Source organism: Pipistrellus kuhlii, unplaced genomic scaffold, assembly GCF_014108245.1.
Source record: "Pipistrellus kuhlii isolate mPipKuh1 unplaced genomic scaffold, mPipKuh1.p scaffold_m20_p_12, whole genome shotgun sequence".
NCBI lineage: Eukaryota > Metazoa > Chordata > Mammalia > Chiroptera > Vespertilionidae > Pipistrellus > Pipistrellus kuhlii.
Window position 1 is genome coordinate 42,759,523 of NW_023425427.1, and position 60,948 is coordinate 42,820,470.

Sequence of the window (60,948 nt, forward strand, 5' to 3'; positions counted from 1 at the left end):
ATGAATATCATGATCATTCAAATTACTGAGGTTATTTCCAAAACCAAAAACATGTGCATGAATTATTATTTTCCATATTGTGGGTACTTTTCCATGTGGAGAATATATGAAATGCTTTCAAACACTCAAGAACATCAAGTCATAACAAGTGTAGACTATCCAAAAAACTTTGAAATCAGTTACTTCTAGTTGCAATTTAAATGTGAACCTGTTCAATAGAATGAAGGTATTTGGCTTACAGCTACATAGCTTACTGTACAATTTATACAATAAATTTCACTAACTTGATGGTGATCACTTATTCATCAAGGATTTCTCATCCATAGTTCAATGTTGAACTATAAAACCTCCACATCATATTAGATCCTTAATCATTCAGTTTTTGTAAAAAATCATCACAAGTTAGAGCTAGGGGACACTTCTAGTTATAATAATAAATTTCAGTATTAAGGATACATATCTAGACCATGCCACGGTTAAAGGACCACTGGTGACACATGTGTATATGTACAGTAGCATCTGAATATTTGGATATGTGTACTCAAAGTTTTCTATTTCCTGAATTACTCTGGCCTTTTTATGTGTAAAACATATTGCTATTTGGGTGTTTGGGCTTTAAGCAGAGGTGTTCTCTTGTTTGGAGAAGAGGGTTTTATTTGAAAACCACGCGCAACCAGAAGACATACAAAGAATGTGCTGTGACTGATACAAATATTTTTTAAGCAAGCTTAGATGTATTTTTTTTTCTAACTAACACACATCCTCTATCCTTCCTCAGTCCTGTTTGCTCAGCTGGATGTCCACAGGGTCCAATTTTCCCTCCAATTGCCCTTGCACGCTAATATAATTGCTGCTCCTATGGGTAATCGGTCAGCCTCAAGCAGCATTTGCCTGCATTTGTTCTTCTACAGGATCTGGCTGCTTCTCAAATGATTTTGCAGTATTATATTATCATGTATATTTAGTTTTTCTCTGTTTTCTAATGCTAAATAGATATTAATCTTTAAGGATGCTATATATTTTAAGTGCTTCAAAAGCAGAAATATACAAATACAAATGATGTCTTTAGTAATCCCCTTGGTGAATCAGTATGATTAACTTTATTAAATCTTGGTTTTTGAGTATATTTTTAATATTCTGTTTGTCAACATGGGCAGTACACAAAGCGTTTCACCTGTATTCCAAAGTACTATCGTTTATTCTTGAGGACACTTACTAGTGTGACTGTGAGCTGTAAGCTGAAGTAGCCATGTTTTTCACAGAACCCCATTTAGTTGAAAAAAATAACTGACAAACTGTGGTTTTTCACATGTGGGTATATGGCAAATATTTTCTAAAAAATGAGTGAATATAACACTTCAAGGAAAACCACTGACAGAATGTGGTTACCAATAATAAAATTCAAACCTTCAAGTGAAAATCAGAATTGTGAAAAACGTAACGTGTCAATCATTACAAGCTTAACAGCTTTCCCGTACTTACTTTTCTGACAAGATCAGTGGCACTATTAATTTTTTAAATTTAACTTAACCCAGTTTAACTTATAGAATGAATTGTGTCAACACTTGGAAAATCAGCATTATTCCAGGACTTACCAAATGACCAATGAATGGTGTCATAAAATCATGTATGGGTTAAGAGAACTTTCCAAAGTAAAAAAGAGACAAATAGATTTTAATATAACAGAATATAAAAAGTTTCTTTGTATTGTTTCTGGTCCAAGATTATAACGAAACTTTAAGAAAACGTCACATGTTGAGTTTTTGTCTTGTATCACAAAAGATGTGCACAGTCATTTGAACAAACTATGAAAATATTCCTCATTTCTAACTACAGATGATCCCCAGCTTAAGGTATTGCAATGGTGCGAAAACAATGTACATTCAATAGAAACCAGCCAGGCTAAGATATGATGTTCAGAAGTTTATGTGTCTTATATGTACTTTCATTCATAGTATTTTCAGCATATGATGAGTTTATTGGAATGTAACCCCATTGTTAAGTCATGAAACATCTGTACAGTATTTACATGAGACTGGATTTCTCTGGAGAGTTCAACCACAATACCAATGCAATGGATTGAAAGCAGAAGCAGTATGCAAATCCAACTTTCTTTTATAATGGCAGATATTAGAGGTCTGCCAACAATGTAAAATCATGGGTCTCTAAATAAAAATACATTGTTAACATGCAATGGGCTTGTTATTATGTTCAAATAAATTAATAAGCATTTTAAGTACTTCTCAGCTTTAAATTCTAACACAGTCAGTACTGATCAAGACAACCTATGTAAGGAAAAACTCTTTGGGGCCCGCAATAATGTCTATGAGTGTAAAGGTCCTGAGACCAAAAAGATTGAGAATCATAATTTATCATTATTAAGAGAGCATAATTATTGTAAATGCTGCTTAGAATCAGAGCAAAGGAAACTGGAAAGGGAACAAGATTAAAGTTGTATAATCCTTGACAGTTTGTAAAAAATGCAACAATTTGGTTTCATTTACCAATACAACAAAGTTTACAGTTTCATATGCAACTATACCAAGTCATTTAATGTACTAATCCAGAATATTTATCAACTTTATTTTATGGCAATAAAAATTCAAGAAATTAAAAATAAAACGTCAAGCCTCTATCTATCAGCCTCAGGGCAGTTTTTATTTCTTCACTGCTTCTAAGATATACTGATTTGTCCTTTCAGATATTTTTGACAATTTATACTAATATACATTCCTCTGTGACAACTCCCATGTACAAGTAAAGCAACTTTAAATTCAGACGTCAGAAATTTGTCAATAAAATGTTATCAAAAAACTCTTAGAATATAACTTCATTAGACTAAAGGCAAAGTAATTCAATATTCCTAGATCTAAAATAATACCTAGACATACTCTAAAACTCTGCATTTTATGTAAATAACTCCTCAAAGAAGAAAATATTTCCATACAAAAGTGTCTGGCCCAATAAATGTTCAATTGTGTGATGAAATCTATCCATCTGGGACATCTCTAAGACAAATATGCCTAATTTGGAATATTGCATTTGCCAATTTCCACCATAGTACCTAGTTCTTCTTGAACACATTTTTGATTATGGTAGAACAATATCCTAAGGCTACTAATTTCGAATAGTCATCCAAATTGTAGAAAACTTTTAAAAAACTGATCTGTTACACTGATAGTGCTATAGTCCGACTCAATCAGAGAAGGGGCCAAAATCTAAAATCCAGCCTAAATCGCGGGCTGAATGGTTTACTCAACAGTCATAAACTGTCATTGTGATGGAAACGCAGCGGAGTGCAGTGATGACAGCGCGGTGCGGGCCACATTGCAAGGCCTGGCGGGATGGATTTGGCCCTCGGGCCTTGTGTTTGACACATGTGGTAGAGTTTGATTTGATTTTAATAAATAAAGAAGGGGGGAAAGACAGTCCAATGTTTTTTAAAAAATATTTATTTAAAAATAAGATTTCTAAAAATACATTACATAATACCTTTCAAGAGAAGTAAAAATTCCACAATTTAAATTAAAAACAATCTTCAAAGAAAAATAGAACTATTACAAGAACAAAACTAAATCATTAAAATAAATTAAACAACAACATTATTCTTAAGGTAGATACATAGTTTGCTTTTCATTTTAAGAACCAGTGTAGACTCTTCATTTAAACGAGTATATCTGAGACACATGGTTTACACTTGTCCTCTTTCCTCTCCCTCTTTTCAATCTAGTCTATTACTTCTCAACTATTTTCCATATTTACTATTAGCATTACCATCAGCACTGGAAAGGTAGTGAAGACTTTAAGAAATCTTAGGGGAGCAGACAAGGTGAAATAGACAATGTGGCATTAGCACTTAAATGTAAACATATCCACTGAATGAAATAACTGCCTGAATAACTTAAAAATGGGATCTTTATATGCCAGTCAGAGAACGACAAGTATCACATGATCTCACTCATATGTGGAATCTAAAGAACAAAAATAAACTGATGAGCAAAATAGATCCAGAGACACAGAAGCATGGAACAGACCATGGAATCTCAGAGGGAAGCCAGGGGTGGGTGGGAAGAGATTAACCAAAGAACTTGTATGATATATGCGTAACACATGGACCATGACAATAAAGCAGTAAAGGCCTGGGGCAAGGGATGGGGTCGGGTTAGAAGGGGTCAATGAGGAAAAAGGGTGGACATCTGCAATATTTTCAACAATTAAAATAAATTAAAAAACAAAAAGAAAAATGGCATCTTTATATGGAATTGGAACATACCATTATTAAAATAGATGTCCTTTATTTTAGAGATATATAATATTAGATACCATTTGAGGCTGATACACAATTTTAGAAGTCTCAAAATATCACAGATTTTGCTTAGTCATTAAACTTGCTAGAATTTTTTTTTTTAAAGGCTAATTTTAGGGACATAAAGCTCATACAAGCACACTCACCTGTGCTCAGTCCTCCCAAAGCCTACCCTGTTCTCCCGCAGACCCGCAACTCATGTCGAGAATCTCTGCTTTAGTGTACCTATGCACTAGAAATTTCTTTTTAATACTCATCTCTGGAAGACAGAGGATAGTGGTGAACTCTCTACTACCCAATCACTTGAATAAATAGCTACATTCAGCCACATTAATTTAAATAATGCATTAACAAGCTGAATAACTCAGTACTAATATTGTGGCAACAAAATCTAAGAAATATATTGTTGACAAAGACATATTGTTGCTTCTTCCCATTTTGCTTTTACCTCTCATGACATCTATATCTCTATTTCTACAGATCATTCAAATGATCCTAAGTCATGTTTCATATAAGTTTTAGACTTGATTCTTTTTTCCATTCAGAATTCACTGCAAAACCCTATATTGTATCTACATTCAATGAGAGAATATTTGTTGAGTGAAAATGATGCAAAACATTCTCAAATGTGACTGTCTAATTTTTCAATACATACACACTGTTACCTTCCTGCCAGAATTTTTAACAATTTCAGCCATGGTTTTAAGGTCACCCAATGAATGTTTTGAAAGTTTTAGGAAACATAGAAAAACAGAATAGTAAACAGCAATATTACATTTGGACAATTATAAGTAAGTACTTTATATTTCTCCCATTTTTTATAAAATGAATTACTAAGAAGAATTAAGTTTTTAAAATACTCTTATTCTTAATTTTTTTATGTTAAGTGAATAACAGCATAGAGACTTTTTTTTTTTTTGTAAAGTTCAATTTTCTATTACAATTTTGCTTAAATCAAGTATATTTGCATTTCCTCTTTGGAAGTGTTTATATATATAGGGTGTCCCCAAAAATGTATACACACTTAACAGCTGACAGCTCATTTGATTTTTCTTTCTTTTCAGATTTAATCAATTAGAATTAGTAATTATTTGAAGTGTGTGTATTTTTGGGACACCTGGTATATGTATATTTTTTAAGTGTTTTGTAATTCTAACCTTGTTTACAAAATAGACAAATGACAGCATCACTCCTCAATGGCATTACGGATTACACACAGAGCAAGAAGCAGAGTTCTTCATTTGTAATCAGAAAGGTCCCTAACCTTTCCACGTTATCATTTTGTTTCAGCATTCACTAAAAGGGCCCAATAAGCTAGATAGTTCACTTATAGAAATAAAAGTAGACTTATTATTTCTCATTTTTTCCTGCAGAAATAAAGCAAAACCAAAATATCTTGTGAAAAGTGCTTTATCTTTTGCAACTTCAACCTACTAAACTTTTACAGTAGTCAGTAGTCAATCTATATTAAAATACAAAATAAAAAACCATACTAATCTGCCTATCTAAAAAAAAAAGTTCAAATGAGAAACCTTTAAAACCAATTAAATTGAGGCAGCAGTGTGTAAAAACCAAGATCTGTTAATCAAAATTGTTCTTAGTAACATTAAATTTTACTTTATAAACACAAGGATGTGAGAAGAAAACTTTCGGTCAACCGAAAAGAAAATTAACTCTTTGGTACCGGAAATGAAAATGTCACTCAAGGCTAAATGAGTAGCACCAGGGTGTTTGAGTTGAGGTTGTAAAACACTAACTTCAGGCACCAGCAGGTGAAAATGTCACCCAGTGAACACTGGCAGGAACATAGAACTTGCAACATGAAGACAACCTTTCCCTGTAGTTAAACCCTGTATTTCCTCAAACAATCAAGCAAAGCCACAAAAAGAAACATACCTTTTTTGTTGCCATTTTGCCCTCATCACTGTTAATATCTAAAATATCAATACTAAAAAGATCAGAGTGTTGAACCACTGTGGCAAGCACTGCATTACATGTTCCAGGCATTCACAATACTAATAGGTATGGAGACCTTCAAGGTATCAAGAATGCCAAATACCCCAAATTTTAAAGTGAAAAATCATTCCTTATATATAAATTCTTGATTTTTTTACTTTGACAAAATTTACTATAATACTTAGTATCCTTTCTTTGCAATAGTATGCTTGTGAAAAAGGTCCCAGTTTTTTCAATCAAACTTCCGGGCAATCTATTCATGTCTACTCAGCATTAAATAGCTGCACCTTTCACATTATTCTTAATACTTTACTGTTTAAAATAACTTCTCAAAGGCATCTGATCAGCTGAAGAGAATCAGCAATATAAACTCCGTAGATAAGATAACTCAAATTAAATGTCCTCATACTTTAACTCTTATAATACAATACAATGGATAAGGCTAATATGACTGTAGCAGGGGGAGTTTCTGATGCCACAGAACTCCATTCAGTCTACTCTGTTGCTTAGATGCTATTTTCCATGCTCCGCCTGGCTTTCTCACCATTTTAATAAGTATCCCTGTTTTCTTTTTCCAATTTTGTACTCTATGTCCTCTATGGTGGACTAGAGGAAAAGAACATAATAGTAAAGAAATATGGTAGTGGGAAAACCTTGACAATATCAAATGACTTAATAATTTTAAATGCCATTGTTATTTCTGTTTCAAATTAGCACAATTACAACATCTAAAGAACAAATGAAAATACAGTAAATTTTGTTGTTAAAAACTGCACAATGATAATAAAATGAGATGTCTGAGCAAACAGTCACTCTCTTGAAGTTAAACCACCATCATCCTAAAAACAGCAGAGAATGCTAAACACCACATAGTATAATAACATCGGTTCAAAATACTTTAAGAAAGTTGTTTCTATTACTTTCTCACATCCTACTGCAGAATATTCTAGAGAAGGGCTAAGTTCAGAGTATAATGAAATTTGTAATCCTATCTAATAAAAGAGCAATATGCAAATTAACCATCACTCCACTACACCCACAAGTCACGTCCACCAGTCAATCAGGAGTGAGTATGCAAATTAACCCAACCAAGATGGAAAGAGCAGAAGGCTGGAGTTGCCCCAGCAATGGAGGAAGTCAAACTTTCCGCACACCCTGGCCAGCCCAGGACTTCACTCAAGGCTACAAAGTTTCAATTATAGAAGATAAATAAATTCCAAGTACCAGGCCTCCGGTTGGGTTGCTGGGGGTGTAGCCGGCCTGCAAACCACCACAGGCCCCTCACCCAGGCCACCCCACACCCCAAGGGAATCCCATCCTGATCTGGGACACCCTTTAGGGCAAACCAGCTGGCCCCCACCTGTGCATCAGGCCTCTATCCTATCTAATAAAAGAGTAATATGCAAACTAGCCATTACTTCAACACACAAGATGGCTGCCCCCATGTGGTCAAAGATAGTTGCCCCCATGTAGACACAAGATGGCCACCACAAGATGGACAGCAGGGGAAGGCATTTGAGAAGGACAAGGCCTGCAGAGGAGGGCAGTTGTGGGCAATCAGGCCAGCAGGAGAGGGCAGTTGGGAACAACCACGCCTGCAAGGGAGGGCAGTTGGGGGGAAACAGGCTAGCAGGGGAGCAGTTAGGCATCAATCAGGCTGGCAGGGGAGTGATTAGGGAGTGATCAGGCTGGCAGGAAGAAGCAGTTAGGGACAATCAGGAAGGCAGGCAGGCGAGCAGTTGGGAGCCAGCAGTCCTGGATTGTGAGAGTCCTGGATTGGAGAGGGTATAGGCTGGGCAGAGGGACAAACCCTCCCTCCCGCCCCCCCCCCCCAAGCACGAATTTCGTGCACTTGGCCTCTAGTTTATATATAAATTCAGAGGATGATTCTTAGAAGGTAAAAAAATATGAACATGAAGTAACACATTAATTCATTTGTTAATTATAGGTTAGTAAGTAGCTCTCTCCTCCTTCCCCTCTCTCCTCTCCTCTTTGTCCTCTCCTCTTCCCCCTTTTTGATCAGAGAAAATGCATTACATTTTTAGAAATAGTTATAACTAAGCTGGAAAAATCTGTTATTCATCTAAAGGGGGAAACACTTTGAACAGTGTAATTTCAGCCACTAGCGACAACCAGAGGGGGGGTAGAGATCTGGTTTAGAAGGCCTCTGAGAAGGGAGTACGTTAGCCATCATATGCTTCATCTGCTTAGAACAACTGGCCTACCTAGATTCTAAACATTCCTACTGCTGAACCCCCATTAAGAGCATAGGAAGAAAAAAGCATCACACCTCTGTTGAGAGGGGGGGAAACTTGATACATTTTATATACACATGTGATTCCAGGATCCTAGAAGTGATGAAATGGTATTTTTAATAATAATAGTAATCATCTACTGCACTCCTAGTATATATGAAACCTTGTACATACGCCATTTAACTTACACAATCCAACAGTGGATGTCATTTTTATTGTTAATCAAAACATTAAAATTTAGAAAGATTATATACAACATCTTAGCAATGTGTACTACTATCTTTCATGCAACTCTTAAACCTGCTCAGATCAGGATCTTAAAGAGAAGGTATTATCCTGCATGCTTACACTCCTCAATAGAAATTTGGATATAAGAAATGAAAGGGGTACGAAAAATAAAATATTCTCCTGTAAAAGAGAATGGCAAAAATCTCTTTTGATGTTAAAATTGGTAACTTGTTTAATATCATCTAAGATATTCATGTTAATATGCCTACTGTCAAGTGTTCTTTTTAAAATCTTAAAGTTGTTTAAAAGGGCTCCTCTGACAGTGTCTGCTCTGCTCTAACACACTACCAGCCTTGACCAGCCCTGTGTCAACAACTGTTGGCCATGCATGAGGCAGCCAAACAAGGCTACAAAGACCTACGCCTGACCGGTGTGGCTCCTGGCCAGTGTTGCTCCGTGGCTGAGCATCAACCTATGAACCAGGTCACGGTTGTACAGGATGCAGCTGACCAATGATTTTCTGTCATCTCTGTTGTCTCTCTTGCTCTTCCTCTCCTTTCACCTCTGAAATCAAGAGATATACGTGTGTGTGCACACGTGCGTGCGTGCGTTTGCAATATATATTACATATTTTGAAAAGATCTCATAAATCTGCTGGCAATGTCACCTGAGACAGTTTGGAGTCACACCAGTAGGTTCTATTGTTGGGTATGGTCTCTGTGATGTGCTGAAACATCTAATCCTCAAAGATGGTAATGTGTCTGCTTTGGCAAATGATGGGATATTAGTGTTGTTTGAGCAGCAGGAGGGGACAATTCTGATTACATTTCTCTCCTGCTGGGATATAGAGGAAGCAGACATGTACCTAACAGAGAAGGACATCTTTCTTTACACTGAGCTGCCTATGAGGGACATTATCTTGCACTGAAATATCTTACCCCAATAACCACCAAGCATGGAATCTGGAAATGTGAGCTAACACCAATTCACTCAACAGCAGATGGGCAAAAGCACAGTGCCTAATTGGGAATGGTTTTGTCATCGATCCTCTGCTTGCTTACCACATTTCCAAGAGCTGTGATGATGAGAGGAGGGCTGCACTGGATTTTGCTGTTTCTAATAAGGATATCCATTGCAAAGAAGTCCTGAATGCAGTGCCTGCCATTCAGTATGCTCTAAACGATGAAGTGATGCTGAGACTATTGTTAAATGATGGCTATTGAGTGGAGCTTAGCTTTGAGTGCATGTGTGAGGACATATTTGGGAATTGTTTATGTAGTCAGAGATAGAAGAAGTATTGCCGGGTTGGACATCTTGTATAATATAGGATAACCTGTCCGTGAGTGTGTTACAGTTCCTTGGAAGAAACACTTGGTAGCCAATGTTAATCATACATTAATAGATTACATGAATTATATGCTTCTGTGTGCTAAACTGCAGTCTGCACAGGAAGCACAGAATGGCCAAAAATCCAGCACATACTAGGTAAAAACAAGTTTTGCCTAAATTTTTTAATAAAAAATGTCTATAGGGAAAAATTTTTAATGTCACCTTTGATACCTTCTCAGTACTACTTTATTTTCAGAATTAAGTTTTTGAAAATCATCCTTAATTTTTCCTCTGGTTTAAGATATTAATTTCTTGCCTTTCTTGATACTTCCCAACTCTTTAATTATATAATGGGAACAATTATAACTATATTAACATTCTAACTAAGAACTTTTTTTTTTAAGTTGATTTCTAGAATATCATAAAGTATGTAGACTGTAATCTCCATATTACAGTCCATATGGGCAGGGATCTGTTTTGTTTATTTTTATATTCTCAAGGCTTAGCATAATTTCTAGAAGTGGTAAAAACAATAAATACTGAGTAAATAAATAAAAAAAACTAGCAAGTAGAACATACTAAATGTACATGATTATTAACTACATTTGCCAATACTTATATTTTTTAAAGCAAGAGAACTGGGTAAAAAATCCAATACCTGTATCTATTAGTAAATTATTTAACGTTTGTAAGTATAAACTTTACCAAATAAATTCTAGGTAGATCTATGTATATTAAAAGTCATGTAAAAGACTTAGTGAATGAAGCAGCAATGGTATAAACTTGAGCTATGTGATCTATTTCTCCATGAAGCATAGGGAAGCCATTGGAGATTAGAGAAAAATCCAGGGGAAGACTAGCAGCTTTGTTAATATTAATGCCATTGTAAACCAGGGCTGCACACATTGTGATTTTATAGCAATTTATGTGAAAACACTCAAACTGCCCTATGACTTAACAATAAAAGATTGTGTGGCCATAATCTAAATTACTTCACACTTCCTAGCTGGAAGTGTTGTCCTAACTTAAGTCTTCATGGTTAGCTTTCAGAATAAGTCCTTTTGGTTGAAACATATCTTCAACTAATTGCTTGTACAGAAGTAGCCTGAAAAGGCCTGATGAAGTATAGTTATAATTAGCTACTATATTTAGAGAAAAATACCTCTAAACATTAGCAAAAATTTACTGACGTTCATTCTCACAGAAGTTTTAACTTTGCCATTATACTGAATTTTATGTAGCTTATGTTCTCTACCACTATTACTATTAAAAGTAAACTATGTTTTCTTCTGTTAAAGACATTAATGTATAAACTAAAATTTTAAATATAGCTATCTCATGTTAACCACAAATATTTTTAATACAACTCTTAAGCAAAATAGTATTTTTTAAAATAATGGAACATTAATTAATTTAGTATTTTTAAACTGTAAGTCTTAGTTACAAAGTATCAAAAGCACTTTAACTGTTTGGGGAACGAGAACTCAGTCAATTTTTGCTTACAATCTTCAGCCCATAAATATTTTTTGTTTAAGGAAAAGAACAACAAAAAATGTAATTGTTCAAGAGGTATAATATATATCTATGTAAAACTTATCTCCCGAAGCCCAATTAATGACTTTGCTGAGTAAAATATCCTTTAAAATACATTTTGCTTCAAATGAAATGTTTATAAGGAACTACTTCACCAAACAGCAGCTCATAATTGGTTAACATCATTAGTTATTTTCAGGGTTATCCAGAATACATAATAAATTCGCTACTAAAGCTTGAGCTATAACTCTGAGTAGGAAAGTTTAAAAAGAATTATTAATCTTATTATTTTAGTATAAAAGAATCAGAAAAAAATCATTCCAAAACTGAGATTAAAAAGACTAAATGTATTTTTTAGGTACTCAGTAAAGCACATTAGATACTTGCTTACCATTGTAACAATAGATTCCTGTATTTCTGTGTTTCCTAATAAATTGGTAATTTTCAAGTAATGACGTCTAATTCTAAAGACTTAATTTGCCAAAATAAGGTTTAAAATAAAATTCATGAAATGTTTACATTTGCTTATCCTGATCTGATATAAACTTGTAAATACCAGCAAATATATATATATGTATATAAGAGCATAAGCAAATGAAGCAAACTAGTCATCATTTTGTATGAACTATATGTGTCATCATAAACAGGAACACATTAATTTTCATAAAATATAACAGCCTTGAACATACACTCCCCTAAGCTTGTACCTCTGTTAGGTTCAGAATTTGGCTATTCAATTTACTCATGGGGCAGTAAGTCTCTAGAGCCAGAATAATTACACCAATTAGCCAAAAGAGGGCGCAGAGAGAGCACTAGAGTTCATGCACTCCCTAGGAAACTACCCGCTGGTTTTTCTCAAGTTGTCTAACAAAGGCTAAACCCACAGTTAGGCGTGCTAATTTGAGAATACTGAAAATTAAAGCACATGTATATATAGATATACCTTAATATAGAATCTTATATAAATATATTGATATGTAGCATTTCTACCGTTTAAACAAAATAAATATATGTCTTGCCTAGTGTGCTAGTTTTTATTCCAGTACCAGAAAGGACTCAGATACAGAGGGATCAGATCGGCAAGGGTATCAAGAGGGAAGAGAATGTGCCCTAGACATGGTAAATCTAAGGAAAACAAAACCCTCTTCGAGTGGGAAAGGGACCACCTCTGGTTCTCATTACGGAGGCAGAAGTTAGCTCTGAACCTCCCAGATACCTTTAAGGTAACTAGTACTACATGAAGTATAACTGACGCTAAGGGATACAACGCTCTTCAAGGGATCCTCACTTCACACTTCCCTATTCTCTCAAGGTCCAGTTAGTAGAGCAATCAATTGATATCTATCTGCATTGTCTATACATTACTTCCTTATAACAGTTTGGCCCATCAGGCCAAATTTGGTCAATATGTTACCTTGCATAAAACCCAACCCATTTCCATGACATGAGCATATAATGTGGTTCATTAAGCTCTACAAATAAATTTCTCATATTAAATTTACTATGCTTTTTATCAGCACTCATACATATTTTCATCTGCCACTTCTATACTTTTAAATAATAAAGCATTGTAATCAGAACATGTAAGACATGGCACTTATATTTCTGAGAACAGCTAATGCTATTCTTTTAAAAGATAGTTTCTGAAAGAACTAACCACAGTATAGTTAACTGGCTGATATGGCAACTTTCTGTTTCATGATTTCTCAGGTGTGACACTCTACCATCAAAGCTAAGTAAAAGGAAACTACTGAGATGTTCCAAGAACAGTAGATCCATTCAATCTCCTCTAAGATTCAAGAGAAATACTGTGAGCACATACATTTTCAAAAAAAGATATATGGATTTTGCAGTATTCTAATGGAAAAAAGTCTAAAGCTGAATTTATTTTCTAAGTATGCTAAAGTTCTTTTTATACAAATATTCTATGCTTTCCAAGAGACCATCATTTTTAGCAATTTAAATTTGTGTAAGGCTAATGACAAATGTAGATCATTATCGATATATTTTCTTATTTTAAGGCTTTTTCCTAACATTAGCTACAAAAAAAAAGTCTCTCAATCCAAATTATAGTTGGCCCATTAAAATTTAAATTCAATTTGGCTGACTGATTGTAGGTACACAAAAGTTATTTACTTTTACTAATAATTTCCTATAATTTTGTTTCAGGAATAGCTGGCCTATATTTATTATATATAAACCTTCCTTGTGTAATTTTTAGATCTACTAGTAGGTAAATAAGAGCAAAAAGTATATATATTTTTCAAAAGTACAATATTCCTCTTTATACCGTACATTATACATTTTCTAGTTATATTAGTATTTTAAAAACACTCATTCTGGTTTAACTGCACTAGAAAAGGTGTCTGTGGAATTTATTGCAAATTCTCTATCCATTTGCTCACCAAAATATTAGGATAAAATAGGAATACATGCCCACTTAGTCAGTTTTCTCCTTGGAACAAATATATTAACAACAATCAATACTTACAATAGTACAGGGAAAAGAAGTGGAAAAATTAACATGGAAAAACATTTAATCTTTCCTTTAATGTAAGGTAGATAGTTGGTGCTTTATTTTAGTGGTATTTTTATTTTGTTTTTTTGGTGAAGAGAAAACATTAGAAAGCTACTAAGAAAACACTGCCTTTTTTCTGTTGTTCAATCCTATGCTACATTTGTAGTATATATAAAAGTATGAACATATTTTAAACTGTACTGAAAAGAAATTTCACATATAAGGTGTAAAACCTTTTGTAAAAGCTGAAGAATTAAATTCAGATTTGATTAGTACTGCTCAAGAGTGAAAATTTCAAATAAACATCTGAAAATTCCCATAAATTAAAATCTGTAATATTGTCAGTGCTAAAAGAAATTATGTACAATTATTTCATCCCAATCACTGCCTTTTGAGTTTAATAACAAAAGCACTTTAAGAAATCCCCGTGGAAAGCTAATTTGAAAGTAAACATGCTTTGAAACTTAACTATAGATCTTGTGTTAGTCCCACAACAGGATCAAGATCACTATTAAAATAAAGCCTGGGGCACATTATGATGCCTAAGATTGGTGGGTGGATTTTAATTGACTTGAAGACTGTCATCGTTCTATTATCAGAAAACCTGTAACGCATTTCCAGCATGGAGGACCCATCTGTGCCCACCATCCATCTGTTTAGACGTGATTGGCAAAGTGGTAGGGAACTCGCAGTGGTTGCCTCTGCCTGAAAGGAATAAACCACAGGATCTTCCAACGAGTGCCAAAAACTTCTGAGAAGGTCTGCTGCCATGGCTTTCGGGGCCTCGATCTACAGAAGACAGCATTATTAGTGAAAGACAGCACTCCCATGGTGCACTTCAGTCAGCTAAAACAATACAGGTTGGCTGGGGATCCATTACAGGACTCTGATGAATTATGTCCCAGCATCACAAATACAGCTTTCCTTTCATTATGGCATGCAGCTGAGTTTTAACTCTGGAGAGCAGATATTGTATCTGTGTCGTCAATCAACCTACGGCAACTTTTGAAGCCGAGTAGAATCCCAGTATTAACAGAATGTGTGTCAACAACACAGTAGCAAATCTCTTTTGATGTACTTTCAGGACAAATAATTTAACTTACTTTAGTGAGACAAGTAACAAGAATGATCAGTACTTATTTTGTATGAAAACTAGCATAGCTAGAAGACCCCAGATGTAAGAATAGGTTATGCCTGCCTAGCTCAAGCCTTAGACAAGGCTCCAAGAAAAAAAACATCATTCTATTATCTTTCCCCTATGTTTTTTTCAAATGTGGCCAGTTATTTCCATTTTTAGTAAGAACTCTATAGACTTCACTTTTATACTTACATTTCTTCGCAACAGTTTGACATCTTTTCAATAGATGTTGTATCCTATTAAAAATTAAGAAAAATACTCAGAACAAAGTTATTAAGACTTTATTCTATATTAATTTTCAATGTTTTAAAATCATATCTAGAGAATATTCTGAAGATTTAAGCAGTTTATTCATGAGTAATAAGATTTCTAAATTATCTACAGACATTGCTGAAATTCCTTGGAAAAAACAGAATCATAATTACATTGTACTCCCACTCCACAAATATTATTCAATTACAAAACCTCACAAAAACTGTAGGAGTCTCACTTCATTAATGTAATATTTTTAAATTATGTTTGCTTCCTTGACAATTCTTTTAAAAGTCCAGTATCTATTTGTAATTCAACTGCCATGCAGGTGCATTAAAAATAAATACCAAAAATGACAAATGAAAGGCTAACGCACAAAGAGCCAAAGGCTTGCTCTTCTGAGAAAACACAGACTCAACAAGGCCCCTGCACTTGCCACACCACAACACCCAGTACTCTGAAAGTGAAGTGAGCTCATCAGAGTCCTTTGGTGAACAAACAATTTCCTTTTTTCAACAGAAAAATCAGCCACTCCATAATAATACAATTTCTATTTATATGCTTTATATAATAATGAACATATAAGAAAAACAAGTCAACAAACAAAAGGTAGTTTTTAGACATGCTGGTTCAACTCATGTTAACAGAAGATCTATCATTAGATTGAGAAACTTATTATTTAAATAATAACCAAGACAAAGTACATAATCTTACTTTAGATATTTACATTTTAAGTATACTTCAAAAGAGTATAAAAGAAAATAGCTTCTTTTAAATAAACCAGAAAGTTACAGAAGTAATTCTCCTCCACTAGCGTGCTCACAAACGGCAGGTGGGCTGTACTGTTATTAAGCAGTATTATTCATGCAAATAGTTCTGGTTTCAACTGCAATCCCAAGAACTTTTTTGGTTGTAAAATGTTCCTCCAATGAAACTAATAAAAAATACCTTCAATTTAAAAGACTCTTTGTAGTAGAAGTTACATAATTAGCTAAAATATTAATTTCTTATGCATGAACAGAATAACTACAGTTAGCCCATATACAGAAAAAATAATAATCTTTTTATTAAGATGTCCAAGTAACCAATAATAGAATTTTATTTCCAGATTACCTAGGAATTTGGGACAAGACTGCAGATTAGCTACATACTCTCTATTAATTGGTTTTCCTATTATGCTTTGAAATTCATGATATCCAATGACAATTCTACCTATAATGAACCTTTCTTGGTTCTGTTGCATAACTTCCTCAAAATAATGTTTTACATTGTGAAAGCACAGTCTGCAAATACATGACATCATTGATTAGGGACTTAAAGGAAAACTGAGCCTCTGGTTTCACATCTGTATTTAAAGTGACAAGTAATTTTAATGGTGTCTTAGAATTGATGGGTGACAGGTTGCTCCAAAAACAATTGAGATAGTGGTGCACAAAAACAAAAAGATAAGAAAGAAGTCAAGTGCTATTAGTTAAGGTACATACAAATGAACTAAAATTGCAGTTGTGGATAATACTTAAAAAATGAAAACTAGCCCTAACCGGTTTGGCTCAGTGGATAGAGCATCAGCCTGTGGACTGAAGGGCCCCAGGTTCAATTCCGGTCAAGGGTATGTACCTTGTGGGCACATCCCCAGTAGAGGGTGTGCCGGAGGCTGCTTGCTGATCAATGTTTTTCTCTCATCAGTGTTTCTAACTCTCTCTCCCTCTCCCTTCCTCTCTGTAAAAAAAAAAAAAAAATTAATAATATATATATATATATATATATATATATATATATATATATTTTTTTTTTTTTTTTTTTTTTTAAGGCATCAACTTTGCCTGGCCTGCATGGCTCAGAGGTTGAGTATCGACCTATGAACCAGGAGGTCACGGGTGGATTCCCAGTCAGGGCACATGCCCAGGATAGAAGCTCAGTCCCCAATGTGGGGTGTGGAGGAGGCAGCCAATCTGATTCTCTCTCATCATTGATGTTTCTATCTCTCTTTCCATTTCCCTTCCTCCAAAAATATATTAAAAAAAAAAAAAAAAAAAGAATCAACGTTAAAGACTTTGGATTTAGACTTCATATGGGAAAAGCTTTTCTTTTCAAGTGCTTTTGACATCTTTCTAGAATCTAGTTCAATAGTAGACTAATGCTTATTAAGTCATCATAAACAGATGGTCATTTTTATCAGAGGATGGGACATTTATCATGACTTTATGAACACTATTTGTGAGGGTAGACATAAAGGCTATTTTTTTTCTCTCTAGAAATAGCAAATGCTTACCTCTCTGAAACTCAGCTAGCTGAATCATGTTACAATATAAGAAAAAAGTACAGTTTGTAGATGAAAAACTAAACATGTCACAAAATATTTGCACTGACACTTGCACACATACTCAGAGCAACAGAATTTATTATGCTATCACAGTCATAAACACAACAGAATCAGCAAACTAGAAAAGAAAGAAGTTGCTATTGGTTAGAACATGGAAAACCATAAGCTATTTCCAAGTGCCAAATCATATTTAATATTCTTTTTTTCTGCTTATAATGCAAGGAAATATGTAATATTAGAGGGAAAAACACACAAAGACTAATTAAAATAGATTTTGGTGCACATAACTAATTCTAAATTTAAAAGATTCAATGCCTTTGGTGGCCATCAGAAAAGGACAAATAAGATAACTGCTATTCTTAAGGAGGAGTATAAATATAAATTATTAGCTTCTAGAGGCCTGGTGCATGAAATTCATGCACTGGAAGGGGTTGTTCCTCAGCCCAGCCTGCACCCTCTCCAAACTGAGACTCCTCGGGGGAGGTCCGATTCACAATCCGGGACTGCTGGCTCCTAACTGCTTGCCTGGCTGCCTGCCTGATTGCCCCTAACCATTTCTGCCTGCTAGCCTGATCTCTCCCTAACCTCTTCCCTGCCAGTCTGATTGACACCTAACTGCTCCCCTGCTGTCCTGATCACCCCCAACTGTCCTCCCCTGCCAGCGAGGTCGCCCCCAACTGCCCTCCCCTCCAGGCCTGGTCATCCCCAACTACCCTCCCCTGCAGGCCTGGTCGCCCACAACTGCCCTCCTCTGCCAGCCATCTTGTGGCAGCCATTTTGTGATGACATGGGAAGCAGCTGTCTTATGAGGGTGTGAGGATCAATATTACCTCTTTATTATATAGGATATGTAAAATTCAGCTATCCAGAAAAATTCTTCAAGGAATAATGAAACAAATTTTTATTTTATGCTCTCTACAATCAGAATATCTTTTTTTCCAGAGAAATATTTATGTTTTGATTATGGTCTAATTATCAAATAGCTAAGACTTTCTTCAGCCTACATAACTAAGCGACATATGAGAATGCTTTCCTATTTTTAGAAACTGAGTTTATTTTCTAAAATAAAACAATAATAATAATAAACTAGAAAAAGCAAAACTTATAGAAATTTAGGCCTTACTTATATCAATCAGTACTATATAATTTTCCTGATGGCTGACCTTACCCTAAGAAATTATCTTTCAGATTCAGCCTAAGAAAATATGATTACTTTTTTTTTTTTTTAAAGCTGTGTCCTAACTAATAAGATTATATCTAAAGTAGAGGGGAAAATTTCCTAGCAGAAAATAAGAGGGAGGTATTAATTGCCTACTAGAAAAGTTAGGAAGGGGAAGGGGCAAGAGGAAGATTTTATCACCGGAAGTTTCCTGGTTGACAGACCTGAAATTTAGTCCTCTTGAAATAGATACTTCAATGATACAATCCACCCAACTAGCTTATCCTGCTTTGAGTTCATTCTTACCAACACTTTACCGTATATGTTGTCATATAGGAAAGAAGAATCTAAAGAGTCCTTAGAAACACGTGACAATCTGGTTTATATCTTTAACTATCACTTTTAAGTCTGGAAGCAAGAATCACTGCTTCTCGGCTTCATTAACTCTGGCAACATTTTCAATTAGTAATAATTGCACCTCGGATAAACCTCATTAGCTATGCTACTGCCACCGCGCAAAACTCAAAATGGAGTTTCTAGACCTGCCAAACTGAAGACTTGAAATAAGAACATTCTATCAGAAAACCTCCCTGAAGACAATTCAATCTTACCTCAGTCATCGCCTGTACTCTTTGCTCTTATTATAGGTCTTGTCAATGCTTTTAACGGTGTTGTACATAACTGATTCTGTTTATTTAAATTGAACTAATAAACTAGTAAAAAAAAATTTCAGAACCAGAGATTGTATATCTGTTTTATTTATTACTAATTTCTACTAATTCTAAGATAAGCTTTTGCTTGGCTTTCTAGCATCTCTAATCCACATTCGGATAGTAAAAAGCTCATTTAACTTTGCACCTTCCACAGCGTCTACCAGTATATATTGTTCAAGAGTACTGAATATATGTTTGCAGCACTAAACTAACTGAACATGGACAGAAATAACATTATTCCTTAATTTTAATTTATATTAGCAGTGCAAAGAGAAGGCATTTCCTAATACTATCAGCTCGTTCTCCTCCTCTGAAGCCAGAGCTCATGCTATCCTTCATTTGAAATAAATTGTCCTTTAGGCATCCATCTTCAACCGAGGGCCAGCTATATAGTTTATTAGAAATCTGAAATTCACATAAGGATTTAATCAATCATGGAACTAAAGTGAGAGGACAGGAGATCTTACATGTATATAGTCACTGAAAATCTCTATCCAAAATAATTCCCATACTTCTTTTCAGGCTATATAAAACCTTAGGGAAGTTACTAAAAGTCTGTATATCTCAATTTTCAAATAATAATACTTACCTCACAGGTCTTTTACAGGGACTAAAGGAGTTAATATATGTTAAAGCCCTTAATAAATGGCGGTCCTCATTCTTATTTCATATTGCCTACTAAATACTTTCTGAAAAGACTTGGAGATACAGTATCTCAATTATATCAAGATGCAATTTTTAAAAATTGTGTTTAAATAAAAGCGTGGATTTTATCATAAAAGTTAAAATAACCAGGACTATGGGAGACTGTGGTAATAAAATCCAACGTCCACAAGGGACTTATAACCTAGTTGAAAACCAAGTACTAAGTACATATGCCAAAATTCATTTACTCATTAATCCATCTATCAAAAATTTACTAAGAAACTATTATGACACAGTCCTTAGCATCAGGAGCTTAGCAGCTAGCAAAATCAGTAAAGTTTACAAGAAATAATTATACAAAAACACAGAGGATGCCAGAGAGGATGATAACACACACTGATATATTGTATAAATAAGCCTTGCTCTAAGTACTGGGAACAGCTGAAAAATGTTTGTGATCAACACATAAGGTTAACTACTGTTACATTTTTAATACAATTTTATACTTTCAATAAGATTTTTGGTAATCAATAGAAGATGAGTGAACGTGCTACTTTGGCTGAGACAGGGGGAGTAACTAACCTATTGATGGAATATGACAGAGAGAAGATCTACAAGTTACTATAAATGAGTCACTGTTTTTTCCAATCCTATAGTGTTTTAAAGTCAGATTAAAAACCAATGTGTGGAAAATTGCAAGTAAAGGAAAACTCATGTTTAGCTTCCTGACTAAATAAGAAATCATCTATCTAATCACCCAAGCAATTAGTAATGCTTTAAGAAAGTTAAAACGCACTATTCCCCTACACTATTACACAAATTGATTTAAATTGTTTTCTATATTTGCAATTCTGGTTTGGAGTTGAGTAAACCAAACATAATTTGTACAGAGATTGTACTGAAAGCTGCTAATTCACCACATTGATTCAGTGGGATACTTGGCAAAATTTAACTGTAAGGATTAATCATCTCAGAACCACATTTCTGGGTATATATTAAAAGGCAGGTAAACCCACTAACTGTCTGCTAATGAGAATGTTATTTAATAGATAATCTCATTTAAACTAATTAAACACTGTGAACACAGGTACTTTTCATTGCATAACATAATCAGGTTAAAACTAAGTTACCCCTGCATTGTAATTCTCTCTGTATTTATTTAGGTAACCAGGGGCCAGTACTGGGGTGGGGTGTGGGGGAAGACATTTCCCCCTTTTAAGTGGAAAAGCTTTGCTTTAAGCTACCTTTAGTAATTCAAGCAGAGTCCAACAATAGTACCTGTGAGACAAAAGCAAAAGCTCAATTTTTTCTTTGAGAATTTAAAGCCTTTTACAAAACTGCCAGTAAATACATATTCCCCACCCTACCCCAAAACTCACCACAACTGAGAAAAACACTAAGCTCCAGAGACCCCACCAAAAGTTTAATCTATTACATAAACTCCATGGTGCCCAGAAAACAAAAATGCTTGTATACAACATTCAGAGAAACTGTCAGAGCACTGTCACATGTACAATAGCTCGCTGTCAGAACCTCGCCAGAAGCGCTGGGCCAGCTGTTACTGCACTTCTTGATTAACTCTCTCCAAGCCCAGTGACTGGAAACATGACTGACACAATCACCCAGCACCATGAGTATTGCTGGTTGTCAGATGGACACTATTCTTGGCTGTGTGTGAACTACTGCTCAATAAGAAATTCTGACATCAATTATATTAACTACCATTACTATCCATTTCATTCAGAAACAGAAAAAAAAAAAAAAGACTAAACAGTCTAAGAATAATTAGAATAATCTGTTCCCTTTAAAGTTGATTGCTTGGAAAACACTTTAACTTCATTATTAATTTTAGTAAAAATATATAAGCACATATATTTAAATCCTGTTTAAAATTAAATCTAAAAATAATCAAAGATAATCCTTTAAAATTGGGCTTAAGATCAGTCTAGTCTACAGAAACATCTGGTTGTGTTGACTTCTAACCTTGAAAATGAGATTAAAAATCCACTATTTTTAAATTTAAGTAATTTTTAATTATTTTATCTTATTCGTTAAATTTTGTTAAAAATAGCATTAAATAAATAACAAACACAAAGCCCCATTAATTTAATTATAAGCAAATCTTGGTTAAAAGCATTTTAAAATTAAAAGGGTGTTAATTTTCACATATGAACTACAGACTGGAAATTCAGTCTGCTAAATCTGAAGTCCATTAAATCGAGGTCTGCAAAATCGAGGGTTTACTGTAATTGTGAATTACTTTATGACTCAATTACTACTCTATAAGCACTTTACTATGTATCACCAACATTTGTTACTGTATTTTTTTTTATTATTAATAGCCATACTATTGTGTGTAAAGTCAAAACCGCATTATGGTTTTGATTTTTATTTCCTTTATGACTAATGATGTTGAGCATCTTTGTATATATTTATTGTCCATTTGCATATATGCTTTGAAGAAATTCCCCTGTAGGTCCTTATCCCATGTTTTAATTAGAATGTCTTTTTATTACTGAGTTATAAGAATTCTTTATATACAAGTCCCTTATCAGATACATGATCTACAAATATTTTCCCCCATTCTGTGAACTGTTTTCTCACTCCTCCCCTCCCCACCCCCACATTCTTAATAATGTCCCTTGAATCACAAAAGTTTTGAGTAGGTCCAATTTATTAATTTTTTTTCTTTGGTCATTTGCACTTTTGGTGTCATATTTAAAATACTACTACCTAACCCAAGACTTGCTCCTATGTTTTCTTCTATGAGTTTTATAATTTTAGATCTTACATTTAGGTTTATGATCCATTTTGAGTTCATATATGTCCTTGGCGTGAGGTAAGGGTCTAATTTTATTCTTTTGCATGTGGATAGCTAGTTGTCCCAGCATCATTTCTTTGAAAATACTTTACCTTCCCCCATTAAACAGTCTCGGCATTTTTACTGCAAATAATTGTCCATAAGTATATGTGTATACTTCAGATCCTTGATTCCATTTCATTTATGAATATATCTATCCTTATGCCAGTACCATACTTTCTTGAATACTATTGCTTTATAGTAAATTTTGATGTTTTTTCTTACATTTCTTTCACTGAATACATTCTGATAATCACTTAAGTTTTCATATATAATACATACATTATGAATAGTATAATAATGATCTTTTTTAAATTACATGTTTATTTACATATACTTAAATAGTCTCTATAGAATAAATTTGCAGAGAAAGGACTATGCATTTTAAATTTTCAGACACTGATAATTTGTCCTTCAAAAAGTATAGTAATTTACACCCCAACCAATATATGAAAAAGTCTGTTTACCCTACATCTTTTGCAATGCCTTGTATTGCCAAACTTTTAAGTTCTTACTCAATATTTCTCATACTTTTTAATCTTTTCTGTTGTGCTAAATCCCATCTAGCTAATATGTACATACAAAAAAATAATTACTAATAAAATGTTTCTATAAGTAACTCCATTTCCTCAAAGTAATGTTCTTTATAATATATAAAACAATAATTGCACACTGACCCTGATCAACACGGGAAAGATTATTTATGGTATCTACAGCTATATAAAAATATTTTATGCTAAATTTTAAAGGTATGGTGAAAAATTGTATGTATACTCTGTTCAATGATTGTAACTAAAATTAAAAAAGGCTTCTGGAAATGGGGATAAATGGCTCTGGGTAATTTTCCCCTCTAATTTCTAAAGTCCCTGTAACATTTTAGAATTAAGTTCATACTTAAGGAATATGTTCATATACACAATATTTTACATTAAAAATATACTTACTGTGATGATGCCAATTAGTTGAGTATAAAAGAGTCCAGTTATTCCAACTAACATAGTAATGCCCATAAAGGCAGCTAGTCTCATTATAGCCAATTCATGTCTAACAATGAAGAGGTCCTATAAAAAGAAAAAAGTCAGTCTTAAAAACAATTCAAGCAGTTACTTATATAGTTGCAATAATCATCAAGAATTGAGCCGTAACATTTGCCCCTTATTATCTATGTGTTCATATACTTATCCTCTCCTGAGGCTATGTTTTTGCTGATTTTACAGAGAAAGATAGAGAGAAAAACCTCAATGTGAGAGAATTATGGATCAGCTGCCTCCCATATGCAACCTGACCAGGGATCGAACCTACAACCCAGCATGTGCCCCAACAGGAAATTGAACCCACAACATTTTGGGTTGATGCTTCAACCAACTAAGCCACCTGGCCAGTGCTCTCCTTGTTATCTTAAAACAAATACTCTCCTCCCTTTTAAGAAGATTTCATTTAATCAATACATTTTGTTTTAAATTTCAAAGCAGCAAGATTAAAAATAGGATTTTACTATTCTATTGTGCCAAAAAACCTCAACCCAAAGACTGCAAATCAGTCGTGCTTGTTTACTATTTATAGCAAAAAACCTCCAAAATACAAAACAGATGGTATAGAATCACTGGTTCCACAAAAGTAAATTTTACTACTGCACTGCAAAAACCCTTAAGATCAGTGACCAAGAACTGAGAGCTTATGTAACTTAGTCAAAATGGGGGGGAGGGGGGGGTAGAGTAAATTATAGCATCATATGGACAGTTCTCTTCAACCTCACTTCATTCATTCAACCATCTACTCTCCTAACCAGCATTACAAATACTCTGCTATATAGAAAAGATAAAAATATGGTCCATGCCCTCAAGAAATATGCAGTTTATTCAGAGAGAGAGCCCAACTTTGCAAAAACACAGTATGATCTATAATAATAATAAAAGGGTAATATGCTGATTAGACCGGATGTCCTTCCAGAGGACCTTCCCGGAGAAGCTGGGGCTGTGAGGGAAGCCCGATTCTCAGGTGCCAAGAGGGAAGCTGGTGCCAGCAGCCAGGGAATTTCGTGCATAGGGCCTCTAATATACTATAAGAGGAATGCATGCACAGAGGACTAAGAAAACAAAGAAATGCCTAGATGGGAAGGGAAATGGAAATGCTGTGAAATAAAGGCGATTTTTTGGTTCAAGCATCAACGTAAGGGTCTTAAAAGTTACCAAAAACAAAACAAAACAAAACAAAAACACACACAAAAAAACAAACAAAAAAAACCCAGCACAACCACACACACAAAAAAACAAGAAAATGAGGGAGTAGCATTTCATGTGCCCTCACTGTTACCAACCAGATCTACAAGAGGAGTGAGAGAGAATGAAAGAACAAGACTTAAACCAGGGAACCCATTATTGCTAAACTTTGATATAAAACGGCCACAGTGAATAAAAGCAAGAAACGAACGGGAAGGATCCCCCAAACATTACCAACCACACACTTTTATAATATTAGTTCAGGTTATGGTTTAAAGGTATTCTGGTAGCAATAATGAAAGCCAGGAGGCCACTGAACATATGCACTTGCTTGAAACAAAAGAACTGATGTTTTCCTGTGTATCACAGTGATTACCCACCAGAGTTAAGCAAAAATCTGATTCCATTCCCAAGTTACTCAATTCATTAGCCTGGAAAAACTTAAAATACACCAAGACACTTAATGTGGTATGTGTATTATATTAGACAGTCATTTCAAAAGCTCAATAAAAAGAGCCCAGGCAGAATCCTTACAAACATGTAAAGGGAACAAGATGTAGCAACAAATGATTTTTTTTTTAATTACATCTAACAAGTTCTGCTATTTGGAAACACAAATATATTCCAACATGATTAAGCAATAATTTGAGCACAGCAAGCATTTGTGTTTGCTTATTCATGATTTTTACCTGTAGAAACCCTAGGTAAACACAAAAAAAAACTACAGCCAGCTAAAGCAAGCCATAAAGAAATACACAAAACACACACATACCTCCAGTCCCTTACCAGCTACCTCAGTTTACCCTGAGCCACTCTCATCTAAATCTGTTATTACAACTTCCCCTCCCATTTCAGGTGACTCTCTTCACTTCACAGCTCACACACTGCTACCTTTCCAATGCCCACTTCTCCAAGAAAACTTTGGGTGACTTTTAGGGTAAAGTGCCATGTTCATTATGTATCTCTTAAGTATTTATGTATCTCTTAAGTATTTACCAAGTATAAAAATATATTGCTGTTTCTATTAGGTTCCTATGCTTTTAAGTGTCACTGACAATGTTTTTGAGTGTTGTGCCTTCAATTTCCGGTAAGCACTATGGTTTTCACTGAATGATTTTACACACTGGAGTGGACTTTAGGAATACAAAAACTGTGTTACTATAGAGCTTACTGTAATAAAAATATAATATATGACCAAATAAAATGCACCTTCTCTTCTCCCAGTGAAATAGGCTTAAAAATTTTTTTTGCCAACAAGAATTTATAAGTGTAGGGATAAAGATGAGACTAAAATTTCTGTGTATACTGTCATTTATTCATTTGGTTATACACTTATATTTAAGAATATTTATTAAAAAATACTTTTATTTGAAATTGTTCTTTTGTGTTCCATATTTGGCCACATATATGGCCATAGTGTGAGTCTATTAGCACAGTTCTCCAGAGCACAGCACCTGTTACTTCCATCTTACTTGTTGTTTTTTAGATATGACTTTTTTAAAGCAAAAATTGGCTTGGGAAAACTTATCCAAAATCACAAAAACCCATTTACTATTCAAGATCTTTACTACATAATCAGTGTTGTGGCTGAATTGTGTCTCTCCTAACACAATTCAGAATGTCATTATATTTGGAGACATGGCCTTTAAAGTGACGACTAAGTTAAAATGAGGCATTTAAGGTAAGCATTAATCCAATCTGACTGGTGCCTTATAAGAGGAAATTTAGAAATAGAGACACCAGGAATGCACGTGCACAGAGGAAAGACTATGTGAGGACACAGAGACCTGGTGGCCATCTATAAGCCGAGGTGAAAGGCCTCCAGAGAAACCAAGCCTGCTGACACCTGGATCTTGGACTTTCCGCCTCTAAAACTGTGAGGAGGTGAATTTCTGTTGCACACAAAAAAAATTATCTGCATGGAGCTTCACAATTCCCCCTAGACGTCTTGTACTTTTTCTGTCAGAATTATTTCAGGAACTTCCTGTTTCTTAACTCTATTATAAACTAGAGGCCCAGTGCATGAAATTCGTGCACAGGTGGGTCCCTAGGTCTGGCCTGTGAGCAGGGCCAGGAAGGGCCTTTTGGCTGCCAGCTGGGGCCTTCCCATCAGCTGCCAGCTGCTGGCCGGGGCCTGCTGGCCGGGGCAGGCGTCAGAGGGCGTTGTCTGTTGGAGAGCACCAACCACCAGGGGGAAACTTCTGTGTTGAGTGTCTGCCCCATGGTGGTCAGTGTGCGTCACAGTGACCAGTTGTTCTGGTCATTCTGGTCATTCCAGTGTTCCGGTTGCTTAGGCTTTTATATAGATAGTCTTCCCATTAATTTCATTTTCTAAAGAAGTACATATTAGCACACAGAAATAGAATTTTTTAAATACTGATTTGTAGTCACACTTCTTAAAATATTCTAAAAAAAAAAAAAATCCAAGAAGATCTAAGGATAAATCATTTATATAATCATATCATCTAAGAGTAATGAGAGTTTTATTTCTTTCAGAAGTTACAGGTTTTTTCTTATTTTCTCTTGCCTCACTTCACTTGCTAGAATTCTTAGCACTATGTTTATTAACAATGGTGATAGGGGGCTTAGTGGGATCAATGTCTTCATTTATTATAAGGTTTCTGTGTTCTATTTGTCACTAAAAGCACAGACATATATTGAAACATAGAATTGGCAATTGTTTGAACAACAGGGTATCCTTATACTGTTTTCCCTTACAAATATAAAATAATTATGTATCTGACCTTATTCTTCCCAAGGACCCCCCCCCCAAAAAAAAAAAATGTTACCAAGGGACAATCTCACTAGCATTTCAGGATACATTAACAAAAAGCTAAAGTAACTTCATACTAGTGTTAAAAATAACTTTCATTTCATATTCATCTTAAAGCCAAACCATTCTTGGCTATTCTTGCCTACTCTTGTCAAAAATCCAAAATGTTAACTACATATTTCAGTAATCATAGCCATTCTAAAGTAACACAATGGCCGAAACCGGTTTGGCTCAGTGGATAGAGCATTGGCCTGCGGACTGAAGGGTCCCAGGTTCGATTCCAGTCAAAGGCATGTACCTTGGTTGCAGGCACATCCCCAGTAGGGGGTGTGCAAGAGGCAGCTGATCGATGTTTCTCTCCCATCCATGTTTCTAACGCTCTGTCCCTCTCTCTCTCTCTCTCTGTAAAAAAAAAAAATCAATAAAATATATATTTTTAAATAAATAAATAAATAATAAAGAGACACAATGAATAATTGACCTTAGATACCAAAAAAAGAGAGAGAGAAAAAAAACACCCAAAGGTTACTGAGTAAAGCCTAAAATATTTTTATAAATAGCAATAAATAACAGAAATATTCAGTATACATTAAGATTGATTATATAAAATATTAAAATAAATTATAAAGGGATTTATCTAGCTATTTCTATTCTTTATTTGCCAAAAAACTAGGCAAATAATATCTGACATCAAATCCCTAGCAACACCATTAGATATGAGCTCATTGGAATAACAATAATGTATCTTCCTAGAAGAAAAGCTGGCTGTTCTGCTAAATAAACATTATTTATTTTCCTCTTGAATATTGGCAGCATGTCCTTTATTGAAATTCTCTCCCTTCCTTCCTCCTTCTGTCACTCTCCCCATAATATTAAATGCAGTTATTATATTAGTTTTTGAACCTCACATAAAAGTTGGTATAAGATAATCAATTAGAAATTATCTGAATCTATTTCACCTAAAAACAATTGAAAAAATGTAACTTTAGAACTGAAATGGTATGTCATAAATGGTTAGTTGCATAATCTTGACACTAACAGCCACAATTACTTCTTTTTAAAAATCTCATTTTCACATGTGGAGAGACAGTATTGCCTATAATATGTGATTGCCAGCAGGTACATATTTTAAAAATATTTTTAACCTACTAAAATGCCTTTATAAAATTTTTATCTTATAAAGTTTATCTTTGTATTAGATAAAGTAGTAAAAATTGGTCACCTCAATAAATGAAAGCAGTAAAGTATAAATTTGGCAATCAGAAGCTTTCTCTGAAGCACAGATTTTGTGCTGCTTGAGCATTTTCTTTTCTTTTTTTTTTTTTTTAAGGAAAATTTACAATAATATAAGTAAAAAAGTTACCCAAGGGAAAATGCAAAAAGTGGAATAGCAACTTGGTACAACTGAAGAACAGAAACTTAGGGGGGGGGGGGGGGGAAATGGGCCTACATAACACCTCTGACTAGTGAAAATTCTCTGATTAAACAAATTATTGAACCTCTTTGAATCTCAATCATTTACATGAACCTACTACTTATCCTCTCAGGAATATTTTAAATAAGTTGGCACTATTCACTCATCAAAGGCTTACAAATCTAGAATAACATAAGGTAAAAATTCTGAAATATGTGCCTAATGAAATAGTTATGGAACAACACATTAATTAATGAATTTTAGAAAGTATATTCTTTAAGTATAGTGATACTTTCCTTCATATTTAATTAAAAAGCAATAAATGTCTGCCCTGGCCAGTCTGGCTCAGTGATGGAGCACTGGCCCTATGCACCGAAGGGTCAAGAGTTCAATTCCCAGTCAAGGGCATGTACCTGGCTTGTGGGTTTGTTCCCAAGCCGGATTGGGGTGCTTAAAGTAGGCAACCAATTGATGTGTCTCTCTCACATCAATATTTCTCTTGTGTTCCCTCCCTTCCACTTTCTCTAAAAATAATAATAATAATCAATGAAAAAAAAATATCTTCAGTTGAGGATTAACAACAAATTCATCTCATGGTTTGGGTCTGTCATTAAAAAAAAACAACAACAACAAAAAACAACTTTAGCCTTAGCCAATTTAGCCTTAGGCTCAGTGGAAAGAGCATCAGCCTGTGGACCGAAGGGTCACAGGTTTGGTTCTGGTTAAGAGCACATACATTGGTTGCAGGCTCCTCCCTGGCCTAAGCCCTGGTTGGGGCTCGTGCAAAAGGCAAGCAATTGATATGTTTCTCTCACATAGATATTTATCTCTGTCTTTTCCTCTCTCTTCCACTCGTTTAAAAAAATCAAAGGAAAAATATTCTCTGGTTGAGAAAAAAACAAAAACAAACAAAAAATCTTAAATTTCTAAATTAGTTTTGGTAAACAATTTGAATGCAATAAAGTGGAATATACTATAATAATTTAAAATATATCAAGAGAGCAGGCACTTGCTTATAAACATTTAAAATAACTATGTGAAAAATAATCAAATATGGACCTTGATAAAAGAAAATTCATTTCTTTAATATCTATCTCTTTGATTTATTGAAAATGCTAAATCACATTCAGGTTTCTGAAATCTTCAAAATGAGTTTCTTCCTAATAACTAAGCAAGACATTGTTTCAGGAAAGGTTGTAAAATTTAACATTATATAGGCATTACACATTCAAATGATGGTCAAACTAATTGAACACTTATTATCTAAAAAAGTTTTCCAAATTATCTCAAAGCTTATACTCTTTATTGATTTTAGAGTCTGTGATTCTAACAAAAAATATTTAATTTATCCCATTTATTTAGAAAGACAACTATACCTTAAGTTTCTGAAATTTTTGTAGATATGAATGAATTTTTGTCCTATTATTGAGAGTTTTGACATATTTTTAAGGTACTATTTATAAAGAAAATAGTAATACTGATTCTCCTTAGATTTGTCTTCTTTTAGAAGACAGAATGTAAATATTTACAGCTTTAAAATAAATTCTTATTTTGAGCATTGATTCATGATGAATAAAATTCCTTATCTCAATACCTGCCACTACCTCCTTCCATCATTAAAGGGTATATTTCCTCAAAACTTCACATGGCGAAAACACATATATCCTTAAAAATCCATGATAGGTGGATATTTTAAAAGTACATATTGAGGAAAAAAAAAATCTTAAAAAGCATGAAGTTACTCTAAAAACAAACAGTGGGGCAGCTGCAAAGCAATTAAAACAATGCAGCCTAGAAAGAACTCGCCTGAAAAGAAGTGCCTAGAGGAGAAACCCAGAAGAAAATCCAGGGTCCCAGCCACGCCTTTCCCAGAGCCTGTGAACAGCCTGCTTTCTTTCAACTTTCTCTTTCCCCGGAGCCTAACCAGAATGTACCAGTTTTCTACTGAATACAGGTTAAGTGTCATTACAACAAAGGTTACAGGGCAATTCATTTTTTCTTTTGTTTAATGAATAAACATGTTCACCTTAAAACAAAAGTAAGATCTGAGTTAACACTTTCTTTTCCCATCAGAGGAGAAGCACTCTGGTTTGGAATTGAGAGATGGGCTACAGAAGATGCTATGCTGCCATCTACCTGCCTGAGAGGGCATAAAGAAAAATGTGGATGGAAGCTTTCTCTTCCCTGGCTGACGGAAAAACACAGGGTACCAATCTACGGCATGCTTCAACTGTGCCATTACTGCCACAAGAAAGATGTATAGTAATCATTAATACAATCTCCAAAGATAGCTAGGGAAATAGGGGATCTTTATGTCATATCCCAAATAATGAAGAGAGTAACGAGGAGAATAAGATTTCTAACACTAAGCCAGCTTTACAAACAAAGCAAAGGCTGGATACAGTATTTTGGTTGTTTCATAGAAAAAATGACAGAGACACAAGCAATGACTCAGAAAAAAAGTGTATGGGGCAGGATTATTTGAAGACTATTCCAATATAAAAATTTATTTTATTTTATTATTTTTATTCTTTAATCCTCACCAGAGGATATTTTTCCATTGATTTTTAGGGAGAGTGTAAAAAAAGAGGGAAAGAAACACCAATGTGAGAGAAATACATTGATTGGCTGCTTCCTGAACAAGCTTTGAACAGGACCCAGGCAGGGGATAAACCTGCAACCGAGGTACGTGCCCTTGACTGGAATAGAACCCTGGTCTCTTTGATCTAAAGGTTTTTGCTCTATCTACTGAGCCATACTGGCTAGAGCTAAAAATTTATTTTTAAAATGTTAATGGTGCCCTAACTGGTTTGGCTCAGTGGATAGAACATCGGCCTGCGGACTGAAAGGTCCCTGAAGAGTCCCAGGTTCGATTCCAGTCAAGGGCATGTACCTTGGTTGCAGGCACACCCCAAAGGGATGTGCAAGAGGCAGCTGATCGATGTTTATTTCCCATCGATGTTTCTGACTCTCTATCCCTCTCCCTTCCTCTCTGTAAAAAATCAATAAAAGTATATTTTAAAAAAGTTTTTAAACAAGTTAAGGGAGAGGTTTGTATTGAAATTACTGATAATTTCTTGCCACCTTTATATAAATACAATAAATGCCATCCTCAAAAGAACTGATACTATGAACACAACGTTCTATTATTTAGTCTTAGAAATATTTACAACAGTACTTTAGAGTAGATCTGACCTTAAAACCAGTTATTCCAGTTACTGTCTCACAGCCTTTTATTGTTCCCTTATCCAGCAACAACTTCCTTCATGTCTCCATCTGGTTAACCTCTATCTATACTATAAAGTCCATCTCAGTCTCATTCCCTACAGCAAAACAGCTCTCAACCCTGACAGCCAGAGAAGCACTGCTCCACTCCCCAGGGGACTATTGACAGACTCTGGCTGAGTCTTGCCTCCTGGAGTTGCAAAGTTAGGCAGCACTGATTAGAATCTCTTGGGAAGAAACGTTTAAACAAAATGCTAGTGCCAATGACACCTATGAGGGAAGAGATTATATGAGACTCACCCTCCCAATAAGAACAGTACTAAAAGCCAGATAAAATCTACTGAAAAATAAACTGCTTGACTGAAGACACTGGAAAATAGCCAAACTCACTTGGCCTTAAGGGGCCAAGATCCCAGAGAGAGTGAAAATGCATTAAGGTGATTCATACATTCTGCACTGCTTTATTACCTTAAAGCACTTGGCAATTCATAAGTAGTACTTATGAAAGATGGAGTAAAAATGGAGGCTCAGAGCTCACTGCACTATCACAGAGCTGGGAAAATAAGAAGGCACCACCCACATTAAACACCTAAGTTTTTTAACTGAGACTCCTGAAGGACTTCATAGGTGTACCGGTTAATAATGGTGGATTTTGTAATCAAAGAAAACATGATAATTTCAAGAGAAACATCAAAAGTGCTTTACTCAAAGTAATGTCTATCACTAGCTACACATTGCCCCATCTTTCAGGTAATTTGTAGATACCATCCCAATAGAACTTTTCTTGTTTTGAGGCAAACCATTCAGAGACCCAGTTTCCCACTTCTTCCTATGTTTTGAAGTGCTGCTCAGAAACTGTGTGTGCCATCGATCAAAACAAGTGGTAATCTGCCGAAACCGGTTTGGCTCAGTGGTAGAGCGTCGGTCTGCAGACTGAAGGGTCCCAGGTTCGATTCCGGTCAAGGGCATGTACGTTGGTGTGCAAGAGGCAGCTGGTCGATGTTTCTCTCTCATCAACGTTTCTAGCTCTCTATCTCTCTCCCTTCCTCTCTGTAAAAAATCAATAAATTAAAAACAAAATAACAAGTGGTAATCTGAAGGAGCAATGTCTGGTGAATACAGCGGGTGGGTTAATACTTCCCAGGCAAGATCTTTCAATGTGTGTTTAACTGGTTTTGAAGTGTGTGATGGTGTGTCATCATGAAGCAAAATTACTTTGCCATCTTCTGGCACATTCTGGTCATTTCATGATCAAAGCATGGTTCAAACTGATTATATGTCGTTGGTAGGGATCAGTATTAACGGTTTTATCTGCTTTTAGAAGCTCATAATACAGCATACCTTCCTGATCCCACCAAACGCAGAGCGTTGTCTTCTTTCTGAATTGATTTGGCCTTGCAGTACATGTTGATGGTTGACCTGGATCAACCCATGATTTGGGCTTTTGGGATTCTCAAAATAAATCCACTTTTCATTGCCAGTCACAATTCAATGCAAAAAAGACTCTTTCGTGCAACATTTTACCGATGACTTTGATTTTCCATTTGTCTTTCATTTAGTTGATGTGGCACCTATTTTCCTTCTTTTAAAATCTATCCAATTACTTGTAAACAATCATAAATTGTTTGCTGAACAACGTTTAATCTTTCTGCAAGTTGTTTTTGAGTTTGACACACATCTTCATCCATTAATGCTTGTAATTGTTGGTCTTCAAACTTTTTCTGGACGTTCTTTGTCTTTCACATAGAAATTATCACTTTTAAAGCAGCATTCACAAGTATCTTGAGATGGAACATGTTCACCAGAAGCTTCCCAAAGTGTACGATAACTTTCAGCAGCACTTTTCTTCAAAATAAAATAATGAACTAAAACTTCCCGCAAATGCTCTTTTTTAGGCACAAAATTCAACACTTTTAAGTGAAAAATATCTATGATGTTAACACCTTCAGCAAATTTGGCATACAAAGTTTTGAAGCTTATTGTCAATATAATAAAATAGCATATATATCAAATCGCGTATATATCAACATATGTACAACTCCATCTATTGAAAAAAATCCAATTAACTGGTACAATTAGTATAAGAGAAAAGACAAACTGAAACTAGTCTTTCATGAAAACAAAAACCAATAATCATAATTCCTTACAAAATCTCAATAAATTTAATAAATGTCATCATCAAAAGAACTGCTGGGTTAAGACCAATGCTCTGTTATTTAGCTTTAGAAATGTTATATATATATCTTGGCTGAATCAAGATGAATTTTCTCCTATTGCTTATCAAAAAAAAAAAAAAAAAAAAAAAAAAAAAAAAAGGAGTAAATTAAAAAAAAAAAAAAAAAAAAAAGAACCAAGCCAAAAGAAGTTAGGAAGAAATGACAAAGAGCAGAAGTAAATAAAATAGAGACTTAGCCCTAACCGGTTTTGCTCAATGGATAAGAGTGTCGGCCTGCGGACTGAAAGGTCCCAGGTTCGATTTCGGTCAAGTTTATGCATTTGGATGTGGACACATTCCCCAGTAGGAGGTGTGCAGGAGGTAGCTGATTGATATTCCTAATTCTCTATCCCTCTCTCTTCCTCTCTGTAAAAAATCAATAAAAAAATATTTTTAAAAAATAGAGACTTAAAAGATAAGAATAAAATAAAGGGAAATAAAAGCAGGGTTTTTTTTTTTTATTTGAAAAGATGAAACAAAATAGACAAACATTTACCTACACCCACTCATAAAAAAGAGAACTCAAATAAACAAAGTAAAAAAATAAAAAGGAGACATTACAAATGATACTATACAAATACAAAGGATCATAAAAGACTACCATGAAAATTATATACCAATAGTTGGACAGAAGAAATGAATAAGTTCCTAGAAACATAAAAGCCATCAAGACCAAATCATAAACAACAAAGTTAAACAGAACAATTACTAAGTAAGGAGACTGAATCAATTATCAAAAACCTCCCCAAAAAGAAAAGTATAGGAGCAGATGGCTTTATGGGTCGATTCTACCAAACATTTAAAGAAGAATTAACACCAATCCTCATCAAACGTTTCAAAAAAATTAAAGAGGGAATACATCTATAATCATATTGGAAGGCCAGTATTTACCTAATACCAAGCCTACATAACAGAAGAAAAGAAAATAGAGCCAACATTCCTGATGAACAGAAAGGCCAAAATCTAAAAAATATAATTCCACAATACATTAAAAGAATCATACACCATGGTCAACTGGGATTTAATTCCAAAGATGCTTCAACATCTGCAAACCAATGTGATTTACAACATTAACAAAAAGGAAGACAAAATCATATAATCACCTCAACAGATGCAAAAATAGCACTTAATGAAATTCAACATCCATTTATGATAAAACTCTGTGGTGGGAAAGTAAATTGATGCAGCCACTATGGAAGACAGTATGGGGACTCCTCAAAAAAATTACACATAGAACCACCACATAATCCAGCAATTCCACTTCTGGATACACACACACACACACACACACACACACACACACACACAAAGGATATCAAAGAGATATCTACACTCCCCTGTTCACTGTAACATTAATCAAAATAGCCAGACTATGGAAGCAACCTAGGTGTTCAACAGATGAATACATAAGGAAGATGTGGAATATAAATGCAATGGAGTGTTATTCAGCAATAAGAACATTTGTCATATATGGATGCACCTGATGACATTTTATATGCTAAGTGAAATTTGCCAGACAAAGACAAATATTTCATGGCATCACTTAAATGTGGAATTAAAAAACTTTTCTTTAAAAGTTCAAACTCATAGGAACAGGAAGTAAAATGGCCGCCAGGGGCTGGGGCAGCAGAGAATAGGGAGAGGTTATTAAAAGGGTAGTACAAACTTTAACTATAAGATAAGTAAGGTCTGAGGATCTAATGTAAAACATGGGACCATAGTTCATAACACTGTATTGTATAATTAAAATTGACTAAGAGAGTAGAACTCAAGTGGTCTCACCAAATTAATTAATTTACCTTTGCTCTAGTAAACTAGAGTACTTTAGAAACAACAATAATAAACATTCTGTTCTTATGAATTTAACTTAGTACAATAAAATTGTATTTGCTTATACTGGGCAACATATGGTAAAGTTCTCCATATATCTAACTTGATAATATATGAATCACTTCATGATTCAGAGAATATATAATAAACAAGGTTAAAACACACTAGATGTTTTTCTTCAATATGACTTTGAGAATGACATAACATAACCCCTTTGGGTTTCAATTTCATTATGTCTAATATGAAGGTAAATGAAAGCATCCTATTTAATACAATAAAGATAATTAGTCTAGAGAACAATTCCTTCTCAACGCTACTATTTCTGTCAAGTATCTAGAACTATTTATAATTTATTGTTTATTATTTAAGATGCTTACTTACAGCCAACATGAGCTAGCTAATTATTTGATTTCTATTTGACAAACCTATTGGTTAACATTCTTATGATTTCTTGAAATTAAAAATCACCTGTATTGCTTCTATAACTGACTGCTTTAAAAAAAATCTGATTTGAATTTTCAAAACCCAACTTATACTAATTTTTATATTTTCCTCCTCGATTTTTAATCTCTTAATAAACTTTTACTATGCTGCTAGTCTTTGATTAACATCTAAAATAAGGTAAATATATTTTGAAGTACTCAAATATTATCACCTATGATCAATTTTTCCATTAAAAAATGTCAATTGGTAGTAATAATTTTTCCAGAGTTTCTACCTTTAATTTGGAGAGAAAATTATATTTTTATAATTTCAAATGTCTAATCCTTCAATTGAATATTACCACTCTATTCTTATTTGGCATTGGAATTTCTTTGGTCTGTGTTAAATATCCCAGCAATGTTTCAAACAGTCTAAAAATAAACTGTCCCTTCCATCTGAGAGTTTTCACAAAAATCAAATGTAACATAAATTAAATGCATATTATATATTGTACAAGGTTCTTTTATACACGTGTTATCTTATTTAATTTCATAATTATTTACATTTTTCAGGGGGAAGAAAAAAAACATTACAATTTCAAAAAGATTAAACGATGTATCAACGGTTACACATATAAGAAGAAATGCCAGGCATTGATCCTAGGTATATCTGTTTATAAAGCCAAGATCATTCCTGTACAAGAGGTTGGCAAAATCAGTATAAAGATCCAGATAGTTGCCCTGGCCAGTGTGGGCTCAGCGGCTGGATCATTGTGTGCTATATCAAAGGTCATGGGTTGATTCCACATAAGGGCACATACCAGGCTGTGGGTTTAACTCTGGTTGTGGTTCATGTAGGAGGCAACTGATCAATATTTCCCACTCTCTCCACTCATACCTATCGTCCTCTCTCTTTCTCTCCCTTCTTCCTCCCTTTCTCTCTAAAAGAAATAAAATAAGTAATGATTTTAAAAAATAGGTGGAAGGTCTAATTTAACCCAAGGCCCATAGTTTGCCAATTCCTTCAAGATAATACAATACATTCCCTCCTAGAGAATTTATATTAGCTTTTCATTAACAGCAATAAATTTTCTCTCTTGCTGTTAAAAAAAAGTTATGACTTTAATCTTACTGGGCAATTTTATTTTAATGCTTTCCTTATTCGGCTCAATTATTTAAAACATGTTATTATTAGGAACTATGCACAACCTTTTACAAAGTCTAAATACAATACCAATCATATCAGAAATTATTCTACAAATAAGGCGAAATATTCTTAAAACTACATATAGTAATGGCATATACAAAATACTTAGTGTGAAAATATCAATATTTAAAGTTCCTTTACTGAACTTTTTTCACTTACTTGTATAGAATTTCAATTGCTCAAGCTATCTATCTATCTATCTATCTATATATATATATTTAATAAGCATAATCTCAGCCCAGAAACAGTAACAAATGTCCTTATAATTATATAAAATAATGTATACAAGAAATATAAATATATACATTATTTTATGTAATTAAAGACCTTCTCTCCTTTATTCCAAAATTTAATTATGTGAACCACCACTGAACTTGATAGTTTTAATATAAAAGATTTAAATATAAAGAAAAATTTCCTATCAAGATTTTTCTTTCTCCCCTCTCTCCTCTCCTTTCTTCCTCACATGCCACAATCTAAGTCTAAATGACATACAATCTGAGACTTAAAAACCAGCTCTATAAGAAAGCACACAAAGTAAGATTCAGAAAACACAAGATCAGGTTCAAATCCCAGCTCTCTAACTAAAACTAGTTGCATAATCCCTTCTTAGCTTTGTGCCTTTAACAACTACTAATTAAAAGTCTGTTAGTCTACTTCCTCATCTATGAAAGTGGACAAAACTATACTCACCTCAAGTAGTGGTTATGAGTATTAGAGTGAGAACTAAAATGACAAGCCATAGCATAGTGTTGATATATAGTCAAAGACTTAAAACTCCCAGTTGCTGCTATTGCCAATACAACCACTACCATCACTATTTTGGGCAAGTACTGTTAACATATGTTGTATTTTCCTCTACAAAGCAAGAAAAGTACTGCCTTTCCTCAAATGATATCTATAACAACTTTTTGATGCATCCTACAAATTCTATTATTATATTATATATTGTTCAATTGGTAAGCTATATCCACATATAATACCTCAATTTAAAAAATGGGGGGAAAAAGTTAAGGGGAAACGTTTCCCCCCCAATAATTTAAAATTCTTTTGAAAAAAAATTAATGTCTATTTTTATTTTTGAAAAGAAATAAGTAATTAACATTTTTCACTTTGTTTCTCATTATTGTAGGTATTTTAAACCAAAACATATACAGTATATTAAAAGATCTATTAATTGCTTTTTAAAGAAAGTCATCCAACACTAATAATCACAAATAGATTTGGTTAAAAGGTGATGTCCAATTCGGGTCTACTTTCTCAATCCCAATCTATCTTAAAATCCATTAATTTGGGGTTTAATTTTATTGCTTTTGTTTTCAATCTTTTGAACATAAAGGAAGCATATTGATAAGTGTATGCTATAACTGCTCTAACATTAGTGAATATAAACATTTCTTACCAAGTTACGCTTTTTTAGTGGAAGAAAGTAATAATAGTGGCAGAAAGAAAACATCAGTGCATAGCAAGTAAGAAGTTCAGTGTAGAAACACAATTGCAGAAAAAGCCAATGATTATCTTCACCAACACAATTGTTAATCCTGAAGAAAAAAAATAAAAAGAAATTAAACTTTAATAAGATGTTAATTTCAGAATTGGTAAAAATAAACACAAAAAACTTCTTATATGGGTAACTTCATGGAGACAGGCTAACATCACTCAAACCTAAAAGCAAACAGTACATAGGAAAATATATAACATCTGTAAAGCACTTTGTATTTTACTAAGGAAATCCATATATGTGATCCTTCTTTAACTCACAACCACCCTGTGAGGCAGGAAGAGCAGATGTGAGAACAGGAATGAAGGCGTTAAACTCGCCAGAGATGTACAGTTAGAACTTAAGACACTTGCCAAAGCAAGTACAGTTAGTGATGAAGAGAAAAGAACCTCCTCCTACACAGTGCTCTTCTGTGAGACAGTCTAGCTTCGAGAGCAATTTGAATGATGTGAAGTAAAATAACTTAATCCTGCCACTCTGACATAACTATTAAGCATTCACAATTCTTCTTACTTTTCAAAGCAATCCTTGATTGTTAAAAATAGACATATATCCAAAACTACTTACAGATTCTTAGAGCTACACTTCCAGCAATACAATAGTGAACCATAACTATGAAAAACTATTTAATGTCATAATCCCCAAAATTTCAAAGCTAATTCAAGCTAATGTTTTATTGTACCAGAATTTATTGTGCCCAAATTTTAAAAATATTTTACAATTCCAGGAGAAAACCCTAGTTCAGAACTATAAGTTACCATGTACAAATGTTTTTATTTCAATGTATTACACTGGTACTATTCTGTGTGGGGTTTTTTTTTTTGTGTGTGTGTGTGTGTGTTTTTGTGTGTGTGTGTTTTTGTTTTTGTTTTGTTTTTGTTTTTTTTTTTTTTTGTGTGTGTGTGTGTGTGTGTGTGTGAGTGTGTTTTTGGGGGGTAAATATTTTTAATGATTTTGGAGAGAGGAAGGGAGAGGAAAAGATAGAAACATCAATGATGAGAATCATTGATTGGCTGCCTCCTACACACCCCCTACTGGAGAGTGAGCCCGAAACCCAAGCATGTGCCCTTGACAGGAATCGAACCTGGGACCCTTCAGTCCTTAGACCAATGCTCTATGCACTGAGCCAAACCAGCCAGGGCACTGGCACTGTTTTTAAAAAACTATATAATAGGTTCAATTCCTAATTTAAATTGGTGTTTTAAAAGTGTGCTATTAAAGTATTTTTTAAAATCAGATATAGAACTAAATGGAAAACTATACAGAGGCATTCCTTAGACTTAAGAGCTCATTCTTGGTTATTAAGAAAATGTCCTGTGTTTTGTTACTCATCAGCAGGACTATCAAATGTTTATGTATGTACTCTTCAATAGAGACTGCTTGAAAGATGACTTATCCTTGTCCTGTCTCCCTGTCACCCTAAATTTGAGAACAACTGCTGATACTGGCATTTTTCTTAACCAGAGAGCTTTAAGGAGCACTAAGGTTCTTAGTTTATATATGTAAGAGTTCTCTTGGTAACAATTATACTACATAGAAAAAGTGATCAGATTCAGATCAGAGAAAAATCTTATGGTGACCTGAGAATTGTCCTCCAAATCTGAAGCTTTAGGCAGTTAGAACAACGCCATTTATGAAAATGACAAAAATTTTCTTTGCTTCCAATTTACATTGTATAGTTTCCCTCACTCTGGGTATCTCAACAACATTCTATTAGGAAATTAACTCATGAAAACCCTTAAATTTATTCAAGCCCCTGGTCTACCCTCTTTTCCTGTCCTCCAACTCTTTCTACTTCCATTCTTCTTCCCAATATTTTGAGAAGTTGACTAAATTGGAAGCAAGAGGCATAAAAATAGAGAACTCACCACAATCTTCGAGTTTAGGCTAAAGTTTAGCCAAATAGCACTTTATTGTATTTTGTCACTGAGTTAATCTTTATTTTTAAAAATAAAAATAAAAATATCACTAATCACTATAGTACCAAAATATTTCCTTACTCACTGTTTATGTTTTTAAGCTTAAACTATTGCATTATTTTAAATGGAAGTATCAATATCTAACCATATATGAACATTTATAGTTTTAGTTAATCAAAAATATTGCTCTAAAAAGTATATAAAGTTGAGTTTTTCAGTGTGATTACAACTTACCAGGTTACCTAGTTTTTATTATCTATTACTATTATAATTAGAAAAGATCACTGAATTGTAGAAAACTCTTGAGGATTAACCTGTATAAATTCTAGGCACATTTTTAAAGACTAACTGTGTTATAAACTATACTATCTTATTGATGAAATATATATAGTAACAAAGTGCTTTTATCTAAAAGTGCTTTTTATCTATTTAAATAACCATTTTATAGTAAAACACACATTTCTACTAAAACCTTGCTAATAACTTGTGCTATCAAAATAAGTTACAAAAAAATAATGGAAACTCTTAGTTGATTAGCATTACTAGACAAAGCTAAACTCTTCCCTCGAGTCAGCTTTAGATATAAGCAGTTATAAATTTAACAAGCCTGCTAAACACTTAACTCTGTATATATGTATGCATGTATGTACAAACATAAACATAGATATATACAGATATGTTTATAGAATGCTATACTATAGCAGTTTAAATATTTATACAGCTATCCCATGCTAGAAAAACATTTAAATACAATATCTTGTTCACAGATTCTTGTGACAGCTTTGAAATGAGATACAATGCAGAATTCTCACAGCATTTGTTTTTTAAAAAAATCGATTTTTCAAGTAAACATTTTCTTTAAATATTACAAGAGAGCCCCCTATTGACCAAAAACGTTGGTTATTAAGCAGAATCGGCTGATTTACACTCACACACATCTAGCATGTATGTAATCTTAATACCTAAAACATTTAATACTGAAAAAGGCTTAAAGGGAGAGGAATGAGGTTAGGGTACCTGAAATGTATTATTCTTTAAACAAATGGAAAGGGAAATATAAACAATGGGATGTATACGGTTTATTACAGTTAGAAACAATAAAAGCTACTGTTTAAATACGTTCTAAGTCTCAGACACTGTACAAAATGTTTTACATACATGCATCATTTAATATAACCACCACAGTCCTTTGCATATGTGGCTGCATGTTAATTCTTAGCTTTCTACTAGAATATTTCCTTGTTAGAAAAGATAGGAACTCTGTGGGGGGGGGAAATGATTTTCGGAATTCATAAAACCATATAAAAAATGTATGCTTATTAAAAGGTGTTTTTAAACTACATCAATTTCATGTAACTTTTGTTTAACCTGCTAAGTACTACAATTTAGTTTCACTCGTTTTTTCTAACAGTGAGTTATTCATTTCTTACCATGGACAGTGATGATCCATTCTCCTCACACAGTGGCCGCAGCGGCTGCAGTGGTGGGAACGCTTTGGTCTCATCAAATTACACTTGTTACATAATTCCCAGAACTCCCTTTCTAGGGAAAGAAATTAAAATCTGTTTAATGAAGGTAAATGAGTAATGTTGCAATTTAGCAACAACTGTTTAGAGATTTTATAGAAAGTCTTCAATATATATGTCTAAGAAATTTTTCCTCTAGTCTCCAGTGTTTCACATAAATGTTGTTGCTCTGTTCTATGTATGTCTGATTTTGTATGTTTATAATTTTCAATACTATAAAAAAAATAAGACACTATTATGAGTCAAACTAAGGGATAGAAAACAATGTATTTGGGTTTGGGACATACTGCTATAAATAAAATTCAATGACAAAACCCTAAAATATAACCAAATTATTATATTAAAACAAAATTTTATTCAAACAAATTTCTAGAAATTTTGTTATCTAAAGGCTCTAAAAAAGGAATAATGGTGCATTCTGATTTCATGGATTAATAATCCTATAATCTCATTAGAGAAATAGGTTGCATTCCTAACCCTCAAATCATTTTATTTCTCATATTAACAAGTTCACTGGGGAAAGTTTATGGGGGGGATTTGGAAAAGATTTTCAGATAAGTTTAGGAGGTTATTAGAATAGTTTCAACCTATTATACATATCTGTAAATCATGTCTTGGTCTTCTCCCTTTCCTTCTTCAGGTGTATGCATGTGCAAATAGGACCTTGGTGACTAATATATTCTGATGTCTGATAACTACCTACAATACTATTGTACCAGCCATCTTAAAATATAAAATAAAAACCTTTGGGAGAGAAAATCCAATTGATAATTTATAATAACTATAAATAAATTAAAAACACATAAATATATTTTTTAAAATGAAAAATCAAATCCTAAATCTAATCAGAGAAAAAAAGACAAATTCCACAAATGACTGAGGATTTTAATATAAGTAAACGGCATCACTTTTTGTTTTTTGATTATTTGTAAGAGAACATTTTTGATAAATCATAGTGGTAGGAAAAGTAATTCCTAGCCGAAACCAGTTTGGCTCAGTGGTAGAGCGTCGGTCTGCGGACTGAAAGGTCCCAGGTTCGATTCCGGTCAAGGGCATGCACCTGGGTTGCGGGCACATCCCCAGTGGGGGTGGTGCAAGAGGCTTCTGGTCGATGATTCTCTCTCATTGACGTTTCTGATTCTCTATCCCTCTCTCTTCCTCTCTATAAAAATCAATAAAATATATTTTGAAAACAAATAAATAAAATTTAAAAAATAAGACAATATAGGAGGGAGGAAAAAGGCAAAACTATGAGTGAATACATGACCCTCAGCATTAACAGCGTGAGTTAAATTTCAAGGAACAATATTAGACAAATTTAAAACATGATATATTTTTTAAAACTAGAAGATTTTGTTCTCTAACCATATGTCAAAAAGTAGCTCTAATGATGACAAAAAAAACCCACTAAAGTCAAAATTACTAGTTAAGAAAGAGCTTGGTGATGAAATGTTCTAAGACTGACTTTGGCGACAGTTGCATAACTCTGTAAATATACTAAAAGCCACTAAAATGTATAATTTAAATGGATAAATTATACTGCATATGAATTATACTCAATAAAGCTATTTTTAAAAGTTAAAAGATTGAATAAAATCATTTCATGAAATTTGAAAGTGACAAAAGTAATATTTCTGTATTTCAGACATGTGTAAATAATTTGAATAATATAAAAATACATTTAATTATTTCACATGACTATTTATCTGCATGCCAAAAAGCTTGTAAAATCAAATTCTGGGGCCTAGACGGCGTTGCTCAGTGGTTGATCATCGACCTTTGAACCAGGAGGTCACGATTTTTTTAAATCTGTATTTAAAGTCATAGTAAAAGCTGGTGGAACAAGGATCTGTGCCTCAAATCTGTTCTGTAATATTCTGCCATGTGACCTATAAAGCATAATCTATGCTCCTGATCACGCAGGCTACCTACCTCATACAATTACCCTGAAGATTGTATGACATGAGATAGATACCAAGAGACTTTAAAAACATTAAAATATGATAAATTAACATATTTTTTTATTGGATAAAAAGGAAATCTTCTGAACTTAGTGAAGAAAAATAGGCCTAATGTCAAAGGGACCAGATATAATGCAGATATCCAAATAGTCAGCAAGATGGTGTCCTCCATTGCTACAGTCTATAGCTAAAGGTAATAAAGTGGTTTCATGATTCAATTAGGCCCACAGATATTAATCTGCTTGGTATTCATTTAAAAACAATTTTTTAAAAATTTTAACTAGTTGCCAATATTTTAAATTATGAAATTTCTCATAAAGAAATTATTATTAAGTAAAAATGTAATTTCTCAAATAATTACATACCACTCAACAAATATTTACCCAGTGTTTACTAAGTGACAGAGACTGTTCCAGGCACTGAGGATACAGCACCGAACAAATGAAGAAAACGAAACAACAATCCTCACCCTCACCGAGGTCATACAGATCTAGGCAAACCAATACACAAACTGACAGAGGCAGCAAGGGGCGGGGGCATGGGAGGCGGCTGGGATATGCAATTTCAAACAGAGAACTAACTCTAGGAAGGAAACATCTGAGAAAAAAACTTGCCAGTTTTATTTTTTTTTTTTTTTTTTTTTTTTTTTTTTTTTTTTTTAAATATATTATTTTATTGATTTTGTACAGAGAGGAAGGGAGAGAGATAGAGAGCTAGAAACATCAATGAGAGAGAGTCATCGATCAGCTGCCTCTTGCACACCCCCTACTGGGGATATGCCCGCAGCCAAGGTACATGCCCTTGACCGGAATCGAACCCGGGTCCCTTCAGTCCCCAAGCCGACGCTCTATCCATTGAGCCAAACCGGTCTCGGCAAAAACTTGCCAGTTTTAATAGATGTCATGCATAACTAATGCATACTAAAGGCAATAAATACATTAATAAAAAGAGTAATTCTGGAATAGTAAAACTGATAAATCTGAAGAGTACCATACCTCCAAGTGGGATCTTAGGGTTCTCAGGGAGTCTTCCTGGATCTGTTACTGAGGCCCTTACTAAGGCCACCAGACAAAATATGGCAATGCCATAGAATACTAGGAAGAAAGGGAAAAGAAGAGGTAAAAGGTAGCAGAAGGGCAAAGGGAAAGGGAAGAGAAGAAAGAAAATTAGTCACTTACCCTTAGAAACATTTTTATGAACAAGCATATTTAAAGTTTAACTGCATATTTTAATTAATACTATCCAGATAAATAATTTTCAAAAGATGGAAAAATTAAATGATTAATTCACTTGGTTCATCAAATAATACTGCCAAGAGGACTATCTTAAGTACACCACTTTTAAATGTTAGTTTGCATAATAACCAATAAACTTGTTGTAAATCATATTCTTTACTAATAGAGATTCCCAATAAGCAATGGTATAAATGAATGGGTTCCCTATTAAGTACATGTACTAAATTTGAAAAAAATTAAAGCAGCATTTTTAAGCCTATCCTACAATTAAACCTTTTCATTAATTCTTAACTGGCTATGTTCAAAATTACTTTGAGTTAGTAATGTTCAATTGTTCCTTTCAATAGATTTTAAGATATTTCATTTGAAAACAAAGAATCTAGGAACTTTTTTAAAATGAAAAACTAGGTAAAGTAACAGTAAGAGAAAAGATTCATTCATCGTAATTCAACCTTTTAAATGAAAAAAAAAAAAATAGGCATTTTTTGAGGATGGGGTGGAGGAGAGGGCACCGCACCTGTAATAGGTAATTTAGTACAAGTGTTAACTACAGGGCTGACTGCATGGCACTGGTCAATTTTATCATTTATATATCAGAAACTACATTTCTCACAGCTCTTGTGAGGTCAAAATGACATAATCTATATGGAAACTGTTAATGCCATGTACATGTAAAATACGTCATTTCAAATTTAATCATAAGCAATCCATCATCAATGAACTATAGCAGAAAATAATTATGTAGACGTTCAAAGTGTTATAATGAACACCTGTATCATAAAAATCTTCATTCTCATTAATGTATACGATCTTCATTCTTAAACTCTTTACACATTTGCAATAAGCACATAACAGAAATATTAAAAATACACAAATTGACACAATTGTATCTTTTTTTAAAAATAAAATGATCTTTATATAGTTTATAGAGTTCGATATCTAACCTATTTCTCTAACCCTGCAAAATAGTATATAAAGAACATTATTTTTTAAAATTTCCATAATTCAGTAAATAACTTAGTATTAATAGCACTAATATTAAAAGGAAGATTAATATAGTAGCACTATATTCTAGAAATATTCACAATGAAGAAAATCTTTAATTATATAAAGAAATAAAGACCTAGAAACTTACTTATTATTAATATGCCTGGAATATGTCCTTCTTCATAGTGAGGAAAGAGGACAATTTTGGGAATTATAACAATATTGTATAACCAGACAAAGACAATCAAACCCATGCAGCACCAACCATGTGGGTCAACAACAAAGTGAATCCGGAGACCCATTTTGCAGTCCTACAACTGCCTGCCAACCCACAGGAAAGACAATCCTACGGAGAGAGAGAGAAGAAAAAAAGTTACCTAATAGCATATAGAAATAAGTATTTGACTAAAACAAAATTATCTTACTGGCAACTATAACATAATACTTGTTGACTTTTCTTTGTATATATATTTTTTTAATATATATTTTATTGATTTTTTACAGAGAGGAGGAGAGAGGGATAGAGAGCTAGAAACGTCGATGAGAGATGAACATCGACCAGCTGCCTCTTGCACACCCCCCACCGGGGATGTGCCCACAACCAATGTACATGCCCTTGACCAGAATCGAACCTGGGACCTTTCAGTCTGCAGACCGACGCTCTACCACTGAGCCAAACTGGTTTCGGCTCTTTGTATATTTTTGACAAAATACTTTAGAAAAGAAAGTTTCAGGATATTCAAATTTCACCATACGCTTCAAATAATTTAATCTTGCTTTTCTTTATGAACTGCTATCATAGAATATAAATTGGCATTACCTTCTGAAGTTAAATACAAGTCTGTTCTTAACCCAGAAATTCCTTGTGTAAACCCAAAAGAAATGAGTACACATATCCACCAAAAGATAGATAGATAGATAGATATATATATATATATATATATAACATATAATATTTTAGTAGTTTTACTCATAAGACTAACTGATGGTCATCCAAGTCAAAATAGCAGTAATGTTGTGGTGGGAAGGGTGTTTAACTGGAGAGGAACATAAGGGAAGGTTAGAGGGTTAGAAATGTTCTCTCTTGACCTGGGTAGGTTTCATGGGTATATACATATGTAAAAATTCACTGAGCTGTCCACCTAAGATTTGTGCAATTTAGTTTAATTTTAAACCACAGTAAAATGCTTATAAATTATTTTGAAAAATTATAATAAAAACTGAAAAGCAATTGTCAAAATAATTAAATTTGTTGAATGAAGACCAATTAATCTTATACCATCAAGGCTTTTTTCAGTTGAGTGTTAATTAAAAAAATGAGCCTCTTAATGTTAAGATACTTCTATACTTATGTTAAAAAAAAGAAAGACAATGACTTTAAAAATCCATTCTTTAGAGTAACTTATAAGCTTAAACAAATTATAATATAAAATACAATGACATAATACATTAATATACTACTATGATGTTTCACAAACCAGAATCAACTGAGATTTTTAAAAATACTATTCTCAGACCCTAATCCAATCTATTGAATCATAATTCTTTACAAAGTAAAGCTTAAAAACCAACAAAATGTTAAAAATGTTCCCCAAATGCATATGACACAGCTGAATGATATCAAGGAACCACTAATTCAGGAGCTTCACTAAGACTTTATTATTACAGCAATGAGTTGAACTCAGTTCAACAAATATTCATTGAGCCTCCACTGTACAGCAGTTACCTGTGTAGACACAGTAATGAATAAGACATGGCCTTTGCTTAAAGCAATTAACAGTCTAATGGGGAAGAGAGTCATAAAACGGTTTTAATATAATATGGTAAGTTCCAAAGATGCAGACAAATTGTTACTAGAGGCACAAAAGACAAGGACTAATTAAATCAGGTGAAACCGGAGTTCAGTATTAAAAGATGAGTAAGTTATTCAAGTAAAGCAGAGTGACAATACTGTCAATAGAAGGAAGAGCAAGAGGTATTCAAGGGTAAAAGTTGTAGGAGGTATTACAAATTGCCATCATAAATCACAAATCTTTCAGTGACAAGAGAGTCAGGGTGAGAAGGTGCTATATCAAGAAGGACATCAAGATGCCACGTTAAAATATTAAAGCGTTCATTCCTGGAAGGTGTGGTTCAGTTGGTTGAGCAGCATCTCGTGCACCAAAAGGTCATGCTGATCAGGGCACTTGGCCGGGTTTTGGACATCCTCATTAGAGGGTATGCAGGAGGCAGCCGATCTATGTTTCTCTCTTGTATAGATGTCTCCGTCTCTGTCTCTCTCCTTCCCTCTTTTCCCTTCCTCTCTCTCTAAAGCCAATAAGTGTGTGTGTGTGTGTGTGTGTGTGTGTGTGTGTGTGTGTGTATACATATATATATATATATATACACATATATATGTATATATATACACACACACATATATATATATATATATATATATATATAAATGTCATTCTGAAGCATTGGAAAGCTATTGAAACAGGGAGTTAACATAATGAGATTTATACTTTAAAACAAATTATTGACACTCTGGTGAAGAAGATGAAAGATCAGTTGGAGAAGAAATCAATTGAAAAAAATAGTTAGAATCAAACCAGTAATTTTACTAATTGACTGGATATTAGGGGTTATAGGGGAAAAAGTAAAGGATGATTCCCAGGTTTTCAGTTTATATCCCAGACTACCGGCACTTAATTCTTAGAATAATTTATCATCAGTTGAAGAGCCTCAAGGTACCAACTCTTAGAGGCCTTAGCAATGTTCTTTAAAGCTACCAGAACAAAGGAAAAAAAAAAAGATGAAGAATTACTTGATTTTAAAAGTTCCTAGAAGCTACAAATATCAGGGCAGCTAAAAATTAGATGGGAACTCAAATTCACCACCACTCAACTGATGAAATCATATACTGTCTAAATTAATCTTTATATATAAAATCTAAAACATGAATAGTGCCTAGGTCTTTAAAAAAGTAAAAGTTGAATTTTAATACCTTTTAATTAGAAAATTAAAATACATAGTATCATTTAAGCGTGAAAAGTCAGAGAGGATAAAACATGCTATTTAACTTACTAGCTATCATTTTAAAAACTAAATATGCTCAAATAAAAATGATAAGCTATCTATCAAAGCTAAAAAGAGAAACACTAAAATAATGTTTACATTTATAGTCTTGCCAACCATCGAGTGTTAAAAGAAATGACAGAAGGCTCTGTCTCTCAACATATTCAATATTATTAACTTCATGTAACTTCTCTTAAATATTTCAGTTCCATTCAGGACTATACAACAAATTATGAATTACAATAATCATACAGAACAGAGTAATTTAATAACTTATTTCCAGATTTATTAATATTAGAAGCAGAAGAGCAAACAAGCCAGCAAAACAAGTAGCAAAATTATATAATATTCATTATTTTTTTAACTTTTATTTTTATTCTCCTCTACCAGAGAACAAACTTTTTATCACTAGAAAAGAGAGATTCCTCACAACAGAAAATATTAGATAGTGAGAAGTATAGTTACAATGTATCTAACTTTCCTGGATGTAAACATATAGGTAGCAAACTCTATAAAAACAAGCATGCTCAAGGAAAAGTGAGCAAAAGATAAAAAAATAAAATAGTAAACAAATAATATGTTGAATATTTTTTAAATACCTGATTAGTGAAAATTAGTGCCACATAACCCTTACAACAGGACTGTAGAGAAGAAAACAGTAGTCTCCCAAGAGCTCCAAATCAGATTACACCCAGAGGTGTGCAGGATCACTCCACTCAGTTAATGACAACTAGGCGTGGCTTATGACTGAACAGAAACTATTACACATCCTGAGCAACAACCGAACTGACAATGCTGCTACTCCAGTGGCGTTTGTAAAATACTTTCATTAGCCAAAGATCCCAACATATTAATTTGTATACTAAATGATGAGCTTATACCTAAACTTTGATGTAACTAGTGGACATACTGGTACTTCAACATTTTTAAAGATTGCTATCTGGTAACTAAATATACTTGAGTGCTGTGTCTACATAATTAGTGATGCAAATTACTACAGCTCAAACTTTTTTTCGAGAAACTATAATTCAACCCTAATAAAATGGACTGCATAAATATTTAGTGTTCAAACTATCCTGGTAAGAAACTACCTTTCCTTTTTTGCCTTTTCAGATTTTAAAAAATAAGTTACCCAACATAATTTACAAGAAATACAGTCAAACATCTCTGTCTATACTTACAGGTTTAGCTAACTCTCCACTTTAGTGGTCTTACTACTGCTCCATGAATGGAAAATGTACTCCATCTGCCATTTCTCCTATCTGAAATGTTGTTACCATTTTGCTTACTCTAAATTCAACTCATACTTCAAGGTCAATCTGAATCTCACTCTCCATATAAAAATTTTCCTGGTACCTCAGTTCACAGTGATTTCTCTTTCTCTTCTATTCCAAATATAAAGCAAAACTAGTAGAGCAAAATAGCGAGTGGTTTTATAATTTTGGAATGAGGTAGGCCTTCACAAAGGAGACCCATAAGCTAAGTTTGACCACATAAAGGAAAAAGTTCTAAAGCCAAAGACATACCAAAACTGAAGTTAGGACAATGCATCCCTGGAAAATAATAACATATGACTAATAAGCATACAAAATAAATACTTAGCCAGGCAAATCCCAGAAGAAAAATGCAATGGCAAATCGCTAGTGATTAGGAAAGTGTGAAGTAACTAGGCATATTTTTCATCTTTAGTATTGAAAATTTTAGAAGGACAGATGACATCCAATGTTGAGAGGATAGAGAGAAAAGGACACATTGGTAGCACATAAACTGATTCAACCATTTGGAGGGCAATTTGGCAGTAAATGCCAAACTCTTTATTCCAGCAGTTTTATTTCTAGTAATACGTAAAAAAATATTCATTAGAGTGTATCGGTCTGTGCAAGAATGTTCTATACAGCACTTTTAAAATCATAATAGTATGGAACAACCTAAATGTCCGTGTAGAGGAAGAGGAATGAGTAAATAAATTATAATATCCATAGTGTAAACTATTTCCAAGTCACTACAAATTTAAAAGGGGAAAAATGAGTAGCTCTACTTCATATAATGTTGAGTTACATAGGCAAAGTCTATGAGGGAGGGGCTGTCTTAGTGGTTCCCTGAAGAGAGAAGAGAAAAAAGATAGACTAGAAAAAGGCATGGAGAACTTTTGTGGCACTGATAAAGGTCTCTATCTTGATATAACTTTGAGATAAACAGGTCATGAACTGTCAAAATTCAGCAAATACACACTTAAGAGTGTTGCATTTCATGGTATGTAAACTTACCTTTTAAAAAACCCTGTAAAACAACATTGAACTCTAGTTATTATAATAATGTGTATGCTGAAGTATTGGGGAGAGAGGGAAGAAAAGTAGAAAGTGTACTGATAACTATAATTTACTTTGAACAGGATTCAAAATAATTAAAATATTGATAGATTGCTAGATGGACAGAGGGGTGGATGAGTATATGATGAAGTTCAGTAAAATATTAGTTGTGAATGTAGGTGATGGATATTCAGATATTACACTGTAATTCTTTCAACTCTCCTGTTAAAATTTTTTATAATTAAATGTTGAAGAAGTTGTAAAAAATTGTGTACCACATGATTCTGTTAGAAGCAAAGTATATGTATGAGTAAATTCTGTATATGGATCAGAAAAAAGTGTGAAAGAGAGCACAACTCCAAAACTGTGAAGAGTGGTTATTACTGGGCTGAGGAAGGACTGAGCAATGAGAAGAAAGGCTTTCACATTTTATGTATGTATTTTGTGTTCTCCTAACTTTATTAGTAAACATATGTACTTCTAAATTCTTTACAACCAACTGAAAAATAAAGATAGCCTACAGCCTTACTAACAAAATATTTACATTAAGCTTCTCTTTATCACTATGTAATTCCCTTATCTTAAATGCTTTTAAAATTAATATTTTAAAAAATGCAATGCAGAAGCATCAGGTGTAAAGCCATATAAGATTTATAATCCTAAAAGATGTTTCTGAAACTTATTATTACTTAACAGATTATTTTTCTCTATGGAAAAGCTTAGACATTTTCTTATTACCCAAGAAAATGTTTAGTTAAGATTTAATGTGAATAATTTTAAATAAATATAAGAAAACTACTTTTTTTTTTGCAAATGACCAATTATTAAATATCTAAATATAAGCATTAAGGATACAATGCCACATAATTCAGAAACATATTCCCATGTAAAATTAAATGCAGACTTACCACTTGCAAATTCACTGTGATGTGTTGTAATTTTTCTGGTACTTGCATTTAGAGGTTTTATCTTGATTCATTCTTTTTTTTTACATGCCAACAAATGGATCTCTCTTCAATAATAGTTCTCCATAATAATCTATTAATGATTTAACAAATAATTATCTCTCACAAACATAAAAATTATAAGCAGCTAAATAATCAGAAAATGCCAATTACAAAATTTTAAATTAGTAAGATGATCCTGTTTTTTCAGATCTCACACCATCCCCCCAAAATGTGCATTTGATTATCATTGTACATGAAAGTTCTTTTTTTTTTTTTTTTTGAAACCACTCAGTTCCCATAAAATCAAATCAGCATTATGTGTACAGCATTTGGGCTTCATCAAGCTTCCTGACCACAAATCATAAAATGACAATCGATTCTGAGATCACTGATGAGACAAAATGCAATGTAATGTCTATCATAATGTGAGGCTAAGCCTTTGTAATCACAATTGATAAACATAAAATTAAGAGTTTAAAATAGAAGCGAGTTTTAGTTTAAAATGTTGTAAGGAAAGAAGTTATCCTCCTGTAATAAAACCATTAAGAGAAGCAATCATGAAAGTTAGTTTCTACAATTCAAGCTTAAATAATAATACTGTAAAGAGTTCTAGATAACACATACTGATTGAATATTCCATTAATTTAATCAACATCTACTGACTATATACTGTGCTTTGGCACTGGATATAAATATAATAGAGAAGCCCCTATCCTCAGTTGAGAAAGAACATAACCAGACAAGACCAATACTAGGTAAGACAAGGTAAGACCTCTAGAGGGGCAGGGGAAAGAGCATCTCATATAGGCAGATGTTGATTCATGGCACTTTTTTCACTTACATGAACATTTACAAGTGTACCAGGTTATAATACAAAATGTATTTCTCATGGTAAACTGCCATCAGGAAAAGGTTTCTGGAGAGAGTGAAATCTGTGAATTAGCTAAAGGAAGAATGGAGGCTCATCTGAACTAGGGAACAAATAAGCAAAGATATAAAGGCAGGCAAAGAAAACCCAATTAAGCTGAAATGACAAGAGTCATTGCATATGGAAGAATGGGATAAAACATACCTATCCTTTTAACCACAAACAACTCCAAAAAATATATTTCATAATGTTACTAGTACACACAAATATGTGAGATAGGTAAGTATATGTATGGTGTGTATATATATATATATATATATATATATATATATATATATATATAAAATCTGGAAAAGTTTAATGACATGATTACCCTTACTATATGTGATGCACTATGATATTATTTCATGACTTGCAAGCATAGAATGATCCCAAAGTGAAAAACACTGCTAAACCGAGCCAATGAGTTTGGATTTCACACTGAACACAGTGGAAACCACCAAAGGATTTCTAGAAGAATGCCCTGGTGAACTTGCATTTTGGAAAGAAGAGCAACACCTTGAAGTATGAGTGTAAGTGGGTGGATAAGGCTCCAAGACTGACTACGTGAAATAAGACAGGCTTACCGGTTACCCACAGGAGAAGTTAGGGCACCTGGTAAACAACCCAAAAGTCATAACTTAGAAGAGAAGTGGGGAGGGGTTGGGAGAGGAAGGAAAAGTTAAGACAGCAGGCATGTGGAAAAGGGCAATTAAGACCTCAGTGAGGAAAACTTATAGGAGATGGTGAACAAGTGGAAGCAGAGAGCACATGCCAGGATGGTCCCCCAATTTTGGCTTAGGGATTAAGAGAATGGTGGTACCAATCTCTGAGACAGGAAATAAAGGACGAGATGAATTTGTTAAGCATACTGCTTATCATAGCAATGAGAAACTACTACATACTGAGAATATAAAAAATACATCAAAATCATTATCATTGCATTTCCATTCCTCTTAGACACTTACGAAAAAAGAACTATTTTCTCCCAGGGCCAATTTTTCTATGGTCCATGACTGCTAGATTGTCAAAGGTCATTAATTCTACTCTAACTTTCTAAGCTAAGTGAAAGGGGTCTCATGGGCTGTACCTTTGTTTCTTAGAGACAAACTATGGAATGAGAACCTAAAGGAGCTGTTGCTCTAATGGGAAATGGATGAGTTCATTTTTCTAAAAACAAATCTCAAGCAGAATTAAATGTGGTACGTCAAAATGTCCTGACACATGGCCAAGGTCCACAAAGCTGCGAAGACTATGACTCCATGGTGGCTTCCCAATGTCTCAGCACACCAGTTTCTGTCAGTAGCATTAGGAAATAGCACAGGTCAGCCATCCATGAGTCAAACCCCAGTCACTCACGGGCTTAAAATCAAGGAAAAAAATCCTATTTTCTACTTACAGTTGTTAGAGCTACATTGCAGCCAATGTATCCAAAATGAGATAAACATTTCATCTAGTTCAACATCACCACCATTGTGGAATCAAATCTCCTCTACGTAGTATAAAAGCAATGTTAGTCTTAAGAATTTTTCAATTTTGAATTAACAAAGAATATTCAAAATTCAAGAAATTTTGAGTCAACAAAGAATATTCCAAACTCTCATAACTATACAATGTAATTAAATTTGTAACATTTCTAGGTCTAAAAAAATACAACCAACAAGTTATAGGGCATATCAGAAAGAAAAAAGTTTACCCACAGGGACAAAAGAAAAAATATATATATATAAAATATAAACCTATAATTGCAGCTTAAAATAAAATTTAAAAACAAAGAAACAAAGTTACAACTATATAACTTTAAGCATAAATTTATAAAGCTATTTAACTTCTGACTTTATCTAGTCTGAAAATTGGTCAAGTCAAATAATTCTACTTAAAGGATCAAGTATAGCTATCCTTAATAATTAGCCAATGAGGTACTCATTTTTTTTTAAACCCACATTGGTATTCAACTTATTTCAATAGAATAGGAAATTAATTTTTTATAAATATTAAAGAGAGCCACATTCCAATTATGACACAGCCTCTTATTAGCTCTCCAAGCTTCAGTTTCTTTTCAGAATTCGGTTAACCATCTGTAAAAGGGTAATAAAAATATTAACTCCCAGGGTAATTGTGCTGATTAAATGAGAAACTACAAGTGATATGCACCTCCAAAAATGAGGAAGGGAAACTTAAAGATGAGTTCTACTTCTAGTCTTACAAACTCCAGAATGAAAAGTGATTCTGGTTCCCCATCATTAAAATGGCGGGACAGCTTAACCACACGGCAGTTACCTACTTTGTCTAACACTGAAGTCTGAGAACCACCGATCAGAGATGAAAAACCTCAGATGGTACATACAGCCTTTCAGCTAATATCATACCACATGCATGTAGGGAGGTTACATTCCACATGTTGGCACGAGGTCTCTTCAAGCATAAAACCAAAAACAGAGATGTGAGCTAAAATAGAGAGACTGAACTAAAGCCTGTACACTAAATCTCTTTCAGTAAAAGCAGAAGGACAGGTGAGTTATAGAATGAAGCATGGGAGAAAATCAGGACCCGATTTTCAAAGATAATGAAAAATGCATAATTAAAGGGTCCTGATTCAATCACTGAGTTCTCCAGGAAGACTTTGTGAAAATGTGAGCAGTGCTACTTCATGTCTATGAAGATGGGCTTTTTAAACAAGGGCTAACTCAATTTATCAATGACTTTCAACCAAAAAGTTACTATTGTGACCCTAAGCAAGAATGGTGTTTTCCCACTCTTGTGTTTCACCTGTATTTTTTTACTGATTCAAAAGCAGTTCAAACATTTTCAACTTAAGAGTTATTAATGTACTGATTACTCTACTATATGATAAAATGCCATTTATATTTAGTGTATTTGAAAAGTTGAATCTAAGCCCTAATAGTTTACTAAATAAAAAGTCTTCATTCTTTAAAATAAAAGTAAAACTGAGCTTAGGGAACAACTTTCTGGTAATAAAAAAAGCTTTTCTGCCAGGATCGGTTTGGCTCAGTGGATGGAGCCGGCCTGCGGACTGAAAGGTCCTGGGTTCGATTCCGGGCAAGGGCATGTACCTTGGTTGCGGGCACGTCCCCAGTGGTGGCTGTGCAAGAGGCAGCTGATCGATGATTCTCTCTCATCGATGTTTCTAACTCTCTATCCCTCTCTCTTCCTCTCTGTGAAAAATCAATAAAATATATATTAAAAATAAAAAATAAAAAAAAAGCTTTACTCTGCCTTTCCCGTTATGCCTGATAATACTGACACCACCACCACTGGCCATCTAAGCTGAAAAAGATTTTATTGACTCACACTCAATTATAATGCCAGAATAAAAGCTCCATGGAGACATTACTAGACTTTTCAATTCACTTCACTAACACACGGCATTGTTTTATCTATACTCTTTTCTGAAAGTTCTGAATCAGTCCCCATGAATTAAAGAAATCAGGAAGTGGGCAAATAACTAACACCTTCATGATTCACTGATTACTGCTTGTTTTAGAACCTACCTGTTGGGCTAATGGTTCTGTGCATGCATTTTAAAATGCTCAAATTTCTTTTCTTGAATTAAACAATCCAGAGGTAGACAATGTGTCATAGTTATCACCATTTTATTCAAAATATGTTCTATTTCATTTACTCCAACGACAGCTTCGAAGGTATGTTAAGATTAACAGAAATCACAACCGTTTGAAGGGACCTCATATAATCTTGTTGCTTTACATCCAAAATGAGGAATTCTGGAAGAGCACTACTCCAAAAGTATGGAATTATACAATTTTTTATGTATAACTTTAAATTTGATATAATTTTACCAATATTTCTTCAAGGAAATGTTTTAATTGTACCTGTAATATGTCAAAGGGTCTCAAATGACTAACACACACACATACACACATATGCCAAGTAAGAATGAAAAAGCGAATGAGCCTTACAGAATTTGGCCTGACTTCTTGGTTGTAGAGATGAGAAAACAACGTGGGTCACCGTCCTACCCATGACAGCATTAGGACTAAAATCTAGTTTCCCTTCCACAACACTAAACCTTACGCGGTTCTTTCTGATTGATGTCCCACATCATCTCATCTTCAGAAGTCTTTTTGCCATTAAGACATAATTAAGGCAAAATAAAGCACCTCTCTAGGTTTTACCTTTAAAATAAATAAAATCTGTAAAAGCTGGAAGAATTTAACTAGATATTACATCAAACGCATTTTATTTTCCCGGGATGGCACATGCTACATTATTATTATTATTGTTGTTATTATTATTACCATCACAAGGAAGGTAGTGAATTTTTTTAAGCACACATACTAGCATACGAAGCTGAGGATCCATTTGACACGTTTTTAACTTACCCTTAATTAGCCTTAGTCCTCTTTACTTAAGACTAACTTTGCACTATGAATTATGACCCGCCCACAATGACCTTGATTTTTTTTTCCCCTCCCCTTCCTGGACTTTTATGGGCGACTATATTGCAATATTTTCAAGTTAATAACCGGTCTCGTTCTCTCAGCCCTAGAGATACACACATCCTCCACTCGACTCACCAGGGATCCTACACCGTGACCCAAATATAGCTTGAGAACGACCACAACTTTAAATGGACTCTCCGGTTAAAACCCAGACCTATTAAAGCGAATGGTTAACAAGTGCACACACGGCTGCCATCCACAAGCCATTTCCTCCAAATCAAACCACTCTAGGATCCCGGGGAGGGAGGGGGGGAAGTCGATACTGGAGTAAACTCTCTCTGCTCCTGCTGATCCTCTGCTGCAGCCTGGCACCCCCGCGACCTGGAAATGAATGAGAGGCTGTGGCCGCCTGCACCTGAGCCCGGCGATCCCGGGTACCCAGGGGGGAAACAAGTAGTTCACAAGCGAGAAACTCGGGGCAGAGCTTCAATACATTAAATATCAACAACAACAATAATAAACACCTACCCCGATCCCCTGGACTAGAACAGGAACCCTCCCAGCTCCTGGGAGGAGCAGCGGGCGGGCGGGCGCCGCTCCGGCTGAAGATGCTCCAGGGAAGGCCGGGCCGGGCCGGGCGAGCGGGGCGCCAGGACCCCGGCCCCGCGGCGCGGGCGCAGGTGCGGGAGCCGGCGGGCGCGGCGAGAGCGCGCAGGTGAGGGCGGCGGCGGCGGCGCCCGGAGCAGGCGCGGGGGTCGGGGAAGGAAGGCGGGGGGCGGCGACCCCGCGCCCGCACACACTCCGCGGCGCGGGCTGCTCTCCTCTCGCCGCCGCCGCCGCCGGTGCGTGCGGGCGCCTGCGGCTCCTCCAGCTCCTCCTCCTCCTCTGGCGCCGCCGCCGCCCAGCCCGCGCTCCTTTTCCGCTTCCGGGAGCCGGAGCGCTGGGCTGGTGGAGTGACCCCCCGCCCTGCACCCGCCGCCCGCCACCCGCCACGCCGCCGATGGAGCCAGCTGCGGCCCGCGCCGACCCGCTTCGCCCGGGGGCCGCGATGGGAGCCGCCGAGGCCCGAAAGACTGCCGATCGCGCGCGCGCGCGGACCTAGGCCGCGAGCGGGCCGGACCTCCCATCACCTGGACACACCTGGGCGCCCCTGCCCTCCCCCTATGCCGCCTTTCCAGCTCCGCCCAGGCCGCCTTCCGCTCTGTCCCCACGCCCAGGGGGACAGGAAAGAACCTTCCTTTAAGGATGGCATTTACCCTTTATTCTTTGAAGGGAGAGACTGCTCCACCGGCCTCTCGCCCTTTAAGGCGCTCTGAAGGTCCTGCAACCTCTTGCTGCAGAGTGCAAGCAGCCCGCAGCATCAGCATCCTGCGGGAACTTCCTAGCCATGCAGTCTCAGGCCTGCTGAATGGGCATCTGCATTTGAACACAGTCTCCTTGGCCAATACTACGCGTGCACCTATAGGCAGAAAAGCACTGGACTCTAGTTCAAGGTCTTGCCCCCTGCAGACCCTCTGTGGGACAAGAGCCAATGTTGCCCCAGCCACCCAAATTTTTTCCTAATGCTGTCAGCAGCCTTAAATGGAAACCCAAACAAATTTTACTTAAGATCTCGGGATATATCCAAAAGTTGCCGGCTTTCCCATCCTGCAACC

The 60,948-nt window shown here is 34.5% G+C and overlaps 1 protein-coding gene and 1 long non-coding RNA gene across 6 annotated transcripts; both read right to left on the reverse strand.

Moving 5' to 3' along the window:
* Window positions 1–3,443: 3,443 nt before the first annotated feature.
* On the reverse strand, window positions 3,444–10,086 carry LOC123652153. The gene is made up of 2 exons (XR_006741318.1): window positions 8,115–10,086; window positions 3,444–7,254 (listed from the first exon to the last, which is right to left on the reverse strand). It is a non-coding gene; the product is annotated as an uncharacterized LOC123652153 (long non-coding RNA).
* A 1,381-nt stretch (window positions 10,087–11,467) lies between these two features.
* On the reverse strand, window positions 11,468–60,245 carry ZDHHC21 (zinc finger DHHC-type palmitoyltransferase 21). 5 transcript variants are annotated; one of them, XM_045580247.1, is made up of 9 exons: window positions 59,818–60,245; window positions 53,927–54,056; window positions 47,915–47,995; window positions 46,423–46,521; window positions 43,371–43,482; window positions 39,923–40,061; window positions 24,160–24,276; window positions 15,456–15,499; window positions 11,468–14,914 (listed from the first exon to the last, which is right to left on the reverse strand). In XM_045580247.1, the coding sequence occupies exons 3-9, from the start codon at window positions 47,949–47,951 to the stop codon at window positions 14,782–14,784; spliced, it is 681 nt and encodes a 226-aa protein (XP_045436203.1). In that variant the 5' UTR covers window positions 47,952–47,995; window positions 53,927–54,056; window positions 59,818–60,245; the 3' UTR covers window positions 11,468–14,781. The 5 variants fall into 5 exon arrangements, with proteins under 5 accessions (XP_045436203.1, XP_045436202.1, XP_036289984.1 ...); XM_045580246.1 differs by having other exon boundaries at window positions 47,798–47,995; window positions 59,822–60,229; XM_036434091.2 differs by having other exon boundaries at window positions 47,798–47,995; window positions 59,818–60,229.
* Window positions 60,246–60,948: the final 703 nt, after the last annotated feature.

What these genes read in the sequence shown, in the direction of transcription:
- ZDHHC21 (XM_045580246.1), bottom strand. Translation starts at nt 47,951, where the DNA reads ATGGGTCTCCGGATTCACTTTGTTGTTGACCCACATGGTTGGTGCTGC. An exon ending in CCCTAAGATCCCACTTGGAG is followed by an intron (nt 43,483 to 46,422) that starts GTATGGTACTCT and finishes TTCTTTCCCTAG; the next exon opens with AAAGGGAGTTCTGGGAATTA. An exon ending in TCAAACTGTTGCGAAGAAAT is followed by an intron (nt 14,915 to 15,455) that starts GTAAGTATAAAA and finishes TGTCTTCTGTAG; the next exon opens with ATCGAGGCCCCGAAAGCCAT.